A 60,832-nucleotide genomic window follows, 5' to 3' on the forward strand; every position below is an offset into this window, starting at 1 on the left:
TTTTTTTCTCATGAAAAATTAACTCATTAATTCAGAAAAACAGAGCAAAAAAGTTTTTTCTCATGAAAAATTAACCCATTAATTCAGAAAAACAGAGCAAAAAAGTTTTTTCTCATGAAAAATTAACTCGTTAATTCAGAAAAACAGAGCAAAATTTTTTTTCTCATGAAAAATTAACTCATTAATTCAGAAAAACAGAGCAAAAAAGTTTTTTCTCATGAAAAATTAACTCGTTAATTCAGAAAAACAGAGCAAAATTTTTTTTCTCATGAAAAATTAACTCATTAATTCAGAAAAACAGAGCAAAAAAGTTTTTTCTCATGAAAAATTAACTCGTTAATTCAGAAAAACAGAGCAAATTTTTTTTCTCATGAAAAATTAACTCATTAATTCAGAAAAACAGAGCAAAAAAGTTTTTTCTCATGAAAAATTAACTCGTTAATTCAGAAAAACAGAGCAAAATTTTTTTTCTCATGAAAAATTAACTCGTTAATTCAGAAAAACAGAGTAGATTTTTTTCTTTAAGTGAATGCAATACGCCTCCATAGGGATAAAACAAAAGGATGCAAGGGATTTAATTAATTTAGGCTATACAAACATCAATGTAAAACTCAACAAAATTATTAGCAATAACAGCTAACACAAATGACATGAATTACAGATCTGACTTATAAAACCTGAATTAATACCGTTTCTGAGCATACGGGAGAAATTGCATTAAAAAATCATATTGGCTAATGGCTACTCCACTTCAACATATCTCAAACTGCTTAGTAATAAGTGAAGCTGGTAATGGAGTTGTTTAATCCTCCTCTGCTGAAATCTTCACAGATTTTTCTTATTTTATCTTCAGTTGATTTTCATCTAAAGCTGAAGTCATTTACAGTCCTTATGTTTCTGCTCGTCTCGTCTCTTCTCTTTCTTCTGTTCTTGTTTGTCTGCCCTTCAGTGATTCTGTTTGCTGTAAAGTTTCTCTCCCAGGTCATCCAAGTGACTTATTTTATCTTCAGAACACTAAAGAAGTTCTTTTGCTGAAACGGTGGTCTTTGGCGATTCATAATGCAAGTCAACAGTCACTTTGAGAGTCAAAAAAAAAACATAGGCTCAGTTTACACTGAAACTATATTAAAATAATATAACATTTCATTATAAATCCTTTGAAACTAAAATGTTAACATTTAAAATTATATATAAAAAAATGCAATTAGGTGTTCTGAATTATTCACTTAATTATCTCATTAACTTAAACACTGCTTCAGTGTTCATTTAAAGGAGAACTCCGGCGCAAAATGAACCTTTGGTCTTATAAAACATCAGTACCTAGTCAACCCGTTCTCTGAGTTTTGTTTTCATGATAATCGAATGTAAAGAGTTTTATCTCTAAAAACTGATTAGTGTATAACGCTAGTAACGGTGGCATTTAGTAAAAAGAAATCGCTAGTTTATACCACTAACAATTAACACAGCAACAGCACAAATCTATGTGATGTGATTTTTACATCTGGAAGACGTATTTTTAAGAGTGTTTGCTCATCTGCAATACGTCTATAGGACGTCCCGGTCAGATGTCAAATAGACGTTTAGAAGATGTCTCTAAGATGTATGTTAAACTGACATCTTCTAAACGTCTATTTGACGCAAATTTGAAGCAAAGCACATTTACTTATATATGTATTGAGTGAGATTTACACAATGCAAAGAAAAGCTTGCTTTGCAGTCCTCACATTAAACACCAAAGAAAAGAAACTATAAAACAAACAAAAAACACATTTGATATACATTACATATATGCAGAACTGTATAAAAAATGGACTATTTGGGTGGTATTAAATGTCCATGACATGCCCTCGCAATATAAATCTTAAAGGGGAATTGTAAAAGCTTACATCTCCACCTCTGACCAGTCTATACAAAGTGGCTTGTGATGTTGTCCTTGAGCAGATCTGGCTTTTACAAAGGAACGCCGAATGTTCAAGGATGTTTGTTTCACCAATGAGACAAGACACTGCTATGGAAGCGATACACTTCCATGGCAGGTTTTCACGCTGTCTACACTGGATTCGTAAAGTCACCGACAGTAAACGGTCAGTCTGTTTCTGACATATTGAAGGCAGTACTTTCAAGGCAAGACAAGTGGATCCAGATTATCCGCTTTGACGGACGCATCTGGTGTCTGTCAACACAGTTTTAGAGTGTTTAAGACCATGTTTTTTTCTTGCTCTGCATTATTGAATTAGCATCTACAGCATACGTGTGAAACTCAGCTTCTGGAGGACCAACATCCTGCAGAGTTAAGCTTTAACTACCTGAAACTTTCTTGTAATCCTGTTTCAGGTGTGCTTGATTCAGGTTTGAGGACAGTGATCTCCAGGATCTGAGTTTGAGACCCCTGATCTCTAGTCTCTTTCACTCCTTCAGCTGCTTTTCTTTCTGCTGCTGTTTTTAGTTTTACAGCTGGACGTCTTGAACATCTGAAGGCCTTTAAACGTCCTGTTGAATTTGTCCAGCTGTTTGTCCTTCTGTGCCAGGAGGTCTAGAGAGAGAGAAAGTCTTAAAGTAAATCTAAAAACATTAAAATGAAAACATGAGGACCGTTTCTCACCTGTCCTCTGGATCACAGCAGACAGCATCATGTCCTCCTCCTCTTCCCTGATGAAGAACACAACACAACCATCAATAACACACAATTATCATGTGACCTCACACTGCTGGGGTCAGGTGACCTCTGACCTCTGTCTGTCTAGATCCAGGCTGCTGATGATGTCATTCCTCTGCTGGATGATTGACAGGAGGTGTGACATGAGCTGATGTTCCTGCTGTCTGTCATCAGAGCTCCAGTCTTGTTCTAGACAATCACACACACACATTCACCACAAACTATAAACTAGAGATACTTTATATTCACTTAATTTCATAACCTGCAAAAAAAGTGATTTTATTCCAGTACAAATATATAAACTTTCGTAAATCAAGGAATATTTATTTTATTTATGAAGTCTTTGTGGTGTGAAGCAGGGCAGAGAGCGGGGCCGGTGAAGAGATGGTTATGAACACAGTTTAACTGTTTGACACAACAGAAGCATTAAAGGAGGAGGGATGACAGTGCAAGACAAGAGAGAACCAGGCCTGGAATATTTACGTTGTGTTTTTATTTTATTTATATAGAAGGAAGTCGTCTATGAGGGGCTTCTGCTTTTATTTTATTTTTTTTTTGTTTATTTTGTCATTAAAGTCACATTCATGGTTTGCAGGTTCCTGCCTCATTCTTCCCTGAACTTCATTACAATCTTGTTAAATGACAAATTGATCAAAATAAGGTGAGACTGCCAGGTTAGAGAGCACAGGGACACACTAGACATGGGCCTCCAAGACTTGGAACATCCAAACCAGTGGACTTGGGACCAGTGGACTTGGGATCAGTGGACTTGGGATCAGTGGACTTGGGATCAGTGGACTTGGGACCAGTGGACTTGGGATCCGCAGACTTGGGACCAGTGGACTTGGGATCCGAAGACTTGGGACCAGTGGACTTAGGATCCGTAGACTTGGGACCCGTGGACTTGGGATCCGTAGACTTGGGACCAGTGGACTTGGGATCTGTAGACTTGGGACCCGTGGACTTGGGATCCGTAGACTTGGGACCAGTGGACTTGGGATCCGTAGACTTGGGACCAGTGGACTTGGGATCTGTAGACTTGGGACCAGTGGACTTGGGATCTGTAGACTTGGGACCAGTGGACATGGGATCCGTAGACTTGGGACCAGTGGACTTGGGATCCGTAGACTTGGGACCCGTGGACTTGGGATCCGTAGACTTGGGATCCGTAGACTTGGGACCAGTGGACTTGGGATCTGTAGACTTGGGACCAGTGGACTTGGGATCTGTAGACTTGGGACCAGTGGACATGGGATCCGTAGACTTGGGACCAGTGGACTTGGGATCCGTAGACTTGGGACCCGTGGACTTGGGATCCGTGGACTTGGGATCCGTAGACTTGGGATCCGTAGACTTGGGACCCGTAGACTTGGGACCCGTAGACTTGGGACCCGTAGACTTGGGACCCGTAGACTTGGGATCCGTAGACTTTGGACCAGTGGACTTGGGATCCGTAGACTTGGGACCCGTAGACTTGGGACCCGTAGACTTGGGACCCGTAGACTTGGGACCCGTAGACTTGGGATCCGTAGACTTTGGACCAGTGGACTTGGGATCCGTAGACTTGGGACCCGTAGACTTGGGACCCGTAGACTTGGGACTCGTAGACTTGGGATCCGTAGACTTGGGACCAGTGGACTTGGGACCAGTGGACTTGGGATCCGTAGACTTGGGATCCGTAGACTTGGGATCCGTAGACTTGGGACAACCAGACCACTGGACTTGGAATCATTGGACTTGGGACAACCAAACATGAGACTATTGGACTTTGGACCACAGGACTTGGAACCACTGGATGTGGGACAACCAGAGCACAGGACTTCGGACAACTGGACTTGAGACCATTGGATATGGGACCACTGCACTTGGACCGGAATTGGAACAACTAGGCCACTGGACTTAAGACCACCTTTAGACTTATGAGAATCGGCTGTTGGGCAACTGGACTTGGTAAAACCAGGCTAGGGAAGGCTACAACCAGTGGATTCAGGAACTCAGAGTCCTGTTCCCCTCTCCTTTTCCTCATAACCTCAATGAGGAGCCAGCATGGTGGAATACTGGGTGCCTTTTCTGGCAAGGGAATTGATAGATGGTCAATAAGGAGGGCCTGTTGGCTGCAGTCTGTGAGAGATGACTATAGTAATGGACAAAATCATTGCTGGTGTTCATCTAGTACAAGTTGTGCAGCATTAAGTCATGCTGGTGAAGAGAAACAGCTAGTTTTACAAAACTGAAAACCTGTATTCGACATCAGTCAAATCACATTGTCTTAAAGACAAAAGCTGAACTGCTGGATACATATGTGTGGATATGGTCTTCTATAACCATTTGGTTAGGGACAGCTGGATACAAGTGTATATTTGTTTAATAATAAAAGAACAAGGAAACAAAGACACAAGACCATCTAAACTGAGTGCACCAACATAAAATCATAGAGGACAAGACCTCACAATGAACACTGGAAACACAAGGGCTTAAAGTTTAAAAAAACACTAAGAAGGGGAAACAGGAACTGGAGAAGGGCTTAAATACAATGACAAGACACAACGAGAAAAGGGAACTGAAGAAAGTCCACAAACTAAATGACTAAACAAAAAATGCACAGAGAACAGACAGACATTACAATACAGTGTCTTCTTGAATTAAGAATATTCCAGACTGATCTCATGAAGTAGCGTGTGTATGACACGCCAATTCGTATTTCCATTTTTGGCGTGCTATCAAGACGCATAATTGCTTTTCAGCGTGTTTATGAACTCTGTTGACTTTACGTTATATAAATATATGACTTACCTCAACCCGTCCCTAAACCTAACCGTCACTGGGGTTAATGGCATTTATGACTGGACATTTGACGGGGTGTACAGACACATGGAATCACTTGGACGTTAATGGCGTAGACATACACGCGGATAGCTCAAACTGCGTAAAGATAACACGCCACTTGACTCGAAAGTGGCGTGTTATCTTACGCAAAAGTCATGATGTCATGTTGAATATTCAGATTATTTACACTGGAAAACAAAAAAAATCTCACAGTGTTTATTATCCTTTAGGAGACATCTATACTCTATGCTAGTATCATCTATTAATTTGTAGATTTGATATCAGAGAATAAATAATGAATGCCAACCACTATTTAAACAACATAAAAACCAAAATATTCACATTAAGAAAGATGATTGATTCAGTTTGTCACCTGGTTTGTTGAAGAGGCACCTGAGCTCAAACTCTACATCAGTCTGTTGCTGCTCCAGACGATGCTGTCTTAACCTGAACACACACACACACACTTATTATGAGACCTAACGGTTTTATACTGAAATAAGTATTTTCTCGAACCCCCCAAACAATCTACATTAACCCTTATAGAAAACAGTTTGCTTGTTTATTTTTTTCCTAATAAAAACACAGTTTAGTATGTTTATTCACCCTTTTAAATTGTATGGATGTTATTAGCGTGTTTAGCATTTGTATTAGCATGTTCTAAAATTTGCATGTAGGAAAAGAAAGTTTTTTTGGGAGCTTAATGTATGTCAAAACAATAACACGAATACACATCCAGTGTGTGTGTGTGTGTGTGTGTACTCACATATACACCAGCTCTGCATCTCTGCGCACTAACATGTTCTTCTTATGAATCAGAATGAACCAGTCGACTAGAAGATTCTCTGAAACAAACACATAATTCATAAACACAAGCGCCTGACTCCAAACACACAAGCTTCAGTCCTGCTGATCTGATGATTATTGAAGACTAGTAGTGACACATCATATCAAAAATAAAAATATTAGTAAATCACTTTCAGATCCACTAACTCATGTTTATTTGATTTGTGTTCATTACTCGCTTCCACATCAGTTCATGACTTTAAACTCCATTAGCAAATACTTTGAGATACATAATTAGTATGGGGATGCAAACACAATTACTGGGAGACACTGATCCATGAAAATGTTTCAGAAGGAATAATTTCTCTCCTCTAGAGTATTTGTTACTGAATGTCTGACTGTTATTGTGTCTGTTAGCGTTAGCATTAGCCTGTAGTTCTGTGAGGAGGTTCAGGTGTTTTCTCACCATCCGTTCGTCTCCTCATCTCTCTCTCCATCTGCACTCCTCTCTTCTCCAGCTTCAGCAGATGCTCCTGCAGCTCCTTCTGCTCCTTACACACCTCCTTCTCTGACACGGGTGTGTCTGTGCTCACCTGAACACACAATCAATCATCCTTCAGTCAGAGAACATTTGATGGTGAGACAGAAAAGACGACTCAATCCTAAAATAATCAATGATTTTTACAACAGAACTAAATCAACATTGAGCTATATTGTTTTAGATCTGCAGTACGGCCGAAACTTTTTTTGCATCACTGAATTATTGTCCTGTTATCACTGTAAAGCTGCTTTGAAACAATCTGTATTGTATAAAGCGCTATAGAAATAAAGGTGACTTGGGAATGTTGTGTTTATGATCCTGTGTTGGATTTGTACATTATTAATATGTGTTAATGTCAAAATCTTTTAAGGTTTGGACATATAGTTTTACATCTAAAAAAAGTGCATTCAACTGAATTAAAACACTCACGTTCACTACAGGTTTGTACGGAGGCGTATTGTATTGCATTCACTTGAAGAAAAAAAATCTACTCTGTTCCCTATCGTAGTCACTTCGAGTTACGTCAGAAGTGACGGAGATTGGGGGTTTCGCATAGAAAGCCAATCCTCTTCGAGTATTAAAACACGAGCCAATGGCATGCAATGCCTTGGGGCTGCGGAATTTTGCATAGCGTACTCCGCCCTACTCCGTGAGTATAAAAGGAGGAAGTGAACGCAACCGCAGTATGTTTTCGCTTCGGAGCCAAGAGAACCTCTTCACTCCTGAAAGCACTGTTCAAGACTCTTCGAGACGAGCGTCCTCTTCAGTGTTGGTGTGACGGCGGTACCCAGCGAGATTCTGCATCGCCTGCGATCTGAGCAGTGGTCTGCCAGACTTTGCGCTTCTCCCTGGTCGCTTCAGCGCTGAAAGAGTGAATTTCCTCCTCTCATTGAAAGAGCTGCACGCGCACGTCTTTTTAAAGACGGTTCGCCCGTGCTCTTCTGGGTGTGATTGATTTCTGTCGTCATCTGATGGTCACGATCGCTGCTTTGTATGCCTGGGCATTTCAGCATGCAGCAGCAGCGTTCGTGGATGACTCATTTTCCTTCTGTGGGAACATGACCATCTCTACACTGAGGTCGAGACTCAATGATCTCACTTGAGTGAGAGTCCCGGTCCCCCCCGCTCGATCGGTTTCCTCCATAGGGGGCCCGTCGACCCGGGGACCTGGTGATTTACGGTGATGGTGTGGGATAAGCCCCGACGATTCCTCGGGCCACACCTCCCGCCTCAGTGCGAGAGCCAGCGAGCGTTAGTTCGATTCAGTCGGTTGCTTCTTCGGTGGCACCGGCTGCTTCGGGCAGCGCTCCAGATGATGATGCGATGTCGATCACAGCATCACTAGGCGGGCTTGACTCCTCGGGAAGTGAGGATGCGGCCGCGTTGCCTCCCTCGGGAGCGTCAGCGCCGCCGTGTCTGATCCCGCGATGATGGCCGTGCTATCTCGGGCGTCCGTGAGCATCGGGTGGGGGTGGAACTCCGCCCCTCCCCGATCTCTCGCGGCTGAATAATTGGTTTTTGGGTAACGCTGCCGCCTTACGGCCACGGCCAACCCCAATTTCCTTTTTTCCCCGAGTTGCATGCGGAACTGACACGCACTAAAAAAAAAAAAAAAAAAAGCGTGCTTAGTTCCCCGCCCTTCCTCCCCTCGGCGATGCGGCGGTCTGTGGGTACGCTGGGGCTCCCCCGGTCAACCGGCGGTTGCTCTCAGATGCCCCTCCAAAGCCTATGGGTTCTCGTCGTCTATGGCGGCGCGATTCTGTAGAGCGGCGGGACAGGCAGCCTCCGCCCTGCATATGATGAGCACCTACAAAGCTGGCTGCTCAGGAATGTGCACGAGGAGGTGACGGACCAAGCGAGCTGCGAGCCTGTCGCCTACCTTGTCCTTAAACGGGTCACGGAGGCGGTCGCTCGCTCCCTTGGTCAGGTGATGCCCACCGCTGTGGTCCAGGAGCATCATAATGTTCGGCGGTGCGGTCCAGGACTTTGCCCAGCACTTCTCGACCGCCTAGGAGCAGACGAAGGCGGTTTCTCTGCCCCGACGGCCAGCTGCTGCCTCCAACCAGCCGTCGGCTCGGACGCCTCCGCCAGCTCGCCGCCGAGGACGCCCCCCTGCGGCTCCCTTCCCTCCCACGCGGCCCCAGCAGCAGCCTTCAGCCGGTTCGCGTCGCGGAGGAGGCCACAGGTAAGCGTCCCAAGAAAAGAGCCCCCCCTCAGGCCGCGTGCCCCGCTAGATGCCAGGCGAAGCGATGTTCCTGAGGCGGGCCGCTCAGTGATAGTGTCATGGTTTTTCTCAGGAGGCGGTGGCAGGGCCCCTCCTTCCCCGGTGGAGGGCCGGTGGAGAATCTTTTGTTCTAGCTAGCTCCCTGAGCTGGTTGAGGAAAAGCTGACACTGTCATTGAGCACACAGACTGGAATGAGCGCGCACGACGTCCAGTGCGTCGCCCCGTTCATTCCTCTCTGTCTCGGAGGGCGCGGAAGGGTGCGTGTGTCGTCCCCGGGCTACGCCAATCCCTTCCCCCTCTGTCGCCAGACCCCCGGCAGAACAGACCCCCGTGGAACGCTCTGCCTTCCCTGGTCTCTTCTGTCGGGGAGCGGGTTTCGACGGTGCATCCGGACGGGGTAACTCCTGCACGCATGCCGGTCGACCCGCCTCGCTGCCCCTCCGGGGGGACGTCTGTGGTTCGCATGACCCCGTTGGCTCACTTCCTGGAAGCCTGGCTAGCGCTTCCCGGGGTTCCCGCTGGGTCATCAGAACGATCGGATTCGGCTACGCGATTCAGTTCGCACGGTCTCTTCCCCGCTTCAGGGGAGTTCGCTCCACGATGGTTGGTGGCAATGCCCCAGTCTTGAGAGCGGAGATTGCGACCCTGCTGGCGAAGGGTGCAATCGAGACGGTCCCTCCAGCCGAGGTGAGGTCCGGGCTTTACAGCCCCTACTTCATTGTCCCCAAGAAAGACCGGTGGGTTATGACCGATCCTGGACCTGCGCATTTTGAACCGTTCTCTCCATCGACTACCGTTCAGAATGCTCACGGCCAAACGCATTTTCGAATGTGTTCGGTATCAGGATTGGTTTGCAGCGATCGACCTGAAGGACGCGTACTTCCATGGCTCCATTCTCCCTCGACACAGACCGTTTCTTCGGTTTGCCTCGAGGGCCAGGCATACCAGTACGCCGTTCTCCCATTCGGGTTAGCTCTGTCCCCTCGCGTCTTCACGAAGATCGTCGAGGCAGCCCTTGTTCCCCTTCGCGAACACGGGGTTCGCATCCTGAACTATCTCGACGACTGGCTGTTACTAGCACACTCTCGAGCTCAGGTTTGCGAACACAGAGACCTGGTGCTACGGCACCTAGCCCGTCTGGGCCTTCGGGTCAACCGGGAAAAGAGCAAACTTTGCCCCGTGCAGGGGATCTCTTTTCTCGGCATGGAGATAGACTCGGTCGCCATGTCCGCGCAGCTCACGAACGAGCGCGCGCACTCACTGCTGGCTTGTCTTCGACAGTTCGAGGGCAAGAGTGCGGTTCCACTGAAACTATTTCAGAGGCTCCTGGGGCATATGGCATCCGCGGCCGCGGCAACGCCGCTCGGTTTGCTTCATATGAGACCGCTTCAGCTGTGGCTTCGCGATCGAGTCCCGAGGTGGGCATGGCATCGCGGCTCGCTCCGAGTTCCAGTGACTCCGACGTGCCGCCGATCCTTCTTCCCGTGGTCGAACCTCAGCTTTTTACGGACAGGGTCCCTATTCAGCGAGTTTCCAGGCATCTCGTTGTCTCCACGGATGCGTCTACCACGGGTTGGGGTGCCATGTGCAATGGGCATGCAGCCGCCGGTTCCTGGACAGGAGCCCAGCGCCTCATGCACGTCAATTGCCTCGAGCTGTTGGCAGTACGGCTCGCCCGGCACCGCTTCCGAGCGTGCTCTAGGGCCAGCATGTGCTTGTCCGCTCAGACAACACTACGGCAGTAGCGTACATCAACCACCAGGGGGGGTCTACGCTCGCGCCGGTTGTCGCAGCTCGCCCGCCACCTCTTGATATGGAGTCAGAAGCACCTGAGGTCCCTTCGTGCAGTTACATTCCTGGAGACCGGAACCGGGCAGCCGCGAGCTGTCCCGGGCCCGTCCCATCTCCGGCGAATGGCGACTCCATCCCCAGTCGGTCCAGCTGATTGGGACCAGTTCGGGGAGGCACAGTTAGACCTGTTCGCCTCTCGGGACTCGTCCCACTGCGCCCAGTTATTCTCTGACCCGCGGCTCTCTCGGCTCGGATGCGCTGGCGCACAGCTGGCCACGGGGCCCACGCAAGTGTGCGTTCCCCCAGTGAGCCTCCTTGCACGGGTGTTGTGCAAGATCAAGGAGGACGAGGAGCAGGTCTTGCTGGTAGCCCCCTACTGGCCCACCAAGACGTGGTTCTCCGAACTCTTGCTCCTCGCGACAGCACCTCCTTGGCCTATTCCTCTGAGACCGGACCTACTCTCTCAGAGACGGGGCACTCTGTGGCACCCTCGTCCCGATCTTGGAGGCTGCACGTGTGGCTCCAGGACGGGACGAGGCAGGTTTGAGTTCGCTGCCACCTGCGGTGGCGGCAACCATCACTTCCGCAAGAGCGTCGTCCACGTGACACCTTTATGCGTTGAAGTGGAACCTCTTCGTCAATTGGTGTTCTTCTCGCTGAGAAGACCCCCGGAGATGTTCGATCGGAGTCATGCTTCCTTCCTGCAAGAGGGGTTGGAGCGCAGGCTGTCGCCCTCCACCCTTTGGATTATGTCGCGGCCATTGCCGCGTCTCATGATGCAGTGAAAGGTAAGTCTATGGGAAGCATGACCTGGTCATCAGGTTCCTGAGGGGAGTGAGGGGGCTAAATCCGCCTCCCTCCCCTCCTGCCCTCTGGGGACCTCTCAGTAGACCTGGGTGCTCTGCAGAGGCCTCCCCTGGAGCCTTTGCAGTCGGTAGAGTTTTTGCCCTGTCCTATGTGACAGCACTCCTGATTGCATTGGTATCCATCAGGAGAGTAAGGGACCTGCACGCACTCTCTGTTGACGAAGTGTGCCTGGAGTTCGGGCCGGCTTACTCTCACGTATTCCTGAGACCCCGGCCTGGATATATGCCCAAGGTTCCTACCACTCCCCTCCGGGACCTGGTGGTGAACCTGCAAGCGCTGCCCCTGGAGGAGGCAGACCCAGCCTTGGCACTGCTCTGTCCGGTACGTGCTCTCCGCACCTATGTCGACAGAACGCAGTGTTTCAGGACCTCAGACCAGCTCTTTGTCTGTCATGGGGGGAGCCAGAAGGGAAGGGCTCTCTCAAAGCAACGGCTGTCCCACTGGATAGTGGATGCCATTGCTTTGTCTTACCAGCAGCAAGGCCTTCCGTGCCCCCTTGGTGTGACGGCCCATTCCACTCGGAGTGTAGCCTCCTCTTGGGCTTTAGCGCACGGCGCCTCGCTAACAGACATCTGCAGAGCTGCAGGCTGGGCGACACCCAACACCTTCGCCAGATTCTATAATCTGCGAATTGAGCCGGTATCCTCTCACGTACTCGTTTCGGCCAGTTCTGGATCCGCTCAGGTGTCTTCGCTTGCTCGCCACTCCACTCCCCGGACTGGATAAGTGCGATATTTCCTCAGTTCTTCCATTGAAGTCTTGAGTCCTCCAGCACCGACGATGCGGGCACCACTGCGTTGCTCTGGATGCTAGCTAGGGGCCTCCATGCGCACGGTTCCCCATGGTAACCGTCTCATGTGTATTATCCACTGTAAGCCTCTCTGAGCATGTGTCTTCCCTTGGCAAGCCATCTGCCACCCCTGGAGTTTAAATCAGTAGCCACCTGCGGTTGGTACTCCAGTGTTCCATATGCGTTCCTATGTGGCCATATGTGTATCCTTAAGTCCTCCCTTCGGTAGGCAGCTGGTAGCATGTCCCCTTCGGGATATGTTTCCCAGTGTACCTTGGTAATCCTGTGTCAAAGTCGGATCCCCAAAAAAAAAAAAAAAAAAAAAGAGGTAAGGCTCGGGGGTTCAGTCTTTCGCAGGGCACTGGAAGACAGCTTGAAGATGGCGTGATGGCACAGACCCCCAATCTCCGTCACTTCTGACGTAACTCGAAGTGACTACGATAGGGAACGTCTCGGTTACGTATGTAACCCTCGTTCCCTGAGTAGGGAACGGAGACGTTACGTCTCCCTGCCACTTCTGCTGTATCGCTGGGTAGAGGCCGAGTTCAGTCTTGGCTCCTCAGCGAAGACATACTGCGGTTGCGTTCACTTCCTCCTTTTATACTCACGGAGTAGGGCGGAGTACGCTATGCAAAATTCCGCAGCCCCAAGGCATTGCATGCCATTGGCTCGTGTTTTAATACTCGAAGAGGATTGGCTTTCTATGCGAAACCCCCAATCTCCGTCACTTCTGACGTAACGTCTCCGTTCCCTACTCAGGGAACGAGGGTTACATACGTAACCGAGACGTTTTTCTGAATTAAGTTAATTATCTCAGAATTAAGAGATAATTTTTCATGGAAAAAGTTTTTGCTTTGTTTTTCTGAATTAACAAATTAATTTTTCATGAGAAAAAAGTTTTGCTCTGTTTTTCTGAATTAACGAGTTAATTTTTTTATGAGAAAAAAAAGTTTGCTCTGTTTTTCTGAATTAACGAGTACATTTTTCATTAGAAAAAAAATGTTTGCTCTGTTTTTCTGAATTAACGAGTTAATTTTTCATGAGAAAAAAATGTTTGCTCTGTTTTTCTGAATTAACGAGTTAATTTTTCATGAGAAAAAAAGTTTTTGCTGTTTTTCTGAATTAACGAGTTAATTTTTCATGAGAAAAAAAGTTTTTGCTCTGTTTTTCTGAATTAATGAGTTAATTTTTCATGAGAAAAAAACTTTTTGCTCTGTTTTTCTGAATTAATGAGTTCATTTTTCATGAGAAAAAAAATGTTTGCTCTGTTTTTCTGAATTAACGAGTTAATTTTTCATGAGAAAAAAATGTTTGCTCTGTTTTTCTGAATTAACGTGTTAATTTTTCATGAGAAAAAAGTTTTTGCTCTGTTTTTCTGAATTAACGAGTTAATTTTTCATGAGAAAAAGTTTTTGCTCTGTTTTTCTGAATTAACAAGTTAATTTTTCATGAGAAAAAAATGTTTGCTCTGTTTTTCTGAATTAACAAGTTAATTTTTCATGAGAAAAAAAATGTTTGCTCTGTTTTTCTGAATTAACGAGTTAATTTTTCATGAGAAAAAAAGTTTTGCTCTGTTTTTCTGAATTAACGAGTACATTTTTCATGAGAAAAAAGTTTCGCTCCGTTTTTCTGAATTAACGAGTTAATTTTTCATGAGAAAAAAAGTTTTGCTCTGTTTTTCTGAATTAACGAGTTAATTTTTAATGAGAAAAAAGTTTTTGCTGTTTTTCTGAATTAACGAGTTAATTTTTCATGAGAAAAAAATGTTTTCTCTGTTTTTCTGAATTAACGAGTTAATTTTTCATGAGAAAAAAAGTTTTTGCTGTTTTTCTGAATTAACGAGTTAATTTTTCATGAGAAAAAAATGTTTGCTCTGTTTTTCTGAATTAACGAGTTAATTTTTGATGAGAAAAAAAATGTTTGCTCTGTTTTTCTGAATTAACGAGTAAATTTTTGATGAGAAAAAAGTTTTTGCTCTGTTTTTCTGAATTAACGAGTTAATTTTTCATGAGAAAAAAATTGTAATCTGTTTTTCTGAATTAATGAGTTAATTTTTCATGAGAAAAAAAGTTTTGCTCTGTTTTTCTGAATTAACGAGTACATTTTTGATGAGAAAAAAGTTTTGCTCTGTTTTTCTGAATTAACGAGTTAATTTTTCATGAGAAAAAAAGTTTTGCTCTGTTTTTCTGAATTAACGAGTTAATTTTTCATGAGAAAAAAGTTTTTGCTGTTTTTCTGAATTAACGAGTTAATTTTTCATGAGAAAAAAGTTTTTGCTCTGTTTTTCTGAATTAACGAGTTCACTTCTCATGAGAAAAAAGTTTTTGCTCTGTTTCTCTGAATTAACGAGTTAATTTTTCATGAGAAAAAAGTTTTTGCTCTGTTTCTCTGAATTAACGAGTTAATTTTTCATGAGAAAAAAAGTTTTTGCTCTGTTTTTCTGAATTAACGAGTTAATTTTTCATGAGAAAAAAAATGTTGCTCTGTTTTTCTGAATTAACGAGTTAATTTTTCATGAGAAAAAAAGTTTTTGCTCTGTTTTTCTGAATTAACGAGTTAATTTTTCATGAGAAAAAAAATGTTTGCTTTGTTTTTCTGAATTAACGAGTTAATTTTTCATGAGAAAAAAAATGTTTGCTCTGTTTTTCTGAATAAACGAGTTAATTTTTCATGAGAAAAAAAATTGTGCTCTGTTTTTCTGAATTAATGAGTTAATTTTTCATGAGAAAAAAGTTTTTGCTCTGTTTTTCTGAATTAACGAGTTCATTTCTTATGAGAAAAATTTTTTTGCTCTGTTTTTCTGAATTAATGAGTTAATTTCTGAATTAACGAGTTCATTTCTCATGAGAAAAATTTTTTTTGCTCTGTTTTTCTGAATTAATGAGTTAATTTTTCATGAGAAAAAAAAATGTTGCTCTGTTTTTCTGAATTAACGAGTTAATTTTTCATGAGAAAAAAGTTTTTGCTCTGTTTTTCTGAATTAACGAGTTAATTTTTCATGAGAAAAAAAATGTTTGCTCTGTTTTTCTGAATTAACAAGTTAATTTTTCATGAGAAAAAAGTTTTTGCTCTGTTTTTCTGAATAAATGAGTTAATTTTTCATGAGAAAAAAAATGTTTGCTCTGTTTTTCTGAATTAATGAGTTAATTTTTCATGAGAAAAAAATGTTTGCTCTGTTTTTCTGAATTAATGAGTTAATTTTTCATGAGAAAAAAGTTTTTGCTCTGTTTTTCTGAATTAACGAGTTCACTTCTCATGAGAAAAAAGTTTTTGCTCTGTTTCTCTGAATTAACGAGTTAATTTTTCATGAGAAAAAAAGTTTTTGCTCTGTTTTTCTGAATTAACGAGTTAATTTTTCATGAGAAAAAAAATGTTGCTCTGTTTTTCTGAATTAACGAGTTAATTTTTCATGAGAAAAAAAGTTTTTGCTCTGTTTTTCTGAATTAACGAGTTAATTTTTCATGAGAAAAAAAATGTTTGCTTTGTTTTTCTGAATTAACGAGTTAATTTTTCATGAGAAAAAAAATGTTTGCTCTGTTTTTCTGAATAAACGAGTTAATTTTTCATGAGAAAAAAAATTGTGCTCTGTTTTTCTGAATTAATGAGTTAATTTTTCATGAGAAAAAAGTTTTTGCTCTGTTTTTCTGAATTAACGAGTTCATTTCTCATGAGAAAAAAGTTTTTGCTCTGTTTTTCTGAATTAACGAGTTCATTTTTCATGAGAAAAAAATGTTTGCTCTGTTTTTCTGAATTAACGAGTTCATTTTTCATGAGAAAAAAATGTTTGCTCTGTTTTTCTGAATTAACGAGTTAATTTTTCATGAGAAAAAAAGTTTTGCTCTGTTTTTCTGAATAAATGAGTTAATTTTTCATGAGAAAAAAAATGTTTGCTCTGTTTTTCTGAATAAACGAGTTAATTTTTCATGAGAAAAAAGTTTTTGCTCTGTTTTTCTGAATTAACAAGTTAATTTTTCATGGGAAAATTTTTTTGCTCTGTTTTTCTGAATTAACAAGTTAATTTTTCATGGATTTTTTTTTTGCTCTTTTTTTCTGAATTTACAAGTTAATTTAGAAAAACAGAGCAAAAACTTTTTTCCATGAAAAATTATCTCGTAATTCTGAGAAAGTTAACTTGTTAATTCAGAAAAACAGAGCAAAACTTTTTTCCTCATGAAAAATTAACTCGTTAATTCAGAAAAAAAGAGCAAAAACTTTTTTTCTCATGAAAAATTAACTCATTAATTCAGAAAAACAGAGCAAAAGCGATTTTTTTTCTTCAAGTGAATGCAATACGCCTCCGTAGGTTTGTAACAAATCTCAATCGCATATAAAATAAGCTTGTGAAACCACAAAAGACCTGCTGAACTAAAGTCTTTTTCTCATTTCTCTTTCTTGTACTGTGAGTTTGTAGTTTGCAGTGAAGGAAGCATTATTTACTCCAACAGAAAAACAAACACAGTTTCTGTCTCACCTTCCTCTTGATGAGTGGGAAACCGTGGGCAGGAGCTGCAGCCTGATGCATGCTGGGAACCGAAGATGAGGCTTGTGGTTTGTGTGCAACGGAAGTTTTGAAACCTAAAGGGTTTTGCTTGATAAAGAGAAAAACATAGACGGTCTGATGTGAAAACACTCACACATCTCATGAGACTGCAAAGAGAACAACAACCCACAACCACAACCTGTGACTCTTCAGTCTGAGCGTCAGACGTCCGATCATGTGATTCTGCTCACACACACCAACTAACCAATTCAAGGTTTTAATCACTTCAACCAGGTTATAGAGAAATCACATGACTCTGAAAATGAAATGAATGCACAATCTTGTTCATTAAAATGGAGATCCAGGTTATTGGTCTGAATCTGGGACTCAGCTCTGATCCCAATATGACTGGATGAAGAATTGGGTGAAGTTTGAGGTTGTTTAATTGAAAAATCAAACAGAATTTAAGAGACTTTCTTCACTATCTAAGAGCAAATGATTTGTTCAGTCAAGCTTCTTGTGTTTGTGCTGAATCAGAACCAGTGTGTTCCTCAGATAAACCTGATACTGAGCGTCTCCGCTAACACCAGTAGCTCCATTCCCAGAACACAAGACTCGTCCAAACTAGAGTCTAAATATAATCTGGGACTTGTGTTTCAGAAACTACCTCAGGTTTACAGACTAGTTCTTCCTTGTGTTTTATCCTTACTTATTTAACGTTTATTTAAAGTTTATTCTGAGAATGTGAATGTTGAATCTTGTAGAATTGAGGATAAACAGACTTATTAATGCAGTTTTATGAGGACCAGCAGGCCTCTGAATCTGATCTTCATTCAGTACCTCTTCATCCTTTGACTTGTCCTCATCGTCCTCCAGGAAGGGGTTAAAGGTCGCGGGGCAGTGGCGGGAGTGAGCGGACTGAGTCGGAGGAAGACGATACCAGGGACCCGGTTCAACAATCTTCCTCCAGGGATGATCCTTACGGACGACTCGCTGAGACGAGACTGAGACGAGACAAACACATGAGACACTAAGAAACATGCATTTAAAACATCAAGCTGAACCATCACCGTAATAATGACCTATTTAAGATTAAATATATAAACCCGTAATATATAAATATATATAAATAACTCTATTATGAGAAAATCTATTAAAATTGAGTTTTTTTGACACAACACACACTACTGCGCATGTCACCTTTCGGCGTAACCTACGCTCACTCTCTCGCCTATCCTCTACGGTTTCATCTACACATCCTCCACCCGCTCAGTTTTCAGCACTGGACACTAACACTCTTTGCTCCACTTTAAGATCGTTTCATCCGGGCCAGTTTTGTGAACATCTCTCCTACTACCCGTCCGCTTGATCCTATCCCCAATCACATCAGTTACACCTGCACTTACTCACATTATTAACTCTTCTCTTCACACAGCATTAAAGCAAGTTTGGGTAACCCCACTGCTTAAGAAACCCACTCTAAATCACTTTTAGAAAACTACACACCAATATCCCTTCTTCCCTTTATTGTAAAGACACTTGACCAAGTTGTGTTTGACCAACTCTCCATGTTTCTCGCACAGAACATCATCCGGGACAACAACCGATCTGGTTTCAAAAGCGGACACTCAAGTGAAACTGAAGAACTGAGACTGGCTATCCTCAGTTCTCGTTCTGTTAAAGGCAGCAGTCTCAGTTCCTGTGACACCCATCTTCATGAGGATTTACAGGCAGTCCAGAGGTTCAAGTCTTACCTCTCTCAGATAGGTCCTTCGGGGCATCTTGGACGGGTGAGGTGGCTAAGTCACAACTTCTTGCTAATGGGGTGCCTCAGGGCTCAGTACTGGGACCACTTCTCTTCTCAATCTACATGTCCTACCTAGGATCACTGCTATGCTGATGACACACAACTCTAGTTCTCATTCCAGCCTGATGATCCGACGGTACCTGTTCGCATCTCAGCCTGCCTGACAGACATTTCTTGTTGGATGAAGGACCTTCACATCAACCTTGCGAAGACAGCTGCTTGTGGTCTCAGCCAACCCAACACTACACCACAACTTCTCCATTCAGCTGGGTTCGTCATCCATTACTCCTTCAAGGACAGCCAGGAGTCTTGGAGTTGTGATTGATGATCAGTTAAGCTTCACAGACCACATTACTGCAATGCCCCAGTCCTGCAGATTTGCTTTATACAACATTAAGACGATTACACCCTACCTATCAGAGCAACACAACTCCTTGTCCAAGCTCTTGTTCTCTCCAGACTGGACTATTTTAATGCTCTCTTAGCATGTACTATCAAGCCTTTGCAACTGATCCAGAATGCAGCAGCGAGGGTGGTCTTTAACGAGCCGAAGAGACGCACGGCTCTCTTCATCAGTTTGCACTGGCTGCCAATAGCTGCTCGCATCAAATTCAAGGCACTGATGTTTGCCTACAAGGCGACCACTGTCTCTGCACCTCTACAGCTAAACTCGCTAGTTCAGACTTATGCGCCCTCCAAAAGCTTGCGATTACCACAGAACAGTTACTGGAAATGAGTAAGTTGCTTTGTCTCATTCAATCAGAATGTAGACCTCGAACTGTTGTTTATGATGTTAACAATAGTAACTTTATATAGTAACACCGGAGTGAAGATTCTAACCTTTGTCAGGTTGATGGTCCTGTGATTTGGAGGCGGGGCAAGCAGGTTCCTGAGGCTCCACCCTCTTTCTGGGAGCAGGTTTGGGAGGTTCTTGTTTGTCAATCTCCGATGATGTGGAGAGATGTTCACTGATCACGTCTCTATCCATCTCACTGTCTCCTTCTGTCTCACTTCGGTCTCTGTTCGTCTCACTTCTGTCTCTGTCTGTCTCACTTCGGTCTCTGTTCGTCTCACTTCTGTCTCTGTTCGTCTCACTTCTATCTCCATCTGTCTCACTTCGGTCTCTGTTCGTCTCACTTCTATCTCCGTCTGTCTCACTTCTGTCTCTGTCCGTCTCACTTCTTTCTCTGTTTGTCTCACTTTTGTCTCTGTCTCTCTCTGTGGGCCGGTCGTGTTGAGGAACAGGTTTGCACTGATAACTGCACTGCAGTAAACCTGTCTCACTGTCTTCTGTGAAAGACATCGGTAGCAGAGACCGACGGCAGCGACTGCATCTGTAACACACCATGAGACAATCAGGACTATCAGAGTGTGTGTGTGTGTGTGTGAGTGAGTGTGTGTGAACGTGTGTGTGTGTGTTTTACCTGAAGCAGGAGCGGTGATACAAGTGTCCCTTCACAAAAACCCTCTGAATGAGATGAACACGTGTGTGACAGACACTACAGACACTTTTATCTGAAGATCTAATCCCATCTGATGAGAACTGAAAGAGAGCAGAGAGATGAATGACAGACAGACAGAACGAGCGACAAAGACAGAGGGAAAGACAGACAGACAGATCGACAGACTGACAGAGGGACAGACATACAGACAGGCAGACATTCAAATTGAGAGACAGAGGAACAGACAGGAAACTGACAGACAGACAAAGGGACATACAGACAGAGGGACAGACAGACAGACAGACAGACAGACAGACAGAGGGACAGACAGACAGAGGGACAGACAGAGAGAGATAGACAGATGGACATACAGACAGAGGGACAGACAGACAGACAGAGGGGCATACAGATAGAGGGACAGACAGACAGACAGACGGACAGACAGAGAGAGGAACAGACAGACAAAGGGACAGACAGACAGACAGATCGACAGACTGACAGAGGGACAGACATACAGACAGGCAGACATTCAAATTGAGAGACAGAGGAACAGACAGGAAACTGACAGACAGACAAAGGGACATACAGACAGAGGGACAGACAGACAGACAGAGGGACAGACAGACAGAGGGACAGACAGAGAGAGATAGACAGATGGACATACAGACAGAGGGACAGACAGACAGACAGAGGGGCATACAGATAGAGGGACAGACAGACAGACAGACGGACAGACAGAGAGAGGAACAGACAGACAAAGGGACAGACAGACAGACAGAGGGACAGACAGAGAGACAGACAAAGGGACAGACAGATAAAGGGACAGACAGACAGAGGGACAGACGGAGAGAGGAACAGGCAGACGGACAGAGGAACAGGCAGACGGACAGACAGTCAAATGGACATACAGACAGAAGGACAGACAGACAGACAGAGGGGCAGACAGACAAAGGGACATACAGACAGAGAGACGGACAGACAGAGAGAGAGAGGAACAGGCAGACATACATACAGTCAAAGGGACAGAAAGATAGAGGGACACACAGATTGAAGGACAGACATAAAAACAGACAGAGGGACAAACAGACAGAGGGACAGACAGAGAGAGATAGACAGATGGACAGACAGACAGAGGGACAAACAGACAGAGGGACAGACAGAGAGAGATAGACAGATGGACAGACAGACAGAGGAACAGACAGAAAGAAATAGACAGAGGGACAGTCAGACAGAGGAACAGACAGACAGAGAGAGACAGGGACAGTCAGACAGAAAGAAGGACAGACAGACAGAAAGATAGAGGGACAGACAGAGGGACAGTCAGACAGACAGAGGGACAGACAGATAGAGGGAGACAGGGACAGTCAGACAGACAGAGGAACAGACAGACAGAGAGAGACAGGGACAGTCAGACAGAAAGAAGGACAGACAGACAGAAAGATAGAGGGACAGACAGAGGGACAGTCAGACAGACAGAGGGACAGACAGATAGAGGGAGACAGGGACAGTCAGACAGACAGAGGAACAGACAGACAGAGAGAGACAGGGACAGTCAGACAGAAAGAAGGACAGACAGACAGAAAGATAGAGGGACAGACAGAGGGACAGACAGACAGACAAACAGACAGAGGGACAGACAGACAGAGAGAGGGAGACAGAGACAGTCAGACAGACAGACAGACAGACGAGAGAGACAGACAGAGGAACAGACAGGCAGACAGACAGAGGGACAGACAGGCAGACAGACAGACAGACAGACTGACTGACAGACAGACAGAGAGAGACAGACAGAGAGACAGAGGGAGAGAGACAGGGACAGTCAGAAAGACAGTCAGACAGACAGACAGACAGACAGAGGGACAGACAGACAGGGGAGACAGGGACAGTCAGACAGAGAGAGACAGACAGACTGACAGATACCTGAGTGTGAGTCTGTTCTTGTCTTATGGTTCTGCGAGGTTCAGCCTTCACAGGAATCGTCTGACTATCTGATCAGATCCAGAGATTATCAATCAATGTCAGCTCTACTGAATCATGATGAACATGTGAGATCCTCATCAGTTTACAGTTTCTCATGATCCGTACCGAGAGGTTTTCCATTGAAGACACAGTAGAGCTGTGAGACGTAAGTGATGATGGACAGAAGATCCGGCTCTTCCACACACATCAGCTCATCCGGATCCAGCAGAGCAGGAATTCCCAGCTCTCGCTCCGCAACCACAAACGCCTGATGATGGAGAGAAATAAAGGACATGAAATGGACAAACTACTAAACTACAACAGTTCTTTCTTTGAGCTTATTCCTCCATCATCTCACATGTGAAGCTTCAACATCTTCAGCTACAGAAACTAAAGTCCAGCTGATCTCAACAGAAACTCACCAGACGCATGTTCTCGTAGACGTTGTGTTTGGACAGAGAGTGGAAATCTCTGCAGAGAGAAACAAACCGAAAGATGAAGATTCATCAGATACACACGTGGATGTGAGGAGAAACACACACAAGATGTTACTAAAAAATGCATTTAAATAATCTAGAGCAAGAGTTTTCAAACTGGGAGTTTTTTGTTTAGAGCAATTTTTTTCAAGTTACCATAGAATATCATGGTAAACACGCAAATATTCATAAAAGCCCTTATATTCTTATTATTATCAGATTATGGCACTGAAAAACTACCTTAGACCATGATACCTATAATTCAATTGCTACATTTTATTGAACCGTTATATTCTAGTTTTGTCCAATATTTTTATTAACTGGCTAATTTATTGCCTAGTCTACATATGATCATATTAAAAAAAGTCATGACTCGATGAATCAGTGTTTATTCTTACAGTAGATCACACGCATGCTTCTTACGTACGTAGATCAAAATAATAAACTCGCTTCTTACAGTATATCGGGTCTGTGCTTATGGATGATCGCACAGAAAGCCAGTCCATCTGTGAATGAGGAGCTCATATCCGTGATCTGAACATCAGAATAAACTTCACAAACATCTCGACACCAGTCCTGGAGAGCTCTCACTGAACACATGACCGGGAAACACACTTCTTTACTTCAGTCTCTCCGGGTAAAGCATCATCATTGACGCGGGGACGCGCTCTTCACACAAGAATACACCGATCAAAATAGGAATCATGTGTTCACCGGTCTCGGGTTTACATTCCAGATCCGGGGCCCGTTTCAATAAGGAGGTTCAACCAACTCTGAGTTAAAGCTTGAACTCAGAGTTGACTTACCCTGAGATGGGAAACTCTGAGTTTTCGGTTTCAGAACAGCTGAAATGAGTTAGTTCAATCAACTCTGAGTTGACTGACTCTGAGTTAAGCGCGTGCACCACAGCTATAAAAAGCCATTATCAATGGAGCGCAGATATTACGAGTCACCATGGCAACAGCGTCAGACAAAAAGAGGTGTTGGGTATAATTAATTACCAAGTAATCTAAATATTGTAATTTAATTAAAGGGATTACTCTTAATTCTTCTTTAATTTAAAATAAAATATGATGCAATTACATTAAATAGGCTACTGCATAAACTATAGAACAATTCAGTATAAAACAATAGTGCATTTAGCATACATTTTTAAAAGGTATATTTTTATATAACCTTCTCCCTCTACACACTTTGATCAATTCAAGAATAATTCATGCAATTGTATATTGTTAATTTGAAAGCATTAAAAGTGCAGTTTCTTGTCTCTCCTCCTTGTATTAATCAAGTGGTTGAGGTTGATATAGGATTTAGAAATATGTAGACCAATACTTTCTAGAGATAGTAATTATTACATTAATCTAACTACACCGTTGAAGATGTCATTTGTTGTTAATAATTCATAACTATTTTAGAGTAACTGTTATAATATCAGAGGTGAAACTGGAAGAATGTTATTCAACCTAAAGTAGTCTACTATTACTTTGATACATTTTTACTTAAGTAAAAGTAAAAATACCAGTCTAAAAAATCTACTCAAGTAAAAAGTAGTTAATTTAAAACATGAGTAAAAGTTGCTGAGTAACTTGTTTAACAGCGGGGGTGGGGTGGGGGACTCCCCCATGTGGGGTTGTAACGTATGAGAGTTTCAGAGTATGAGAACCGTCTCAGAAAATATCACGGTTTATGGTATTAAACAATTGTTAAATATATAAACTGCATTATTAAATTACGGTTATTATTTTCATCAGTTAAAATGACAGTTAAATAAATTAAACATTTGTTCAATAAAACATTATATCAACTAACTTCAATAATTGATTATGATTATGATTGACATCTTATTTTTTATCATGAATAACTTATTAAATTTTATTAAAATTTTTTCAATGATTTAATAGAAATATATTATCCAAAACAGTGGTAATCAAATAAAAGTTTAGCAAATGTTTTAATCCTTTTATTTTTTGGCAAAGTGCTGCAAAACAGATTTAGTCAATTAAACCATGGACAAACAATATATATATTCCTTAAAGAATGTGTAAATACATTTTAGTATTATTGTTGGTGTTTAAACAGCACTTCCTCTTTAAAAAAGGGGAGGAGACCGCAAGAAACTCTGGGTTTACCGAAGAAAACCTGCTCCCGACCAGGTTAGGTTCACAGAGTAAGTTACCATGGTAACTGACTCTGAGTATAAGTTACCTCTCTTTCAGAAACGGGCTTGACTTACTCTGCTTTCTCGGGTTTGATATACCCCCCTTTCTGAAACGGAAAACCCAGAGTTTCCCTCATTTCAGGGTTAACATACTCAGAGTTTTCACTTAACCTCCTTTCTGAAACAGGCCCCCGGTCCCTTTACACATCTGCAAAAACTTTTTTATTGAAGTAAACAACTCCATCAGAGATCAGACACGTTCATGAGTCGCGTTTCTGTTTTCAGTGTCGATCGCTCCGGGTTAACGGTGATTAGAGCAAACTGAAGTAAACATCCAAAAACTTGCGCTGTAAATCCGACAGATGAATTCATGAAGTACTTCTAAAGAAACACTTCACCACAACACGTCTAAACAAAACAATCTACAAACGCAAACACACTCCTGCTGCACGAGCCTGTAGTCTGAAAATAAACATTTCCTTTCAGGTTGTGGTAGACGAGCGCACAACCAGAGAGGGCAGCAGTGCGCATGCGTGACACACACACACACACACACACACACACACACACACAGAGAGAGAGAGAGAGAGAGAGAGAGAGAGAGAGAGAGAGAGAGAGAGAGAGAGAGAGAGAGAGAGAGAGAGAGAGAGAGAGAGAGAGAGAGAGTTTTCACATAAATCACACGCCACCTGCTGGATTAGATAAGATACATTATATTAACTTAACATCATAAAGCAACTCTGAAGTCTTCATGCATGGGTTTGGATGAATAAACTGTAATTTAAAGATTTGAATTTAGAGATCATATACAAACAGATTCAAACATGATTCAACGGACGGGTGTTAAAGAAAGAAAAAATACAATTGCATTTGTTCATGCTCACTTCTCATGAAAAGTGTCTTTGAGCAAAATGAAAAACTTGAAATGACAGATCAACCGAATCTATCTTAAAGAGTAAACAAACACAGCCATGTTTCCACACTGTGTGTGAAAATACACTCAAAAGACTGTCTGCCACTGAGAAGACAAACACATGTGATCAAGCATGAGTGTTAAAGCTTTATGAAAACATGAACATATTTTCTAAGGTCAGGCATCAGGATGAGGAAGTGAGACCGAAATAATGATGTAGACACTGACTCCACCATTCAGTCCTGTTTGATATGATCATTGTTTGGAGCTTGTCTAATGTTTCTGATGATAATAAAAAAATAATAGGGTGATTTGGATATCTACAGTTCTACATAAATACACAACATAAGAATGGCCCCTCTGTAATAATTGTGGCCCCTCTTGTGCCCCCCAGTTGAACAAATCCTAGAATCGCCCCTGGTAACGAGTGGTTGTTTCAGTCAAAGTTGCTCTTCTATCAGCTTGAATCAGTCGGCCCATTCTCCTCTGACCTCTAGCATCAACAAGGCATTTTGGCCCACAGGACTGCCGAATACTGGATGTTCATTCTTTGTAAACCCTAGAAATGGTTGTGTGTGAAAATCCCAGTAACTGAGCAGATTGTGAAATACTCAGACACCAACAACCATGCCACGCTCAAAATTGCTTAAATCATTTTTCTTTCCCATTCAGACGTTCAGTTTGGAGTTCAGGAGATTGTCTTGACCAGGACCACACCCCTAAATGCATTGAAGCAATTGGTTGATTAAATAATTACATTAATGAGAAACTGAACAGGTGTTCCTAATAATCCTTTAGGTGAGTGTATACTGTATAATTAATAAGAATAAATTTTGTACACACTGTACTTCAATTATTGTGCATCACATGACTAACACTAACTTAAAAACAAAAACAAACAAAAAACATAAAAATAAGCATAATTCACGTAGAAAATATGGTACTTTTTGAAGTAAATAAAATACCCCAAAATTAAAAAAAAAAACACCATAAATGGATAGACAAAACTTTATCGAAGACAGTGAAATAACATTTATAATAAATAAAAATTCCTCCGTGCCCACATTTGTCCACAATAAAGGGCTATAAAGTGAATATGGTTTGAGGGCTACACTCCATAAAATAATACAACTGATTATTATTATGAATATTAATTAAAAATACATATTAAATAATGAAAATATATTAAAAAGATGAAATTTTAGTTTTCAATTCCGTGTAGATTTTGAATTTGGGGTTTTTTCACAAGCCGTAAGCCATAATCATCAAAATCATAATTTTTCATGATATTAATTTGTTTTAGTTTTACTTGTAAGTTGTCAACTTGCATACATTTTATTCTATTATATTAAATAAATATACAATGTTTGCATAAGTGTGTAATCAAATTTAAATTCTGTCTTTACAAAGCTGTTTATGATCAGGAAGCGCAAACGTGTCACTTTCACTTTGGTTCTCTGATAAATGCAGCAGAAGTTCATCCTACCTGCTTGAATTGGCTTTCTTCCTGAACTTCAGCCAGCTCCTTGTTTCATTTCTGCCATTATTGGACAACTTGATTAATTCAGGTGTGTCTGATTATTGTCGCCGTGACTACTGAAGTCAGGTACACCTGAATTAATCAATTTGTCCAATAATGGCAGACAGGAAACATTGCTGCGTCCCAATTCGCTTACTTATACTACGCCCTAAAAGTATGTACTCTTTTTGTGAGGAAAAAGTACATACTTTTGAGTGTGTAGCAAAAGAGTAGGCAAGCTTTGGGACATACTATCACGTCATCTTTAACGGACAGCTCTGTCGCGTGCTGCGTGCATCCTGTCACCGTAAACTGCCCTGTCAATCATCTCGTCACAGTTAAAATCCTCCATTCTATCTAATTTGATTTCCTACCGTTTCGGAGCGCACGCGTTCATCTGCCAGTTGTGGGTCTTTCATGCTCTCCTCATGTGTTTGCAATTTGAATATAATGATACATTTAAAACGTAATGGCTAAACGTGTCTTTACAAAAGTTCACAATGCTGCTGCAAATGCAATATAATGTGGACAACATTGAATAAGTTCATTTTCGTCAGGTTTGATACTGATAATTAATCACTCAAAGCTCTTTATCCAAACCTCTCTACACAACCGCGGGGACTCGCGCGTCCTCCGTATCGACAACGTGTCTGTAGTTTTTTAACACTTTTTTACTCGTGTTTGTAGTTCTAACCGAATCCTCGTCCAACGCGCAACGGTTTGTGGGCAATATCAGCCGTTAGAGTGTGCATCGATCTACACTTCGGATTCTGACCGGAAAAAGTAGACCATCCGGGTATCTTTGAAACACTCATTTCAACATAGCCTACTACGGTTTGGGACGTACTAATTCTATTTTCGAATACTATTTAGGACGGATAGTATGCGAATTGGGACGCAGGGAAGGAGCTGGCTGAAGTTCAGGAAGTAGTGCAGCTGTGCAGAAAGCCCATTGAAGGCAAAGTCCCATAAAGAAGAAAAACACAAAACTGAGCAGAAATCTTCATTGCAACACTCCTGTCCATGACTTAAACGCCTTGAAGTGTAAACTGATGTTTACATCGTTCCTTGAGGAAAACACTGCCAACAGCAGAATTAAGTTTTTTACCAACAAGCAAATCTAACGATGACTTTAGGCAGGCAATGAATCTCTTAATCATGCACAGACTATAGATTGGCTTACTTCTAAACTCGACAACAATGATGGACAGTTCAATGTTTAGTGAATAAATAAATCTATCGATAAAAAAAGACTTCCACAGTTACATTTAATTAGATGTTGGTTTTATTTGATGTTCACAAATAAGAATAAGTGTATATTTATCAGATACTCATTAGTGAAGATTAACAATTATCATGAGAAGCAAAACCATGCACGTCTCTGAGAATTGACAATCGTTTTCATCTTTTGAGAAAGCTTTCAAGACATCTGAGATAGGAGCTATTTAGCAAATATGTCCTAAATATTCAGTCGTCCACTGATCACTTTGTAAGACGTGAGATTTTCGTAAGAAGCACATTTGTAATAAGTAAAATTAAGGTTAACATACACTTGACGGCACTGTGCACAAGGTGTTTTTGAATACGTTTCGTCTACATGAAATTTTAATTTGGATCGAGCTAAATTGGATCCATTGATGTGTTTACATAAAGGCTTTTCAGTCTGATTGAGACATCAATACAATTATAAACTGATTATTTGGGTACATGTAAACTAAAAAACACACTATAGCCAGAAGTTGCAAACAATACATTGGCAGCGTTAAAATGATTTAAAGTAGAGCTTAAAAAGCATGTTAAACCAGTTTACACTGCATCCACTTCTGAAACGGCGTGACTATATAATATAAATGCAAAAACTATCTATATAGTTTTTAAAAAAAAAATATCAAAAGTTTAATTAAGGATATCGCAAGCAAACAAAATCCCTACTCAAAATATATTGTTTTAATCCAATATCGGGTGGCATTTCTGTCTTTCTATGTAACTGCTTTAATTACCCAATTTGGCGATAATTGGTTCTTTGATGCTCTTGTGGGACACAAAACAATCATATTCATGTCTTTCTTCCTCCTTGATCTCCACACTCTTCCTCAGCTGATAGGATCCATCATGGTTTGGTCTGACTCCTGAGGATTCAATCTCATCATCAGGCAGAGATGTGCAATATTTCCTAATGGTCATCCTCAAGTCTTTGGGGTAGAAGCCGTTGGCCAGACAGGTCATTTTCAGCTTGGTTTTGTCACCGATAGACTTCTTTGCAAACATATGAACCTTCGGAGGAGCTGAAAACACAGAAATCTGTTCATCAATATTATTCATCATCTGAGGATGATCCAACAAATACAAACACATTTACTCACAGCCGTTTCTGAGCTCCTCGTCTCCATATTCTCTGAATTTGTTGAGCCAGTCCACACACTCTTTCTCCAGGTAACCTTTGGTGTATTGGTTTAGGATCGGCACATTGTCCCATTTTGTCTTGGTTGGTAGAGCTGCTTCAACTGAGGCGACCCATTGAGACTCTCTATCATCAAAAAACAGGAAGTTTTCTCCATCGTAGCCGTACTCAGAAACACCTTTGAGAAAATTCACTTGACTTCCCTGCTGCTCAACTTCACAACCGTGTCTCCACTGAAAAACATGAAGATCTGAAACATGAAGAATCAAAATGTTTGTAAGATGATAACAATTATAAAACTAGTATGTTTAAGAATGTTTAACGGTATGAATGTTCCTCACCTGATTGATTATGCCCCATGCGCTCCATCAGAATCTTGATATTGACGTTAAACCACTGTTCTTTGCTCTTTCTCGACTGAGTGCCTTTTTCCCAGTAATCCTCCTGCATTTTCTCCTTCATCCAGTCCTGTGTGGGAATCTTTCTCTTTTCTTCACTATTGTAATAGTCGATCTGTCTGTCGTCTAGCAGACCCATAGCAGTGAATTCATAGATGCCCGGCCGATACACACGTTTGGACAAACTAGTGTAAATGTAATACAGCGAGTGTCTCTCTGCAATGAAGAGGAACAAATGGGCATAAAAAGTATTCAGCTAACCTATGAAGGTGTCATGGTTGGGTTGCAGAAATGAAGACAAATGGATGAAACACAGCAGTTTTGTATTTATTTAACAAAAAAACTCAGAGCCAAAAAACAAGAAAAGAACAACCAAGCAAAACACAACACAGACAACTGAACTGAACCAAACACAGAGCTCAAAGTCCCGGTCAACTGGAGGTTGTCTGCTCTGAAATGCTATTCGGTTTGACGGCGTGGGTTGAATATATCCTCAACCACTCCCCTCCAACCATCAGTTTGATATGAGAGATGGAGAGGAGCTGCGATAAAATTAAATAGACCTAATCTTTATTGACATTATCAAAATTATCGTCAGGTGAAACAGATGATCAAACAATAAAAGACTTAGGAGGCTTCCACACTGGTAGTTGCAATACTAATGTGAAAGCTGTCATGTGAACTCAGGAGCACACCTGGGTACCAAACCTAAGACATTTGAGCGAGAATGAGCCTGCAGTGTATTTATGGCAGCGAGTGCAATCAGAGTCTCCTAAAAAGTCATCTTCATGCAATGCAATGCACATACAGTAAAAACAAATATTGTTTACTTTGCTGTGCATAATAGCACCGAATTGACAATATATTGACCTGCGTTCTGTTCTATTTCGTTCTTACCGACCGCCAGAGGCAGTGCTTCTCACTAGATACTTTCTCTCATTGCAATGCATAGGTCAAGTCTAATACAATCAATGTCCCACGTGACCAGGATGACTCGGTTGCAACTTCAAAAGCAAAGCCTTAATCAAGGGGGCACAAGGTCCAGCCAATCCCTTCAACTATCACAGGAACTGCTGACTTGGGCCTTCCCTCGCTTTGCAAGCATCAGAGCAATGCATATCCCAGGGGTGTCAAACGTGGTTCCAGATTTCTTGTCGCGCCGCAGAATTCCATCGACGGAGTGGAGGCTCAACCCGGAGGTGGTGGAGATGATATGGCAGCGGTTTGGCAGGGCAGAAGTGGACCTATTTGCCTCGACAACAACGAGCCACTGCCGTCTTTGGTTCTCTCTAGCAGAGGAATCCAGTCCGCTGGGGCAACATGCTCTAGCCCACGCCTGGCCTGATCGGTTACTCTATGCCTTTCCCCCGATACCGATGATCGGGGTGACTGTTCACAGGGTTCTTCAGGAGCACCACAGGCTGCTGCTAGTGGCTCCAAACTGGCCCGGGGAGACCGTGGTTTCCAGTGATGTACAAACTCCTAGACAGGAATCCTTGGACCCTTCCCAGGAGAAAAGATCTCCTCCAGCAGTTGGAGGGTCATATTTGGCACCCGAACCCAGACCGCCTGAAGCTCTGTGTGTGGCCTCTGAGGGGCCGGAACCACTCTTTGGAGCGTGCGATCAAAGGGTCCAGAACACCATATTGAACTCTAGAGCACCTTCCACCAGGAGTGCTTATGCCTTTCGATGGAAGCTTTTCTCTGAGTTGTGTTCAGAGCAAGCAGTGGTCCCAGAGCACTGCCCTGTTCCTCTGGTTTTTCGTTTTCTGCAGTCACTATTAGAAAATAATAGAGCAGCTGCTACTCTGAGAGTTTATGTGGCTGCAATTTCAGCACATCACGTACGAATAGATGGTCAGCAATTGGGTTCTCATGCCTTGGTTACTCAGTTTCTTAGAGGTGTTCAGCGACTGTGCCCACCTCAGTCCGTTAGAGTTTCTTTATGGGACCTGGGCCTAGTATTAAAGTCTCTTACATTGCCACCGTTTGAACCTTTAGAGCACAGCGATCTGAAGTGGATCTCATTGAAGGCAGCGTTTCTCTTAGCCATTGCTTCGTCTAAGCGGGTGAGTGAACTCCACGCCTTATCAGTTAGCACATCCTGTATGCGTTGGAACGCAGATGGCTCAGTCGTGATGTTATGGCCCAACCCAGCATTTCTCCCCAAGCGGCTTTCTGCCCTTTTTAGAAACCAGGCTATTGAGCTGGCAGTGTTTAATCCTCTGATGTCAAGTGCGCTGGAAGGAGATGGAAGCACACTGCTGTGTCCAGTAAGAGCTCTCCGAGGATATCTGAGGGCCACGGAAGTTGTTCGGAAATCAGACCAACTTTTTCTTTGTTACGGGGGCCCAAAAAGAGGTCAGCCATTCTCAAAGCAGAGATTGTCGCACTGGGTAGTGGAGGTTATCACCCACACTTACACATCTAATGAATGTCCAGTGCCTTTGGGGGTGAGATGCCATTCGACGAGAGGAATATCAACATCTTGGGCTGCATTAAAAGGGGTCCTTCTAAGTGACATTTGTGCAGCAGCTACGTGGTCATCAGCAACAGGGTAAATGTGGCTGCTTCTGGTAATATTGGAACAGCCGTCCTCTCCGGACCCTCAACTTCCTCTTAACGGTGAGTAGGTCCTCCTCGTGACCTTGTTGTTATAAGTCATCCAGTGTGAAGCACTGCCTCTGGCAGTCAGTAAGAACGAAATAGAACGAGAGTTACGTATGTAACTGCGGTTCTATGAGTTCTGGATGACGGCCAGAGCTTTCTGTCACTCGGAGTCAGGTGAGAAGATTCCGTAGGGATAGTCTGCAGGAAGTCGCGGGATTAAATAGGGGAGCACCCCGAGTCATCCTGGTCACATGGGACATTGTTTGTATAAGACTCGACCTATGCATTGCAACGAGAGATAGTATCCAATGTGAAGCACTGCCTTTGGCGGTCATCCAGAACTCATAGAACCGCAGTTACATACGTAACTCTCATTTTCTATCATGCCGTGTGCATGTTTGTGATGATGTAAGAGAATAACCGTAGTAGGTGAGAGAGGTTAAGGTGGGGGAAGCAGGGCAGGTAACATGGATCAACACAAGAAGCAAGGCAGAGCAGAAGGGGACTGAAGTCAGCGAGGAACTGAGGGTGGGAGAAGCCAACACAGGCAGGATGGCCAGGATGCAGTCGATGGAGGGAGGAGCCATGGGGAAGGTTGGGCAGCTGGACCCAGAGATAAGACTGACCGAGATGGAGCTGGCAGTGGAGATCCAGTTGGAGCTGCAAGACTGTATGGACTGAGCAATGAAACAGGTCCTGAGGGAAGGCCAGAGCCGGAGTGATGAGTAGCTGAGGTGGAGCCAGGGAGTCGGAGAACTGAAGCACAGGCTTAATAACTGTGGATCAAGGTGGAGATGGAGAGAAAGAAGAGCCCAACAGAGTCAAAGGAGAGGAAGGACAAGGAACTTGTGAAGCACTGGAAGTCTGTGGCGTAGGCAGAGCAATGACTAACCAATGTGGAGCGGAAGGGATGAGTGGAGCCGACAGGTCGACATACCTAGTAGTGATGGGCATGGAGGTCCTAGAAGGACAAGGCTTCTGAAGGAAGTGGGCATTAGAGGGCAGGCCAATAGGAAGACCATCAAAGAACTTGCCACAGCTGCTGAAAGGAGTAGTCATGGCCCGTGGTTGAGAAGAAAGTCCTTGTGGTAAATGGCCGAAACACCCAAAGAACCCAAGGTTGTGTCGTAAAGGAGGAAACATGACTAAGTGGTCACTAACGACACCCCCCAACTAAGATCATGTATAAAAACCCACTCAAGACAAGCATCGGACTGAATCAGTTGGGATTGTATTATCTAGTCTTTATTATGTATTTTGAATATCTGGATGAAACCAGTGACCGCTGCAAAAAGGGCAGATAACAACCAGGGAAATATCTGGTGAAGCCTTGGAAAGACTGCTGGCAGGATCCATCACAGTAATTTGGATCCACCCATTTATGGCTGTGAAAACTTCAAGAGGTAGAAAACCCCCTGAGTCTGCGAGAGTGAGCAAGAAGACTCACCAGCAGATAACGCGGCAATTGAAGACGCGACGGAAATGACAATGAGTAAAACGATCAGTACCATAGCCGATGGATGAACAACGCTGGCAGGACACACTCTGCAAAGCTGCAGATGTGGATAGAAACAGATAACATCGGAGAAGGGGCTTAAGATCCATCAGGGCTGGAAGAAGTGCATGAGAGAGCTTAGCGAGGGGCCTCGCATTGTCCAATACTTCCTAAGAGGTAAAGGAAATTAAATCGAGTAAAGCCCAATGGCAGGACAAGTACCACAGTCCACAGGGCATCAGAACCCCGGATGAAGCTACAACTAGTACTACACACCTACAGTCCTGAGCCTGGTGGCCAACCATTCAAAAGCAGCTTTTAGAACAAAGGATGGATGGATGGGCACAAGCCTCAAATCCTCTTGCCTAAATCATGCCAGCAAAAAGGGTGGGTAACAAGCAATTCACACCTTGTCCGTCTTCTAGAAGGGCTGAAAGGAGATGTGGAAAGAAGCTTGGAGAGTATGGTGGAGATCATCTACAGCTACAGAGTGGAGAGATGTGGAACAAAAAGCAAGAAACAAGACCACCAAGAATCCACCAGCTCACGGCAAGCAGTGCAAGAAGGCCTCAGACGTGGAAAAGGTTGGTTTTGATGCACTGCAGGCCCATAAAACCCACTCAAGACAGGTAACATCTAGTCTTTATTATGTCATTTGTATCTGGCAGAAGTGGTGAAGCACGACTAAATCAGGGCAGAAATTGAAATCCTTAACTGTGCACAGTCTAGTGTGCTTTAATACCTTTAAAAAACATCAACATTATGACAGACCATTCAATATTCGCTGAATAAGTACATTTAATAACTGTATGTTTACAATAAACAAGCCACTCCAGTAAGAAGCCCTGAATGTAAATTAATTTCTCCTGTGTTACTCTAGAGCCTTTGGAGAAACAGATATGAGTGACAGCACTGATATTGAATTAAAACATAGTTACCAGTTAGGACTTTCTCCAGAGCAACAGTCGCACTGGCGTCTGCTGTTTCACCAACACACTCTCGTCCTGTTGGAGAAAAAGTGAAAATTCAAAGTCCATCTCCAGTACTGCAGTATGAATCTGTTTGAAAATGTCCCTGTAAATGACAAAGCAACAGCTCAAACATACCATCAGGTTCTTTCTTAAGTGAAGGTCCTTCAGCATTAGCAGCGCCGGCACTCAGTGATTCTGTAGCTTGTCCTGGAACACCACAATAAATTAAGTGTAGTGGCAGTGAATTACTTTTCTCACATATAATATTTCATAAAGGTTTAATGTTGTCAGGCCAAATAATATTTATTCACATAAATAAAGCTAAATTCTGAATAATATCCAAATAAATGATTATGATGCATATGATTTAATGTTTCATAATTGAATCAATTATTTTAAGTGCTGTTTTCACAACTACAACTTGTAAGACTTTTTATGCTTTTTGTTCATTTACACAACAGTGCATTGTGGGGGACTGGAAACGCAAAGTTCTAAAAACGGGTTTCAAAGTGCAAGTGTTTGAAAATGACACCACGATCGTCTCGATGTAAATTACAAAAAACACAAATTTGTCAAAACTGTGACGTCATGCGCAAGTGTGTTTCACAGTGCATTAACTACATGGTCACATGACAATAAAAGTGTACGGTTGCCAAGATACATGAGGTGGGCCAATTTACCCACTGACTCATCTTACCCCACTTTCCCCTAATTGGTTCTTTGATGCTCTTGTGGGACACAAGACAATCATATTCATCTCTTTCCTCCTTCTTGATCTCCACACTCTTCCTCAGCTGATAGGATCCATCATGGTTTGGTCTGACTCCTGAGGATTCAATCTCATCATCAGGCAGAGACATGCGATATTTCCTAATGATCATCATCACGTCTTTGGGGTAGAAGCCGGTGGCCAGACAGGTCAGCTTCAGCTTGGTTTCGTCATTGGTATTCTTCCTTTCAAACATATGAACATCTGGAGGAGCTGAAAACACAGAAATCTGTTCATCAATCTTATTCATCATCAGCTGCTGATCAAACAAATCCAAACACATTTACTAACAGCCTTTTCTGAGCTCCTCGTCTCTAAACTCTCTGAATTTGTTGAGCCAGTCCACACACTCTTTCTCCAGGTAGCCTTTGGTGTATTGGTTTAGGATCGGCACATTGTCCCATTTTCTCTTGGTTGGTACAGCTGCGAAAACTGGGGCGACCCATTGAGACTCTCCATCATCAAAAGACAGGAAGTTTTCTCCATCGTAGCCGTACTCAGAAACACCTTTAAGAAAATTCACTTGACTTCCCTGCTGCTCAACTTCACAACCGTGTCTCCACTGAAGAACATGAAGATCTGAAAGATGAAGAATCAAAATGTTTGTAAGATGATAACAATAATAAAACTAGTATGTTTAAGTATGTTTAACGGTATGAATGTTCCTCACCTGTATCATTGTGCCCCATGCGCTCCATCAGAATCTTGACATTGACATTAAACCACTGTTCTTTGCTCTTTCTCGACTGAGTGCCTTTTTCCCAGTAATCCTCCGGCATTTTCTCCTTCATCCAGTCCTGTGTGGGAATCTTTCTCTTTTCTTCACTATTGTAATAGTCGATCTGTCTGTCGTCTAGCAGACCCATAGCAGTGAAGTCATAGATGCCCGGCAGATCCACAGGTTTGGACAAACCAGTGTAAATGTAATACAGCGAGTGTCTCTCTGCAATGAAGAGGAACAAATGGGTAAAAAAAGTATTCACCTATGAAGGTGTCATGGTTGGAAAAAGCCAAAAAAAAAAAAACAAGAAAAGAACAACCAAGCAAAACACAACAAAGACAACTGAACTGAACCAAACACAGAGCTCAAAGTCCCGGTCAACTGGAGGTTGTCTGCTCTGAAATGCTATTCGGTTTGACGGCGTGGGTTGAATATATCCTCAACCACTCCCCTCCAACCATCAGTTTGATATGAGAGATGGAGAGGAGCTGCGATAAAATAAAACCCAGTCCTCTATTCAATAACTTCCGATTCACAGAGAAATTAAATAGACCTAATCTTTATTCACATTATCAAAATTATCGTCAAGTGAAACAGATGATCAAACAATAAAAGACTTAGGAGGCTTCCACACTGGTAGTTGCAATACTAATGTGAAAGCTGTCATGTGAACCCAGGAGCACACCTGGGTACCAAACCTAAGACAGCCTGAAGGAGAACATGTGATTATGAAGGTGAATATGAAAGCAACACAGACTTGGGTGCGCACTGCACATGAACATGTTTTAGCCGATTACGATGTATTTACTTCAGTAAAACAAATATAAGAGATGACAATGTTTCTGATTTACCTCAGATTTGAGCGAGAATGAGCCTGCAGTGTATTTATGGCAGCGAGTGCAATCAGAGTCTCCTAAAAAGTCATCTTCATGCAATGCAATGCACATACAGTAAAAACAAATATTGTTTACTTTGCTGTGCATAATAGCACCGAATTGACAATATATTGACCTGCGTTCTGTTCTATTTCGTTCTTACTGACCGCCAGAGGCAGTGCTTCTCACTAGATACTTTCTCTCGTTGCAATGCATAGGTCGAGTCTAATACAATCAATGTCCCACGTGACCAGGATGACTCGGTTGCAACTTCAAAAGCAAAGCCTTAATCAAGGGGGCACAAGGTCCAGCCAATCCCTTCAACTATCACAGGAACTGCTGACTTGGGCCTTCCCTCGCTTTGCAAGCATCAGAGCAATGCATATCCCAGGGGTGTCAAACGTGGTTCCAGATTTCTTGTCGCGCCGCAGAATTCCATCGACGGAGTGGAGGCTCAACCCGGAGGTGGTGGAGATGATATGGCAGCGGTTTGGCAGGGCAGAAGTGGACCTATTTGCCTCGACAACAACGAGCCACTGCCGTCTTTGGTTCTCTCTAGCAGAGGAATCCAGTCCGCTGGGGCAACATGCTCTAGCCCACGCCTGGCCTGATCGGTTACTCTATGCCTTTCCCCCGATACCGATGATCGGGGTGACTGTTCACAGGGTTCTTCAGGAGCACCACAGGCTGCTGCTAGTGGCTCCAAACTGGCCCGGGGAGACCGTGGTTTCCAGTGATGTACAAACTCCTAGACAGGAATCCTTGGACCCTTCCCAGGAGAAAAGATCTCCTCCAGCAGTTGGAGGGTCATATTTGGCACCCGAACCCAGACCGCCTGAAGCTCTGTGTGTGGCCTCTGAGGGGCCGGAACCACTCTTTGGAGCGTGCGATCAAAGGGTCCAGAGCGATCTGAAGTGGATCTCATTGAAGGCAGCGTTTCTCTTAGCCATTGCTTCGTCTAAGCGGGTGAGTGAACTCCACGCCTTATCAGTTAGCACATCCTGTATGCGTTGGAACGCAGATGGCTCAGTCGTGATGTTATGGCCCAACCCAGCATTTCTTTCCTAGCGGCTTTCTGCCCTTTTTAGAAACCAGGCTATTGAGCTGGCAGTGTTTAATCCTCTGATGTCAAGTGCGCTGGAAGGAGATGGAAGCACACTGCTGTGTCCAGTAAGAGCTCTCCGAGGATATCTGAGGGCCACGGAAGTTATTCGGAAATCAGACAAACTTTTTCTCTGTTACGGGGGCCCAAAAAGAGGTCAGCCATTCTCAAAGCAGAGATTGTCGCACTGGGTAGTGGAGGTTATCACCCACACTTACACATCTAATGAATGTCCAGTGCCTTTGGGGGTGAGATGCCATTCGACGAGAGGAATATCAACATCTTGGGCTGCATTAAAAGGGGTCCTTCTAAGTGACATTTGTGCAGCAGCTACGTGGTCATCAGCAACAGGGTAAATGTGGCTGCTTCTGGTAATATTGGAACAGCCGTCCTCTCCGGACCCTCAACTTCCTCTTAACGGTGAGTAGGTCCTCCTCGTGACCTTGTTGTTATAAGTCATCCAGTGTGAAGCACTGCCTCTGGCAGTCAGTAAGAACGAAATAGAACGAGAGTTACGTATGTAACTGCGGTTCTATGAGTTCTGGATGACGGCCAGAGCTTTCTGTCACTCGGAGTCAGGTGAGAAGATTCCGTAGGGACAGTCTGCAGGAAGTCGCGGGATTAAATAGGGGAGCACCCCGAGTCATCCTGGTCACGTGGGACATTGTTTGTATAAGACTCGACCTATGCATTGCAACGAGAGATAGTATCCAATGTGAAGCACTGCCTTTGGCGGTCATCCAGAACTCATAGAACCGCAGTTACATACGTAACTCTCGTTTTCTATCATGCCGTGTGCATGTTTGTGATGATGTAAGAGAATAACCGTAGTAGGTGAGAGAGGTTAAGGTGGGGGAAGCAGGGCAGGTAACATGGATCAACACAAGAAGCAAGGCAGAGCAGAAGGGGACTGAAGTCAGCGAGGAACTGAGGGTGGGAGAAGCCAACACAGGCAGGATGGCCAGGATGCAGTCGATGGAGGGAGGAGCCATGGGGAAGGTTGGGCAGCTGGACCCAGAGATAAGACTGACCGAGATGGAGCTGGCAGTGGAGATCCAGTTGGAGCTGCAAGACTGTATGGACTGAGCAATGAAACAGGTCCTGAGGGAAGGCCAGAGCCGGAGTGATGAGTAGCTGAGGTGGAGCCAGGGAGTCGGAGAACTGAAGCACAGGCTTAATAACTGTGGATCAAGGTGGAGATGGAGAGAAAGAAGAGCCCAACAGAGTCAAAGGAGAGGAAGGACAAGGAACTTGTGAAGCACTGGAAGTCTGTGGCGTAGGCAGAGCAATGACTAACCAATGTGGAGCGGAAGGGATGAGTGGAGCCGACAGGTCGACATACCTAGTAGTGATGGGCATGGAGGTCCTAGAAGGACAAGGCTTCTGAAGGAAGTGGGCATTAGAGGGCAGGCCAATAGGAAGACCATCAAAGAACTTGCCACAGCTGCTGAAAGGAGTAGTCATGGCCCGTGGTTGAGAAGAAAGTCCTTGTGGTAAATGGCCGAAACACCCAAAGAACCCAAGGTTGTGTCGTAAAGGAGGAAACATGACTAAGTGGTCACTAACGACACCCCCCAACTAAGATCATGTATAAAAACCCACTCAAGACAAGCATCGGACTGAATCAGTTGGGATTGTATTATCTAGTCTTTATTATGTATTTTGAATATCTGGATGAAACCAGTGACCGCTGCAAAAAGGGCAGATAACAACCAGGGAAATATCTGGTGAAGCCTTGGAAAGACTGCTGGCAGGATCCATCACAGTAATTTGGATCCACCCATTTATGGCTGTGAAAACTTCAAGAGGTAGAAAACCCCCTGAGTCTGCGAGAGTGAGCAAGAAGACTCACCAGCAGATAACGCGGCAATTGAAGACGCGACGGAAATGACAATGAGTAAAACGATCAGTACCATAGCCGATGGATGAACAACGCTGGCAGGACACACTCTGCAAAGCTGCAGATGTGGATAGAAACAGATAACATCGGAGAAGGGGCTTAAGATCCATCAGGGCTGGAAGAAGTGCATGAGAGAGCTTAGCGAGGGGCCTCGCATTGTCCAATACTTCCTAAGAGGTAAAGGAAATTAAATCGAGTAAAGCCCAATGGCAGGACAAGTACCACAGTCCACAGGGCATCAGAACCCCGGATGAAGCTACAACTAGTACTACACACCTACAGTCCTGAGCCTGGTGGCCAACCATTCAAAAGCAGCTTTTAGAACAAAGGATGGATGGATGGGCACAAGCCTCAAATCCTCTTGCCTAAATCATGCCAGCAAAAAGGGTGGGTAACAAGCAATTCACACCTTGTCCGTCTTCTAGAAGGGCTGAAAGGAGATGTGGAAAGAAGCTTGGAGAGTATGGTGGAGATCATCTACAGCTACAGAGTGGAGAGATGTGGAACAAAAAGCAAGAAACAAGACCACCAAGAATCCACCAGCTCACGGCAAGCAGTGCAAGAAGGCCTCAGACGTGGAAAAGGTTGGTTTTGATGCACTGCAGGCCCATAAAACCCACTCAAGACAGGTAACATCTAGTCTTTATTATGTCATTTGTATCTGGCAGAAGTGGTGAAGCACGACTAAATCAGGGCAGAAATTGAAATCCTTAACTGTGCACAGTCTAGTGTGCTTTAATACCTTTAAAAAACATCAACATTATGACAGACCATTCAATATTCGCTGAATAAGTACATTTAATAACTGTATGTTTACAATAAACAAGCCACTCCAGTAAGAAGCCCTGAATGTAAATTAATTTCTCCTGTGTTACTCTAGAGCCTTTGGAGAAACAGATATGAGTGACAGCACTGATATTGAATTAAAACATAGTTACCAGTTAGGACTTTCTCCAGAGCAACAGTCGCACTGGCGTCTGCTGTTTCACCAACACACTCTCGTCCTGTTGGAGAAAAAGTGAAAATTCAAAGTCCATCTCCAGCACTGCAGTATGAATCTGTTTGAAAATGTCCCTGTAAATGACAAAGCAACAGCTCAAACATACCATCAGGTTCTTTCTTAAGTGAAGGTCCTTCAGCATTAGCAGCGCCGGCACTCAGTGATTCTGTAGCTTGTCCTGGAACACCACAATAAATTAAGTGTAGTGGCAGTGAATTACTTTTCTCACATATAATATTTCATAAAGGTTTAATGTTGTCAGGCCAAATAATATTTATTCACATAAATAAAGCTAAATTCTGAATAATATCCAAATAAATGATTATGATGCATATGATTTAATGTTTCATAATTGAATCAATTATTTTAAGTGCTGTTTTCACAACTACAACTTGTGAGACTTTTTATGCTTTTTGTTCATTTACACAACAGTGCATTGTGGGGGACTGGAAACGCAAAGTTATAAAAACGGGTTTCAAAGTGCAAGTGTTTGAAAATGACACCACGATCGTCTCGATGTAAATTACAAAAAACACAAATTTGTCAAAACTGTGACGTCATGCGCAAGTGTGTTTCACAGTGCATTAACTATATGGTCACATGACAATAAAAGTGTACGGTTGCCAAGATACATGAGGTGGGCCAATTTACCCACTGACTCATCTTACCCCACTTTCCCCTAATTGGTTCTTTGATGCTCTTGTGGGACACAAGACAATCATATTCATCTCTTTCCTCCTTCTTGATCTCCACACTCTTCCTCAGCTGATAGGATCCATCATGGTTTGGTCTGACTCCTGAGCATTCAATCTCATCATCAGGCAGAGATGTGCGATATTTCCTAATGATCATCATCACGTCTTTGGGGTAGAAGCCGGTGGCCAGACAGGTCAGCTTCAGCTTGGTTTCGTCATTGGTATTCTTTCTTTCAAACATATGAACCTTCGGAGGACCTGAAAACACAGAAATCTGTTCATCAATATTATTCATCATCAGCTGCTGATCAAACAAATCCAAACAAATTTACTCACAGCCTTTTCTGAGCTCCTTGTCTCTAAACTCTCTGAATTTGTTGAGCCAGTCCACACACTCTTTCTCCAGGTAACCTTTGGTGTATTGGTTTAGGATCGGCACATTGTCCCATTTTCTCTTGGTTGGTAGAGCTGTGAAAACTGGGGCGACCCATTGAGACTCTCTTTCATCAAAAAACAGGAAGTTTTCTCCATCGTAGCCGTACTCAGAAACACCTTTGAGAAACCTCACGTCACTTCCCCGCGCCTCAACTTCACAACCGTGTCTCCACTGAAAAACATGAAGATCTGAAAGATGAAGAATCAAAATGTTTGTAAGATGATAACAATAATAACTAGTATGTTTAAGTTTGTGAAACGGTATGAATGTTCCTCGCCTGAATGATTGTGCCCCATGCGCTCCATCAGAATCTTGATATTGACGTTAAACCACTGTTCTTTGCTCTTTCTCGACTGAGTGCCTTTTTCCCAGTAATCCTCCGGCATTTTCTCCTTCATCCAGCGCTGTGTGGGAATCTTTCTCTTTTCTTCACTATTGTAATAGTCGATCTGGCTGTCGTCTAGCAGACCCATAGCAGTGAATTCATAGATGCCCGGCCGATACACACGTTTGGACAAACCAGTGTAAATGTAATACAGCGAGTGTCTCTCTGCAATGAAGAGGAACAAATGGGCATAAAAAGTATTCAGCTAACCTATGAAGGTGTCATGGTTGGGTTGCAGAAATGAAGACAAATGGATGTAACACAGCAGTTTTATATTCATTTAACAAAAAAAACTCAGAGCCAAAAAAACAAGAAAAGAACAACCAAGCAAAACACAACACAGACAACTGAACTGAACCAAACACAGAGCTCAAAGTCCCGGTCAACTGGAGGTTGTCTGCTCTGAAATGCTATTCGGTTTGACGGCCTGGGTTGAATATATCCTCAACCACTCCCCTCCAACCATCAGTTTGATATGAGAGATGAAGAGGAGCTGCGCTAAAATAAAACCCAGTCCTCTATTCAATAACTTCCGATTCACAGAGAAATTAAATAGACATAATCTTTATTCACATTATCAAAATTATCGTCAAGTGAAACAGATGATCAAACAATAAAAGACTTAGGAGGCTTCCACACTGGTAGTTGCAATACTAATGTGAAAGCTGTCATGTGAACCCAGGAGCACACCTGTGTACCAAACCTAAGACAGCCTGAAGGAGAACATGTGATTATGAAGGTGAATATGAAAGCAACACAGACTTGGGTGCGCACAGCACAAGAACATGTTTTAGCCGATTACGATGTATTTACTTCAGTAAAACACATATAAGAGATGACAATGTTTCTGATTTACCTCAGATTTGAGCGAGAGTGAGCCTGCAGTGTATTTATGGCAGCGAGTGCAATCAGAGTCTCCTAAAAAGTCATCTTCATGCAATGCAATGCACATACAGTAAAAACAAATATTGTTTACTTTGCTGTGCATAATAGCACCGAATTGACAATATATTGACCTGCGTTCTGTTCTATTTCGTTCTTACCGACCGCCAGAGGCAGTGCTTCTCACTAGATACTTTCTCTCGTTGCAATGCATAGGTCAAGTCTAATACAATCAATGTCCCACGTGACCAGGATGACTCGGTTGCAACTTCAAAAGCAAAGCCTTAATCAAGGGGGCACAAGGTCCAGCCAATCCCTTCAACTATCACAGGAACTGCTGACTTGGGCCTTCCCTCGCTTTGCAAGCATCAGAGCAATGCATATCCCAGGGGTATCAAACGTGGTTCCAGATTTCTTGTCGCGCCGCAGAATTCCATCGACGGAGTGGAGGCTCAACCCGGAGGTGGTGGAGATGATATGGCAGCGGTTTGGCAGGGCAGAAGTGGACCTATTTGCCTTGGCAACAACGAACCACTGCCGTCTTTGGTTCTCTCTAGCAGAGGAATCCAGTCCGCTGGGGCAAGATGCTCTAGCCCACGCCTGGCCTGATCGGTTACTCTATGCCTTTCCCCCGATACCGATGATCGGGGTGACTGTTCACAGGGTTCTTCAGGAGCACCACAGGCTGCTGCTAGTGGCGCCAAACTGGCCCGGGGAGACCGTGGTTTCCAGTGATGTACAAACTCCTAGACAGGAATCCTTGGACCCTTCCCAGGAGAAAAGATCTCCTCCAGCAGTTGGAGGGTCATATTTGGCACCGAACCCAGACCGCCTGAAGCTCTGTGCGTGGCCTCTGAGGGGCCGGAACCACTCTTTGGAGCGTGCGATCAAAGGGTCCAGAGCGATCTGAAGTGGATCTCATTGAAGGCAGCGTTTCTCTTAGCCATTGCTTCGTCCAAGCGGGTGAGTGAACTCCACGCCTTATCAGTTAGCACATCCTGTATGCGTTGGAACGCAAATGGCTCAGTCGTGATGTTATGGCCCAACCCAGCATTTCTCCCCTAGCGGCTTTCTGCCCTTTTTAGAAACCAGGCTATTGAGCTGGCAGTGTTTAATCCTCTGATGTCAAGTGCGCTGGAAGGAGATGGAAGCACACTGCTGTGTCCAGTAAGAGCTCTCCGAGGATATCTGAGGGCCACGGAAGTTGTTCGGAAATCAGACAAACTTTTTCTCTGTTACGGGGGCCCAAAAAGAGGTCAGCCATTCTCAAAGCAGAGATTGTCGCACTGGGTAGTGGAGGTTATCACCCACACTTACACATCTAATGAATGTCCAGTGCCTTTGGGGGTGAGATGCCATTCGACGAGAGGAATATCAACATCTTGGGCTGCATTAAAAGGGGTCCTTCTAAGTGACATCTGTGCAGCAGCTACGTGGTAATCAACAACAGGGTAAATGTGGCTGCTTCTGGTAATATTGGAACAGCCGTCCTCTCCGGGACCCTTAACTTCCTCTTAACGGCGAGTAGGTCCTCCTCGTGACCTTGTTGTTATAAATCATCCAGTGTGAAGCAATGCCTCTGGCAGTCAGTAAGAACGAAATAGATTGAGAGTTACGTATGTAACTGCGGTTCTATGAGTTCTGGATGACGGCCAGAGCTTTCTGTCACTCGGAGTCAGGCGAGAAGATTCCGTAGGGATAGTCTGCAGGAAATCGCGGGGTTAAATAGGGGAGCACCCCAAGTCATCCTGGTCACGTGGGACATTGTTTGTATAAGACTCGACCTATGCATTGCAACGAGAGATAGTATCCAATGTGAAGCACTGCCTTTGGCGGTCATCCAGAACTCATAGAACCGCAGTTACATACGTAACTCTCGTTTTCTATCATGCCGTGTGCATGTTTGTGATGATGTAAGAGAATAACCGTAGTAGGTGAGAGAGGTTAAGGTGGGGGAAGCAGGGCAGGTAACATGGATCAACACAAGAAGCAAGGCAGAGCAGAAGGGGACTGAAGTCAGCGAGGAACTGAGGGTGGGAGAAGCCAACACAGGCAGGATGGCCAGGATGCAGTCGATGGAGGGAGGAGCCATGGGGCAGGTTGGGCAGCTGGACCCAGAGATAAGACTGACCGAGATGGAGCTGGCAGTGGAGATCCAGTTGGAGCTGCAAGACTGTATGGACTGAGCAATGAAACAGGTCCTGAGGGAAGGCCAGAGCCGGAGTGATGAGTAGCTGAGGTGGAGCCAGGGAGTCGGAGAACTGAAGCACAGGCTTAATAACTGTGGATCAAGGTGGAGCTGGAGAGAAGGAAGAGCCCAACAGAGTCAAAGGAGAGGAAGGACAAGGAACTTGTGAAGCACTGGAAGTCCATGGCATAGACATAGCAATGACTAACCAATGTGGAGCGGAAGGGATGAGTGGAGCCGACAGGTCGACATACCTAGTAGTGATGGGCATGGAGGTCCTAGAAGAACAAGGCTTCTGAAGGAAGTGGCCATTAGAGTGCAGCCCAATAGGAAGACCATCAAAGAACTTGCCACAGCTGCCGAAAGGAGTAGTCATGACCTGTGGTTGAGAAGAAAGTCCCCTCAGTCAGTCCCATTGTGACACACACCCTGATCAGCCTGTGGTTTAGCGTGTTTTGTGGTAAATGGCCGAAAAACCCAAAGAACCCAAGGTGTGCAATTGAAGATGTGTCGTAAAGGAGAAAACATGACTAAGTGGTCACTAACGACACCGCCCAACTAAGATCATGTATAAAAACCCACTCAAGACAGGTATCGGACTGAATCAGTTGGGATTGTATTATCTAGTCTTTATTATGTATTTTGAATATCTGGATAAAACCAGTGACCGCTGCAAAAAGGGCAGATAACAACCAGGGAAATATCTGGTGAAGGCTTGGAAAGACTGCTGGCAGGATCCATCACAGTGATTTGGATCCACCCATTTATGGCTGTGAAAACTTCAAGAGGTAGAAAACCCCCTGAGTCTGCGAGAGTGAGCAAGAAGACTCACCAGCAGATAACGCGGCAATTGAAGACGCGACGGAAATGACAATGAGTAAAACGATCAGTACCATAGCCGATGGATGAACAACACTGGCAGGACACACTCTGCAAAGCTGCAGATGTGGATAGAAACAGATAACATCGGAGAAGGGGCTTAAGATCCATCAGGGCTGGAAGAAGTGCATGAGAGAGCTTAGCGAGGGGCCTCGCATTGTCCAATACTTCCTAAGAGGTAAAGGAAATTAAATCGAGTGAAGCCCAATGGCAGGACAAGTACCACAGTCCACAGGGCATCAGAACCCCGGATAAAGCTACAACTACACACCTACAGTCCTGAGCCTAGTGGCCAACCATTCACAAGAAGCTTTTTGAACGAAGGATGGATGGTTGGATGGGCACAAGCCTCAAATCCTCTTGCCTAAATCATGCCAGCAAAAAAGGGGGGGTAACAAGCAATTCACACCTTGTCCGTCTTCTAGAAGGGCTGAAAGGAGATGTGGAAAGAAGCTTGGAGAGTATGGTGGAAATCATCTACAGCTACAGAGTGGAGGGATGTGGAACAAGAAGCAAGAAACAAGACCACCAAGAATCCACCAGCTCACGGCAAGCAGTGCAAGAAGGCCTCAGACGTGGAAAAGGTTGGTTTTGATGCACTGCAGTTCCATAAAACCCACTCAAGACAGGTAACATCTAGTCTTTATTATGTCATTTGTATCTGGCAGAAGTGGTGAAGCACGACTAAATCAGGGCAGAAATTGAAATCCTTAACTGTGCAGAGTCTAGTGTGCTTTAATACCTTTAAAAAACATCAACATTATGACAGACCATTCAATATTCGCTGAATAAGTACATTTAATAACTGTATGTTTACAATAAACAAGCCACTCCAGTAAGAAGCCCTGAATGTAAATGAATTTCTCCTGTGTTACTCAAGAGCCTTTTGAGAAACAGATATGAGTGACAGCACTGTTATTGAATTAAAACATAGTTACCAGTTAGGACTTTCTCCAGAGCAACAGTCGCACTGGCGTCTGCTGTTTCACCAACACACTCTCGTCCTGTTGGAGAAAAAGTGAAAATTCAAAGTCCATCTCCAGCACTGCAGTATGAATCTGTTTGAAAATGTCCCTGTAAATGACAAAGCAACAGCTCAAACATACCATCAGGTTCTTTCTTAAGTGAAGGTCCTTCAGCATTAGCAGCGCCGGCACTCAGTGATTCTGTAGCTTGTCCTGGAACACCACAATAAATTAAGTGTAGTGGCAGTGAATTACTTTTCTCACATATAATATTTCATACAGGCTTAATGTTGTCAGGCCAAATAATATTAATTCACATAAATAAAGCTAAATTCTGAATAATATCCGAATAAATGATTATGATGCATATGATTTAAAGTTTCATAATTGAATCAATTATTTTAAGTGCTGTTTTCACAACTACAACTTGTGAGACTTTTTATGCTTTTTGTTCATTTACACAACAGTGTCACGGGGTGTGGTGGTGGGAGTGCAGGAGTGCAGGCAGAAGGAACAGGAGGAGTCCAGATTAACACAAATACACTAATTTAATCCAAAATACAGGCAGGCAGACAGGGTAACACCAGGTAACATTCAACATCGACCGAGAATGACAGACTGAATAAGGAGGAACTAAATACACAGAGGAATCAGACTAAACGGGGTGCAAACAGGTGAAAATAATGATGACAGGACGAGGAACAGGCTGAACAGGATGACAGGCTGATAGGGAGTGAGTCCGGGAGTAGAGACAAAATGATCCTGGGAAGTGTAGTGCAGATGACGAGACAGACTGGTGCAGACAGATGACTGTGACAAACAGTGCATTGTGGGGGACTGGAAACGCAAAGTTATAAAAATGGGTTTCAAAGTGCAAGTGTTTGAAAATGACACCACGATCGTCTCGATGTAAATTACAAAAAACACAAATTTGTCAAAACTGTGACGTCATGCGCAAGTGTATTTCACAGTGCATTAACTACATGGTCACATGACAATAAAAGTGTACGGTTGCCAAGATACATGAGGTGGGCCAATTTACCCACTGGCTCATCTTACCCCACTTTCCCCTAATTGGTTCTTTGATGCTCTTGTGGGACACAAGACAATCATATTCATCTCTTTCCTCCTTCTTGATCTCCACACTCTTCCTCAGCTGATAGGATCCATCATGGTTTGGTCTGACTCCTGAGGATTCAATCTCATCATCAGGCAGAGACATGCGATATTTCCTAATGATCATCATCACGTCTTTGGGGTAGAAGCCGGTGGCCAGACAGGTCAGCTTCAGCTTGGTTTCGTCATTGGTATTCTTCCTTTCAAACACATGAACCTTCGGAGGACCTGAAAACACAGAAATCTGTTCATCAATCTTATTCATAATAATAATAATAATAATAAATAATAATAATAATAATCAGCTGCTGATCAAACAAATCCAAACACATTTACTCACAGCCGTTTCTGAGCTCCTCGTCTCTATATTCTCTGAATTTGTTGAGCCAGTTCACACACTCTTTCTCCAGGTAGCCTTTGGTGTATTGGTTTAGGATCGGCACATTGTCCCATTTTCTCTTGGTTGGTAGAGCTGCGTCAACTGGGGCGACCCATTGAGACTCTAAATCATCAAAAGACAGGAAGTTTTCTCCATCGTAGCCGTACTCAGAAACACCTTTGAGAAACCTCACGTCACTTCCCCGCGCCTCAACTTCACAACCATGTCTCCACTGAAAAACATGAAGATCTGAAACATGAAGAATCAAAATGTTTGTAAGATGATAACAATAATAACTAGTATGTTTAAGTTTGTGAAACGGTATGAATGTTCCTCGCCTGAATGATTGTGCCCCATGCGGTCCATCAGAATCTTGATATTGACGTTAAACCACTGTTCTTTGCTCTTTCTCGACTGAGTGCCTCTTTCCCAGTAATCCTCCTGCATTTTCTCTCTCATCCAGCGCTGTGTGGGAATCTTTCTCTTTTCTTCACTATTGTAATAGTCGATCTGGCTGTCGTCTAGCAGACCCATAGCAGAGAATTCATAGATGCCCGGCAGATACACGCGTTTGGACAAACCAGTGTAAATGTAATACAGCGAGTGTCTCTCTGCAATGAAGAGGAACAAATGGGCATAAAAAAGTATTCACTTATGAAGGTGTCATGGTTGGGTTGTAGAAATGAAGACAAATGGATGTAACACAGCAGTTTTGTATTTATTTAACAAAGAAACTTAGAGCCAAAAAACAAGAAAAGAACGACAAAGCAAAACACAACACAGACAACTGAACTGAACCAAACACAGAGCTCAAAGTCCCTGTCAACTGGAGGTTGTCTGCTCTGAAATGCTATTCGGTTTGACGGCCTGGGTTGAATATATCCTCAACCACTCCCCTCCAACCATCAGTTTGATATGAGAGATGAAGAGGAGCTGCGCTAAAATAAAACCCAGTCCTCTATTCAATAACTTCCGATTCACAGAGAAATTAAATAGACATAATCTTTATTCACATTATCAAAATTATCGTCAAGTGAAACAGATGATCAAACAATAAAAGACTTAGGGGGCTTCCACACTGGTAGTTGCAATACTAATGTGAAAGCTGTCATGTGAACCCAGGAGCACACCTGTGTACCAAACCTAAGACAGCCTGAAGGAGAACATGTGATTATGAAGGTGAATATGAAAGCAACACAGACTTGGGTGTGCACTGCACATGAACATGTTTTAGCCGATTACGATGTATTTACTTCAGTAAAACACATATAAGAGATGACAATGTTTCTGATTTACCTCAGATTTGAGCGAGAATGAGCCTGCAGTGTATTTATGGCAGCGAGTGCAATCAGAGTCTCCTAAAAAAGTCATCTTCATGCAATGCAATGCACATACAGTAAAAACAAATATTGTTCACTTTGCTGTGCATAATAGCACCAAATTGACAATATATTGACCTGCGTTCTGTTCTATATCGTTCTTACCGACCGCCAGAGGCAGTGCTTCTCACTAGATACTTTCTCTCGTTGCAATGCATAGGTCGAGTCTAATACAAACAATGTCCCACGTGACCAGGATGACTCGGTTGCAACTTCAAAAGCAAAGCCTTAATCAAGGGGGCACAAGGTCCAGCCAATCCCTTCAACTATCACAGGAACTGCTGACTTGGGCCTTCCCTCGCTTTGCAAGCATCAGAGCAATGCATATCCCAGGGGTATCAAACGTGGTTCCAGATTTCTTGTCGCGCCGCAGAATTCCATCGACGGAGTGGAGGCTCAACCCGGAGGTGGTGGAGATGATATGGCAGCGGTTTGGCAGGGCAGAAGTGGACCTATTTGCCTCGGCAACAACGAGCCACTGCCGTCTTTGGTTCTCTCTAGCAGAGGAATCCAGTCCGCTGGGGCAAGATGCTCTAGCCCACGCCTGGCCTGATCGGTTACTCTATGCCTTTCCCCCGATACCGATGATCGGGGTGACTGTTCACAGGGTTCTTCAGGAGCACCACAGGCTGCTGCTAGTGGCGCCAAACTGGCCCGGGGAGACCGTGGTTTCCGGTGATGTACAAACTCCTAGACGGGAATCCTATGACCCTTCCCAGGAGAAAAGATCTCCTCCAGCAGTTGGAGGGTCATATTTGGCACCCGAACCCAGACCGCCTGAAGCTCTGTGTGTGGCCTCTGAGGGGCCGGAACCACTCTTTGGAGCGTGCGATCAAAGGGTCCAGAACACCATATTGAACTCTAGAGCACCTTCCACCAGGAGTGCTTATGCCTTTCGATAGAAGCTTTTCTCTGAGTTGTGTTCAGAGCAAGCAGTGGTCCCAGAGCACTGCCCTGTTCCTCTGGTTTTTTGTTTTCTGCAGTCACTATTAGAAAATAATAGAGCAGCTGCTACTCTGAGAGTTTATGTGGCTGCAATTTCAGCACATCACGTACGAATAGATGGTCAGCAATTGGGTTCTCATGCCTCAGTTACTCAGTTTCATCACATACGAATAGATGGTCAGCAATTGGGTTCTCATGCCTTGGTTACTCAGTTTCTTAGAAGTGCTCGGCGACTGTGCCCACCTCAGTCCGTTAGAGTTTCTTTATGGGACCTGGGCCTAGTATTAAAGTCTCTTACATTGCCACCGTTTGAACCTTTAGAGCACAGCGATCTGAAGTGGATCTCATTGAAGGCAGCGTTTCTCTTAGCCATTGCTTCGTCTAAGCGGGTGAGTGAACTCCACGCCTTATCAGTTAGCGCATCCTGTATGCGTTGGAACGCAGATGGCTCAGTCGTGACGTTATGGGCCAACCCAGCATTTCTCCCCAAGTGGCTTTCTGCCCTTTTTAGAAACCAGGCTATCGAGCTGGGTTAGGGTTAGGGTTAGTGTTTAATCCTCTGATGTCAAGTGCGCTGGAAGGAGATGGAAGCAAACTGCTGTGTCCAGTAAGAGCTCTCCGAGGATATCTGAGGGCCACGGAAGTTGTTCGGAAATCAGACCAACTTTTTCCCTTCTAAGTGACATCTGTGCAGCAGCTACGTGGTCATCAACAAATACATTTGCCAGATACTACAGGGTAAATGTGGCTGCTTCTGGTAATATTGGAACAGCCGTCCTCTCCGGACCCTCAACTTCTTCTTAACGGTGAGTAGGTCCTCCTCGTGACCTTGTTGTTATAAGTCATCCAGTGTGAAGCACTGCCTCTGGCGGTCAGTAAGAACAAAATAGATTGATAGTTACGTATGTAACTGCGGTTCTATGAGTTCTGGATGACCGCCAGAGCTTTCTGTCACCCGGAGTCAGGCGAGAAGATTCCGTAGGGATAGTCTGCAGGAAGTCGCTGGGTTAAATAGGGGAGCACCCCGAGTCATCCTGGTCACGTGGGACATTGTTTGTATTAGACTCAACCTATACATTGCAATGAGAGATAGTATCCAATGTGAAGCACTGCCTTTGGCGGTTATCCAGAACTCATAGAACCGCAGTTACATACGTAACTCTCATTTTCTATCATGCCGTGTGCATGTTTGTGATGATGTAAGAGAATAACCGTAGTGGGTGAGAGAGGTTAAGGTGGGGGAAGCAGGGCAGGTAACATGGATCAACACAAGAAGCAGGGAAGAGCAGAAGGGGACTGAAGTCAGAGAGGAACTGAGGGTGGGAGAAGCCAACACAGGCAGGATGGCCAGGATGCAGTCAATGGAGGGAGGAGCCATGGGGCAGGTTGGGCAGCTGGACCCAGAGATAAGACTGACCGAGATGGAGCTGGCAGTGGAGATCCAGTTGGAGCTGCAAGACTGTATGGACTGAGCAATGAAACAGGTCCTGAGGGAAGGCCAGAGCCGGAGTGATGAGTAGCTGAGGTGGAGCCAGGGAGCCGGAGAACTGAAGCAGAGGCTTAATAACTGTGGATCAAGGTGGAGCTGGAGAGAAGGAAGAGCCCAACAGAGTCAAATGAGAGGAAGGACAAGGAACTTGTGAAGCACTGGAAGTCTGTGGCGTAGGCAGAGCAATGACTAACCAATGTGGAGCGGAAGGGATGAGTGGAGCCGACAGGTCGACATACCTAGTAGTGATGGGCATGGAGGTCCTAGAAGGACAAGGCTTTTGAAGGAAGTGGGCATTAGAGGGCAGGCCAATAGGACGACCATCAAAGAACTTGCCACAGCAGCCAAAAGGAGTAGTCATGACCTGTGGTTGAGAAGAAAGTCCCCTCAGTCAGTCCCATTGTGACACACACCCTGATCAGCCTGTGGTTTAGCGTGTATTGTGGTAAATGGCCAAAGAACCCAAGGTGTACAATTGAAGATGTGTCGTAAAGGAGGTCACTAACGACACCCCCCAACTAAGATCATGTATAAAAACCCACTCAAGACAAGCATCGGACTGAATCAGTTGGGATTGTATTATCTAGTCTTTATTATGTATTTTGAATATCTGGATGAAACCAGTGACCGTTGCAAAAAGGGCAGATAACAACCAGGGAAATATCTGGTGAAGCCTTGGAAAGACTGCTGGCAGGATCCATCACAGTGATTTGGATCCACCCATTTATGGCTGTGAAAACTTCAAGAGGTAGAAAACCCCCTGAGTCTGCAAGAGTGAGCAAGAAGACTCACCAGCAGATAACGCGGCAATTGAAGACGCGATGGAAATGACAATGAGTAAAACGATCAGTACCATAGCCGATGGATGAACAACGCTGGCAGGACACACTCTGCAAAGCTGCAGATGTGGATGGAAAAAGATAACATCGGAGAAGGGGCTTAAGATCCATCAGGGCTGGAAGAAGTGCCTGAGAGAGCTAGGCGAGGGGCCTTGCATTAGTCAATACTTCCTTAAAGGAAAGGAAAATTGAGTGAAACCCAATGGCAGGACAAGTACCACAGTCCACAGGGCATCAGAACCCCGGATGAGGCTACAACTAGTACTACACACCTACAGTCCTGAGCCTGGTGGCCAACCATTCAAAAGCAGCTTTTAGAACAAAGGATGGATGGATGGGCACAAGCCTCAAATCCTCTTGCCTAAATCATACCAGCAAAAAGGGTGGGTAACAAGCAATTCAGACCTTCTCCGTCTTCTAGAAGGGCTGAAAGGAGATGTGGAAAGAAGCTTGGAGAGTATGGTGGAAATCATCTACAGCTACAGAGTGGAGAGATGTGGAACAAGAAGCATGAAACAAGACCACCAAGAATCCACCAGCGTGGAAAAGGTTGGTCTCGAAGCACTGCAGGCCCATAAAACCCACTCAAGACAGGTAACATCTAGTCTTTATTATGTCATTTGTATCTGGCAGAAGTGGTGAAGCACGACTAAATCAGGGCAGAAATTGAAATCCTAAACTGTGCACAGTCTAGTGTGCTTTAAAGGGGGGGGGGGGGGGGTTTCTCTGCATGATTGTGTTTATGGGGTGCAATATAACATGTATTCGTGGTTTTACTTTTTTAAAAAGTCTAATTTTTCATAAACTTCACCTTTATTGTCAGCCGCGCTCTCCTGAACGAGTGGTTGACTTCCTGAGTCTATGAAAACATTCCCTCAGAAACAGGCAGTGGGCTCAGATTGGTTAGTTTGGGCCGGTGTGTTGTGATTGGCTAAACCGTCACTCACGTTGTCCGGAAGGTTAACGCCCATTACCTTTACAGGCGAAACGTGCATGTCATGAGCTCCGGTCCAGATGTAAATATGTGTCGAACTGCAGTATCAGTTTCAGGCAGAATCAGACCCAGAAAGCCGCGATGAAGAGAGTCAAGCAGAACCTCACCACACACGGCTCTTAATAAACGTTTCTGAATGATAATTTGCTACACTTTTTAACTTTATACACGTTTGTTTTACACAATAGCATCTAGGGGTGTAACAATTCACTCGTTTTCTCGATGCATCGATTATAAATCCTGGCGATGCATATGCATCGATCCTGAAACATGTATTTTGAATCGTGAATCGTTTATTTACGTGAATAATCGTTTTAAAAGGCTAAGAATCGAATTAATCACGATTTTATAGCGATTCAGTGGTTTAAAATATATAAACACAACCTTAAAGTGTTCCTGGTACAAGCTGCCTCACGCATTGGCCGTCATACGACGTCCGCATTTGATTGGTTTCAGGCGCTCACACACCCCTGATTTCTCACGCTGAAGCCCGGTCGGTCAAATGCCTGAAAGATGAGTTTATCTTTCTACCTGTTGAGCTACTCATGTCGTGATCAGCTTGTATTACCGCAAATTAGTTAAAATCTCCCGGAATCTAGAGCGAGCGTGCATACGAGACAGAGGTTGTGCTCCAAACCGCGTATCGCGCGTTCACACGGCTGCACGCACTCGGCAGAGAGGGAAAGCGAGCGAGAGACCACCTTGCGTGTACGGAGAGTCCATGTAATAAATGAATGAAAGCGTTTTATTTCATAGTGCCCACGCAATGGCATGGCAGCTTTATCAATGGCTTGAGCGGTTTGCCTCAAAACTATTGCTTTCTCGACAGAGAGCTCAGCTGGAGATCGAGCTCAAACATGGACTGCTCAAAAATCTGTAGTTAACGTTATGAAAGCATGAGAGCTATGGGACCGAGCGCGAGCAAAATCCAGTGAAAAGATGATAACGAGTGCACTGAGAGGACGCAAAATGAAACTAATGAAAACGTCTCCATTAATTTGTGCATGTAGTAATTTAATGCAATACTTTAAAAGCCTTTTTCAAAATATTTGCTACTTGCAAATGCTAATTTGTAGGCCATTGAATTTTTTTTTTAAATAATATATTCATTAAAATTAAAAACAAACATGAACTAACATTAACAATGGACAAAATCCCCACTATCTGACCCCCGAAGGCCGCTGTGTAGGCTAATTCGAACCCAGACAAAGACCCATTGGGTGAAGCATTGAAATAATACTATAATGCATATAAAAAATTAAGAATCGAATCGAATTAATCGAATCGCATCGAATTTGGATGTGAATCGCATCGAATCGAATCGTTCTGAATTTTTCCACAAATCGTTCATGAATCGAATCAAAAACCTATGAATCGTGAATCGAATCGATTCGCTGTCTACCCAAAGATTCACAGCCCTAATAGCATCTGACTGGCAACAATAGCAACTGACTGGCTACTAATGTCATACTCAAATAGCGTTGGCATTAGATTATGTTCTTGATCAAATCGAAAATGACGTCATAAAACATATATACATGAAAAATACATTCACAACATTAGTACTTATACAAAATTCAGGTCCATAATGTTTGTACGCGTCTGTCGTAGACACAAAATAGCCTAACTAGTAGCCTAGTGGCTATAAAGCCAGTGCTGGCATTTGATCAAACTAAAACACAAGGCTACGTCTGGAATTATACATGCAAATACATTTAAAATGGTTAAGTCTTAGCCTACTTATAGGTTGTGGCCCAACAACTGCTGCCTCTGGTTTTAAAATTGGATCTGCTTCATGTTTTAGTAACAGTTTCTTGATGAATCCGGTGTTGAACTCGTGGAGATTCTGGAAGCTGTCTTCCGTAAAATGCGCAGCACAGAGAGCTAGATTACCATCGTCATTTTCAGGAACATATCAAACATAAATTGTATCTATTGTTGACGAAGTACAGCGTCCGTGGGAAGCCCGAACACAGAAGACCTGACAGCTGGGTGAACAACACAGTCGACGAGCCGCAGAAATATGCGCATGCCCTTTTCTGCATATTCTGAGGGAGGGTTGATGCAAATGTGTGGTGTTAGTGACGACTAAAACCCGTTGTAGTCCCAATCGAGTCGTTTTTGTAGGCAATTATACTCCCTGATTTTTAAAAGTCGATATCTCTGCTTACAATGAACTTTCAGCGCTGCAACTTTGCAGATACTGTTCATGCACCAACAGCAACATTACACAATATTTAAAATGAAAAAAGTGAAATCGCAATCAATCCCCCCTTTAATACCTTTAAAACATCAACATTATGACAGACCATTCAATATTCCCTGAATAAGTACATTTAATAACTGTATGTTTACAATAAACAAGCCACTCCAGTAAGAAGCCCTGAATGTAAATGAATTTCTCCTGTGTTACTCTAGAGCCTTTGGAGAAACAGATATGAGTGACAGCACTGTTATTGAATTAAAACATAGTTACCAGTTAGGACTTTCTCCAGAGCAACAGTCGCACTGGCGTCTGCTGTTTCACCAACACACTCTCGTCCTGTTGGAGAAAAAGTGAAAATTCAAAGTCCATCTCCAGCACTGCAGTATGAATCTGTTTGAAAATTTCCCTGTAAATGACAAAGCAACAGCTCAAACATACCATCAGGTTCTTTCTTAAGTGAAGGTCCTTCAGCATTAGCAGCGCCGGCACTCAGTGATTCTGTAGCTTGTCCTGGAAAACCACAATAAATTAAGTGTAGTGGCAGTGAATTACTTTTCTCACATATAATATTTCATACAGGTTTAATGTTGTCAGGCCACATAATAATTATTCACATAAATAAAGCTAAATTCTGAATAATATCCAAATAAATGATTATGATGCATATGATTTAATGTTTCATAATTAAATCAATTATTTTAAGTGCTGTTTTAACAACTACAACTTGTGAGACTTGAAACGCAAAGTTATAAAAACGTGTTTGAAAATGACACCACGATCGTCTCGATGTAAATTACAAAAAACACAAATTTGTCAAAACTGTGACGTCATGCGCAAGTGTGTTTCACACTGCATTAACTACATGGTCACATGACAGTAAAAGTGTACGGTTGCCAAGATACATGAGGTGGGCCAATTTACCCACTGGCTCATCTTACCCCACTTTCCCCTAATTGGTTCTTTGATGCTCTTGTGGGACACAAGACAATCATATTCATCTCTTTCCTCCTTCTTGATCTCCACACTCTTCCTCAGCTGATAGGATCCATCATGGTTTGGTCTGACTCCTGAGGATTCAATCTCATCATCAGGCAGAGACATGCGATATTTCCTAATGATCATCATCAAGTCTTTGGGGTAGAAGCCGGTGGCCAGACAGGTCAGCTTCAGCTTGGTTTCGTCATTGGTATTCTTCCTTTCAAACATATGAACATCTGGAGGAGCTGAAAACACAGAAATCTGTTCATCAATCTTATTCATCATCAGCTGCTGATCAAACAAATCCAAACACATTTACTCACAGCTTTTTCTGAGCTCCTCGTCTCCATATTCTCTGAATTTGTTGAGCCAGTCCACACACTCTTTCTCCAGGTAACCTTTGGTGTATTGGTTTAGGATCGGCACATTGTCCCATTTTCTCTTGGTTGGTAGAGCTGCGTCAACTGGGGCGACCCATTGAGACTCTCTATCATCAAAAAACAGGAAGTTTTCTCCATCGTAGCCGTACTCAGAAACACCTTTGAGAAACTTCACTCGACTTCCCTGCTGCTCAACTTCACAACCGTGTCTCCACTGAAGAACATGAAGATCTGAAACATGAAGAATCAAAATGTTTGTAAGATGATAACAATAATAATAACTAGTATGTTTAAGTTTGTTTAACGGTATTAATGTTCCTCACCTGATTGATTATGCCTCATGCGCTCCATCAGAATCTTGATATTGACGTTAAACCACTGTTCTTTGCTCTTTCTCGACTGAGTGCCTTTTTCCCAGTAATCCTCCTGCATTTTCTCTCTCATCCAGCGCTGTGTGGGAATCTTTCTCTTTTCTTCACTATTGTAATAGTCGATCTGTCTGTCGTCTAGCAGACCCATAGCAGTGAATTCATAGATGCCCGGCAGATCCACAGGTTTGGATAAACCAGTGTAAATGTAATACAGAGAGTGTTTCTCTACAATGAAGAGCATGGTGGAAATTACTGTTCACTTCAGTGTAAATGTGATAAAAGTGGTGTGCATCATGTTGGGTGAAGCATATTAAACCCGATCTAAAAACATTTCAGCAACAGATACAACATAATATATATAATTAATCTTATATTCTATATGATAATAAAGCCAGACCTGTAATTTTCTGAGGAAAACGTTAGTCAAAATCCCAAATCTGAATCTCAAGATACTGGTTAATCACAAGGAAACTCTATTTTTAGGGTTGACTTGTCATATTTTCCATACATATCTTGTTTTTTTATGCATTCATTTGATGCTGCTAAAACATAATCTTGTCAAATCTTTATCTGTAATCTCTAATATCAATCTATTATTAATATCAGTCAAGTTATAGTGGATAGTTTAGTTGCCGAAAACTCGCACATTTAGGCTATATTAGGCTATATACTTTAAATATATAAACTTTTTAATTGCATAGGCCTATAGCGTGCAACCCAACTTTTTTCAGTCTTTGCAAATACGATTTAAATCACGACGCGTACTCGTTACTTTCACTTTCGACTCTGATAAACTTTAAATCTTTTAACGTTACCTGCTTGAATTGAAGGCAAAGTCCAAAAAAGAAGGAAAACACAAAGCAGAGCAAAGAACTTCGTCGAGACACTCGAGGTCATGATGATTGAAGTGCCTTGTATCGTAGCCTGTTAACAACAGAAAACAGCATAAACTGTAAAAAAGAAAATAGCGGATGTTTTAACCAATAAGAAAATAGAACGATGACATCATCCGTATCTGGACAGAATAAGCAATGTAATTCTTGCCTGCAGATCGGGGCGGGGCTGCATGTCTCGTCCCGCCCACATCTCGTGTTATTGGTTAGTGGAGTCATGTCATGACGTCGATTCTAGCGGGTTTTCATTTAATTTCTTTCATTTGCATGGTGAGCCATTCTTCTTTTTGTTAGAATTTTAATGACATGTTTTATTGCTGAGTGGCGTTAGTGTTAAAAGTAAATGCTTGTCATTTAATTAGTTAAGATATGCTGTAATTTTTTAACATTTGAAAATGAAACTTCGCCTAAAAGTCATGTAAATTTTCATTTCTAAATGTCAAAAATAATTTAAATGTATTGGTAGAAATGTCTACATCCTTTTAGGCACGAAAGGCAAATAAGTGTGTTAAAGTTTGAATGTGTGTGGACGCATAGTCCAAGTGTAACTAATCTGTATTTAATCTGTGTTACAAAAGGCCATTTGAAGAGTTCAGATGCAAAAGCCTCGAAATGCCATTTGAAATTTTCTTCTTTAATGATGATTTTTATCAAACTTGTATATTTAAGTTCAGTAATTTCACTTAAATGGCAATGATAATTACCTATTAATTGTTATTTAAGTGAAATTACTGAACTTAAATATGCAAGTTTGACAAAAATCATCATTAAAGAAGAAAATTTCAAATGGCATTTAGAGGCTTTTGCATCTGAACTCTTCATTTTTTAAGACACGATTAACTACTCTAGATTAAGGCCTACTCCAGGCTTAATTTAAACCCTGTCCGGGAAACCGCCCTATAAAGTTTGAAGCAAACGGCTAAAAATAAGAGGGTTATTTCAAAGCTGCCAGTTG

General features: G+C 43.3%; 3 protein-coding genes and 1 pseudogene across 3 annotated transcripts; 1 reads left to right on the top strand and 3 right to left on the bottom strand.

The window, feature by feature from the left end:
- Positions 1–474: 474 nt before the first annotated feature.
- micall1b.2 (MICAL like 1b, duplicate 2) lies at positions 475–23,382 on the bottom strand. The gene is made up of 14 exons (XM_089129057.1): positions 23,104–23,382; positions 22,593–22,641; positions 22,297–22,438; positions 22,132–22,199; positions 20,194–20,312; positions 19,610–20,103; positions 17,803–17,966; positions 16,954–17,070; positions 6,735–6,861; positions 6,249–6,327; positions 5,856–5,929; positions 2,731–2,845; positions 2,603–2,649; positions 475–2,533 (listed from the first exon to the last, which is right to left on the bottom strand). Exons 1-14 carry the CDS (start codon positions 23,244–23,246, stop codon positions 2,415–2,417), a joined length of 1,857 nt encoding a protein of 618 aa, XP_088985183.1. The 5' UTR covers positions 23,247–23,382; the 3' UTR covers positions 475–2,414.
- Positions 20,331–21,879, top strand: LOC148981887 (uncharacterized; annotated as a pseudogene).
- Positions 23,383–28,753: 5,371 nt separating the features above from the next.
- LOC148981888 (uncharacterized) lies at positions 28,754–41,476 on the bottom strand. Its single transcript, XM_089129080.1, has 9 exons — positions 41,417–41,476; positions 36,551–36,823; positions 36,172–36,459; positions 35,809–36,093; positions 35,247–35,318; positions 35,079–35,144; positions 29,979–30,251; positions 29,600–29,887; positions 28,754–29,521 (listed from the first exon to the last, which is right to left on the bottom strand). The coding sequence occupies exons 2-9, from the start codon at positions 36,744–36,746 to the stop codon at positions 29,229–29,231; spliced, it is 1,761 nt and encodes a 586-aa protein (XP_088985206.1). The 5' UTR covers positions 36,747–36,823; positions 41,417–41,476; the 3' UTR covers positions 28,754–29,228.
- On the bottom strand, positions 36,771–59,225 carry LOC148981889 (uncharacterized; the record flags this gene model as incomplete). Its single annotated transcript, XM_089127561.1, has 16 exons — positions 58,937–59,225; positions 58,557–58,844; positions 58,194–58,478; positions 57,694–57,765; positions 57,526–57,591; positions 49,742–50,014; positions 49,365–49,652; positions 48,968–49,252; positions 48,050–48,121; positions 47,882–47,947; positions 42,887–43,159; positions 42,510–42,797; positions 42,147–42,431; positions 41,585–41,656; positions 41,417–41,482; positions 36,771–36,823 (listed from the first exon to the last, which is right to left on the bottom strand). Coding segments are annotated over exons 1-16 (3,021 nt in total), but the record flags the coding sequence as incomplete, so codon positions are not given.
- Positions 59,226–60,832: the final 1,607 nt, after the last annotated feature.

This window comes from Pimephales promelas, chromosome 3 (genome assembly GCF_988280905.1).
Source record: "Pimephales promelas chromosome 3, fPimPro1.hap1.1, whole genome shotgun sequence".
NCBI classification, from domain to species: Eukaryota; Metazoa; Chordata; class Actinopteri; order Cypriniformes; family Leuciscidae; genus Pimephales; species Pimephales promelas.

Excerpts from the sequence above, each read along its gene's own strand:
- micall1b.2 (XM_089129057.1), bottom strand. The coding sequence starts at position 23,246 with ATGTGTTCAGTGAGAGCTCTCCAGGACTGGTGTCGAGATGTTTGTGAA. Across the intron at positions 22,642-23,103 it reads AAGCACAGACCCGATATACT|AGATTTCCACTCTCTGTCCA; the intron begins GTAAGAAGCGAG and ends TTCTCTCTGCAG. Across the intron at positions 6,328-6,734 it reads GATGAGGAGACGAACGGATG|AGAATCTTCTAGTCGACTGG; the intron begins GTGAGAAAACAC and ends TGTTTGTTTCAG.
- LOC148981888 (XM_089129080.1), bottom strand. The coding sequence starts at position 36,746 with ATGGGTCTGCTAGACGACAGACAGATCGACTATTACAATAGTGAAGAA. Across the intron at positions 35,319-35,808 it reads ACCAATTAGGGGAAAGTGGG|GACAAGCTACAGAATCACTG; the intron begins GTAAGATGAGTC and ends GTGGTGTTCCAG. Across the intron at positions 29,522-29,599 it reads CGAGGAGCTCAGAAACGGCT|CTCCTCCGAAGGTTCATATG; the intron begins GTGAGTAAATGT and ends CTGTGTTTTCAG.